This window comes from Rattus norvegicus, chromosome 2 (genome assembly GCF_021556685.1).
Source record: "Rattus norvegicus strain SHRSP/BbbUtx chromosome 2, alternate assembly SHRSP_T2T, whole genome shotgun sequence".
Taxonomy (NCBI): Eukaryota; Metazoa; Chordata; class Mammalia; order Rodentia; family Muridae; genus Rattus; species Rattus norvegicus.
Window position 1 is genome coordinate 145,411,025 of NC_141535.1, and position 59,063 is coordinate 145,470,087.

At 38.8% G+C, this 59,063-nt stretch overlaps 1 protein-coding gene across 2 annotated transcripts; it reads left to right on the plus strand.

The window, feature by feature from the left end:
• The first annotated feature begins 14,796 nt into the window (after positions 1 to 14,796).
• On the plus strand, positions 14,797 to 35,897 carry Aadacl2fm2l1 (AADACL2 family member 2 like 1). 2 transcript variants are annotated; one of them, XM_087637435.1, is made up of 5 exons: positions 14,797 to 15,427; positions 16,774 to 16,996; positions 19,245 to 19,314; positions 20,109 to 20,280; positions 34,087 to 35,897. In XM_087637435.1, the coding sequence occupies exons 1-5, from the start codon at positions 15,290 to 15,292 to the stop codon at positions 34,687 to 34,689; spliced, it is 1,206 nt and encodes a 401-aa protein (XP_087493561.1). In that variant the 5' UTR covers positions 14,797 to 15,289; the 3' UTR covers positions 34,690 to 35,897. The 2 variants fall into 2 exon arrangements, with proteins under 2 accessions (XP_087493561.1, XP_087493562.1); XM_087637436.1 differs by having other exon boundaries at positions 14,813 to 15,427; positions 20,185 to 20,280.
• The last annotated feature ends 23,166 nt before the right edge of the window (positions 35,898 to 59,063 follow it).

The window sequence follows — 59,063 nt, forward strand, 5'->3', positions numbered from 1 at the left end:
GCCGCTCCTGGGCCCTCCCCGACGGGAGCCCAGAGGCCTTATACAGTTTCCTCTTGGGCCAGGGATGTGGGCAGGGGTGAGCAGTGTTGGTGGTCTCTTCCGCTCATAAGCCTCAGGAGTGCCCACCTGACCACGCGGTTGGGTCTCTCTCTCACCGGGTCTGGGACGATCTGCATTCTTCTACATGTTGTCCTCCAGTTGAACCAGCACCATTTGCTGAAAATGCTATCTTTTTTCCATTGGATGGTTTTGGCTCCTTTGTCAAAAATCAAGTGACCATAGGTGTGTGGGTTCATTTCTGGGTCTTCAATTCTATTCCATTGGTCTATATGTCTGTCTCTGTACCAATACCATGCAGTTTTTATCACTATTGCTCTGTAATACTGCTTGAGTTCAGGGATAGAGATTCCCCCTGAAGTCCTTTTATTGTTGAGGATTGCTTTAGCTATCCTGGGTTTTTTGTTATTCCAGATGAATTTGCAAATTGTTCTGTCTAACTCTTTGAAGAATTGGATTGGTATTTTGATGGGGATTGCATTGAATCTGTAGATTGCTTTTGGTAAAATGGCCATTTTTCCTATATTAATCCTGCCAATCCATGAGCATGGGAGATCTTTCCATCTTCTGAGGTCTTCTTCAATTTCTTTCCTCAGTGTCTTGAAGTTCTTATTGTACAGATCTTTTACTTGCTTGATTAAAGTCACACCGAGGTACTTTATATATTTGGGTCTATTATGAAGGGTGTCGTTTCCCTAATTTCTTTCTCGGCTTGTTTCTCTTTTGTATAGAGGAAGGCAACTGATTTATTTGAGTTAATTTTATACCCAGCCACTTTGCTGAAGTTGTTTATCAGCTTTAGTAGTTCTCTGGTGGAACTTTTGGGATCACTTAAATATACTATCATGTCATCTGCAAATAGTGATATTTTGACCTCTTCTTTTCCGATCTGTATCCCTTTGATCTCCTTTTGTTGTCTGATTGCTCTGGCTAGAACTTCAAGAACTATATTGAATAAGTAGGGAGAGAGTGGGCAGCCTTGTCTAGTCCCTGATTTTAGTGGGATTGCTTCAAGTTTCTCTCCATTTAGTTTAATGTTAGCAACTGGTTTGCTGTATATGGCTTTTACTATGTTTAGGTACGGGCCTTGAATTCCTATTCTCTCCAGGACTTTTATCATGAAGGGGTGTTGAATTTTGTCAAATGCTTTCTCAGCATCTAATGAAATGATCATGTGGTTCTGTTCTTTCAGTTTGTTTATATAATGGATCACGTTGATGGTTTTCCGTATATTAAACCATCCCTGCATGCCTGGGATGAAGCCTACTTGATCATGGTGGATGATTGTTTTGATGGGCTCTTGAATTCGGTTTGCCAGAATTTTATTGAGTATTTTTGCGTCGATATTCATAAGGGAAATTGGTCTGAAGTTCTCTTTCTTTGTTGTGTCTTTGTGTGGTTTAGGTATAAGAGTAATTGTGGCTTCGTAGAAGGAATTCGGTAGGGCTCCATCTGTTTCAATTTTGTGGAATAGTTTGGATAATATTGGTATGAGGTCTTCTATGAAGGTTTGATAGAATTCTGCACTAAACCCGTCTGGACCTGGACTCTTTTTGGTTGGGAGACCTTTAATGACTGCTTCTATTTCCTTAGGAGTTATGGGGTTGTTTAACTAGTTTATCTGTTCCTGATTTAACTTCGATACCTGGTATCTGTCTAGGAAATTGTCCATTTCCTGAAGATTTTCAAATTTTGTTGAATATAGTTTTTTATAGTAAGATCTGATGATTTTTTGAATTTCCTCTGAATCTGTAGTTATGTCTCCCTTTTCATTTCTGATTTTGTTAATTTGGACGCACTCTCTGTGTCCTCTCGTTAGTCTGGCTAAGGGTTTATCTATCTTGTTGGTTTTCTCAAAGAACCAACTTTTGGTTCTGTTGATTCTTTCTATGCTCCTTTTTGTTTCTACTTGGTTGATTTCAGCTCTGAGTTTGATTATTTCCTGCCTTCTGCTCCTCCTGGGTGTATTTGCTTCTTTTTGTTCTAGAGCTCTTAGGTGTGCTGTCAAGCTGCTGACATATGCTCTTTCCTGTTTCTTTCTGCAGGCAGTCAGCGCTATGAGTTTTCCTCTTAGCACAGCTTTCATTGTGTCCCATAAGTTTGAGTATGTTGTATCTTCATTTTCATTAAATTCTAAAAAGTTTTTAATTTCTTTCTTTATTTCTTCCTTGACCAGGTTATCATTGAGTAGAGCATTGTTCAATTTCCACGTATATGTGGGCATTCTTCCCTTATTGTTATTGAAGACCAGTTTTAGGCCGTGGTGGTCCGATAGCACGCATGGGATTATTTCTATCTTTCTGTACCTGTTGAGGCCCGTTTTTTGACCAATGATATGGTCAATTTTGGAGAAAGTACCATGAGGAGCTGAGAAGAAGGTATATCCTTTTGCTTTAGGATAGAATGTTCTATAAATATCCGTTAAGTCCATTTGGCTCATGACTTCTCTTAGTCTGTCGACATCACTGTTTAATTTCTGTTTCCATGATCTGTCCATTGATGAGAGTGGGGTGTTGAAATCTCCAACTATTATTGTGTGAGGTGCAATGTGTGTTTTGAGCTGTAGTAAGGTTTCTTTTACGTATGTAGGTGCCCTTGTATTTGGGGCATAGATATTTAGGATTGAGAGTTCATCTTGGTTGATTTTTCCTTTGATGAATATGAAGTGTCCTTCCTTATCTTTTTTGATGACTTTTAATTGAAAATTGATTTTATTTGATATTAGAATGGCTACTCCAGCTTGCTTCTTCTGACCATTTGCTTGGAAAGTTGTTTTCCAGCCTTTCACTCTGAGGTAGTGTCTGTCTTTGTCTCTGAGGTGTATTTCCTGTAGGCAGCAGAATGCAGGGTCCTCGTTGCGTATCCAGTTTGTTAATCTATGTCTTTTTATTGGGGAGTTGAGGCCATTGATATTGAGAGATATTAAGGAATAGTGATTATTGCTTCCCGTTATATTCATATTTGGATGTGAGGTTATGTTTGTGTGCTTTCATTCTCTTTGTTTTGTTGCCAAGACGATTAGTTTCTTGCTTCGTCTAGGTTATAGCTTGCCTCCTTATGTTGGGCTTTACCATTTATTATCCTTTGTAGTGCTGGATTTGTAGAAAGATACTGTGTAAATTTGGTTTTGTCATGGAATATCTTGGTTTCTCCATCAATGTTAATTGAGAGTTTTGCTGGATACAGTAACCTGGGCTGGCATTTGTGTTCTCTTAGGGTCTGTATAACATCAGTCCAGGATCTTCTGGCCTTCATAGTTTCTGGCGAGAAGTCTGGTGTGATTCTGATAGGCCTCCCTTTATATGTTACTTGACCTTTTTCCCTTACTGCTTTTAATATTCTTTCTTTATTTTGTGCGTTTGGTGTTTTGACAATTATGTGACGGGAGGTGTTTCTTTTCTGGTCCAATCTATTTGGAGTTCTGTAGGCTTCTTGTATGTCTATGGGTATCTCTTTTTTTAGGTTAGGGAAGTTTTCTTCTATGATTTTGTTGAAGATATTTACTGGTCCTTTGAGCTGGGAGTCTTCACTCTCTTCTATACCTATTATCCTTAGGTTTGATCTTCTCATTGAGTCCTGGATTTCCTGTATGTTTTGGACCAGTAGCTTTTTCCGCTTTACATTATCTTTGACAGTTGAGTCAATGATTTCTATGGAATCTTCTGCTCCTGAGATTCTCTCTTCCATCTCTTGTATTCTGTTGGTGAAGCTTGTATCTACAGCTCCTTGTCTCTTCTTTTGGTTTTCTATATCCAGGGTTGTTTCCATGTGTTCTTTCTTGTTTGCTTCTATTTCCATTTTTAATTCCTTCAACTGTTTGATTGTGTTTTCCTGGAATTCTTTCAGGGATTTTTGCGATTCCTCTCTGTAGGCTTCTACTTGTTTATTAATGTTTTCCTGTGTTTCCCTAAGTGTGTTCATGTCTTTCTTGAAGTCCTCCAGCATCATGATCAAATATGATTTTGAAACTAGATCTTGCTTTTCTGGTGTGTTTGGATATTCCATGTTTGTTTTGGTGGGAGAATTGGGCTCCGATGATGGCATGTAGTCTTGGTTTCTGTTGCTTGGGTTCCTGCGCTTGCCTCTCGCCATCAGATTATCTCTAGTGTTACTTTGTTCTGCTATTTCTGACAGTGGCTAGACTGTCCTATAAGCCTGTGTGTCAGGAGTGCTGTAGACCTGTTTTCCTCTCTTTCAGCCAGTTCTGGGGACAGAGTGTTCTGCTTTCGGGCGTGTAGTTTTTCCTCTCTACAGGTCTTCAGCTGTTCCTGTGGGCCTGTGTCTTGAGTTCACCAGGCAGCTTTCTTGCAGCAGAAAATTTGGTCTTACCTGTGGTCCCGAGGCTCAGGTTCGCTGGTGGGGTGCTGCCCAGGGGCTCTCTGCAGCGGCAGCAACCAGGAAGACCTGTGCCGCCCCTTCCGGGAGCTTCAGTGCACCAGGGTTCCAGATGGTCTTTGGCTTTTTCCTCTGGCGTCCGAGATGTGTGTGCAGGGAGCAGTCTCTTCTGGTTTCCCAGGCTTGTCTGCCTCTCTGAAGGTTTAGCTCTCCCTCCCACGGGATTTGGGTGCAGAGAACTGTTTATCCGGTCTGTTTCCTTCAGGGTCCGGTGGTGTCTCTGGCAGGGGTCCTGCCGCTCCTGGGCCCTCCCCGACGGGAGCCCAGAGGCCTTATACAGTTTCCTCTTGGGCCAGGGATGTGGGCAGGGGTGAGCAGTGTTGGTGGTCTCTTCCGCTCATAAGCCTCAGGAGTGCCCACCTGACCACGCGGTTGGGTCTCTCTCTCACCGGGTCTGGGACGATCTGCATTCTTCTACATGTTGTCCTCCAGTTGAACCAGCACCATTTGCTGAAAATGCTATCTTTTTTCCATTGGATGGTTTTGGCTCCTTTGTCAAAAATCAAGTGACCATAGGTGTGTGGGTTCATTTCTGGGTCTTCAATTCTATTCCATTGGTCTATATGTCTGTCTCTGTACCAATACCATGCAGTTTTTATCACTATTGCTCTGTAATACTGCTTGAGTTCAGGGATAGAGATTCCCCCTGAAGTCCTTTTATTGTTGAGGATTGCTTTAGCTATCCTGGGTTTTTTGTTATTCCAGATGAATTTGCAAATTGTTCTGTCTAACTCTTTGAAGAATTGGATTGGTATTTTGATGGGGATTGCATTGAATCTGTAGATTGCTTTTGGTAAAATGGCCATTTTTCCTATATTAATCCTGCCAATCCATGAGCATGGGAGATCTTTCCATCTTCTGAGGTCTTCTTCAATTTCTTTCCTCAGTGTCTTGAAGTTCTTATTGTACAGATCTTTTACTTGCTTGATTAAAGTCACACCGAGGTACTTTATATATTTGGGTCTATTATGAAGGGTGTCGTTTCCCTAATTTCTTTCTCGGCTTGTTTCTCTTTTGTATAGAGGAAGGCAACTGATTTATTTGAGTTAATTTTATACCCAGCCACTTTGCTGAAGTTGTTTATCAGCTTTAGTAGTTCTCTGGTGGAACTTTTGGGATCACTTAAATATACTATCATGTCATCTGCAAATAGTGATATTTTGACCTCTTCTTTTCCGATCTGTATCCCTTTGATCTCCTTTTGTTGTCTGATTGCTCTGGCTAGAACTTCAAGAACTATATTGAATAAGTAGGGAGAGAGTGGGCAGCCTTGTCTAGTCCCTGATTTTAGTGGGATTGCTTCAAGTTTCTCTCCATTTAGTTTAATGTTAGCAACTGGTTTGCTGTATATGGCTTTTACTATGTTTAGGTACGGGCCTTGAATTCCTATTCTCTCCAGGACTTTTATCATGAAGGGGTGTTGAATTTTGTCAAATGCTTTCTCAGCATCTAATGAAATGATCATGTGGTTCTGTTCTTTCAGTTTGTTTATATAATGGATCACGTTGATGGTTTTCCGTATATTAAACCATCCCTGCATGCCTGGGATGAAGCCTACTTGATCATGGTGGATGATTGTTTTGATGGGCTCTTGAATTCGGTTTGCCAGAATTTTATTGAGTATTTTTGCGTCGATATTCATAAGGGAAATTGGTCTGAAGTTCTCTTTCTTTGTTGTGTCTTTGTGTGGTTTAGGTATAAGAGTAATTGTGGCTTCGTAGAAGGAATTCGGTAGGGCTCCATCTGTTTCAATTTTGTGGAATAGTTTGGATAATATTGGTATGAGGTCTTCTATGAAGGTTTGATAGAATTCTGCACTAAACCCGTCTGGACCTGGACTCTTTTTGGTTGGGAGACCTTTAATGACTGCTTCTATTTCCTTAGGAGTTATGGGGTTGTTTAACTAGTTTATCTGTTCCTGATTTAACTTCGATACCTGGTATCTGTCTAGGAAATTGTCCATTTCCTGAAGATTTTCAAATTTTGTTGAATATAGTTTTTTATAGTAAGATCTGATGATTTTTTGAATTTCCTCTGAATCTGTAGTTATGTCTCCCTTTTCATTTCTGATTTTGTTAATTTGGACGCACTCTCTGTGTCCTCTCGTTAGTCTGGCTAAGGGTTTATCTATCTTGTTGATTTTCTCAAAGAACCAACTTTTGGTTCTGTTGATTCTTTCTATGCTCCTTTTTGTTTCTACTTGGTTGATTTCAGCTCTGAGTTTGATTATTTCCTGCCTTCTGCTCCTCCTGGGTGTATTTGCTTCTTTTTGTTCTAGAGCTCTTAGGTGTGCTGTCAAGCTGCTGACATATGCTCTTTCCTGTTTCTTTCTGCAGGCAGTCAGCGCTATGAGTTTTCCTCTTAGCACAGCTTTCATTGTGTCCCATAAGTTTGAGTATGTTGTATCTTCATTTTCATTAAATTCTAAAAAGTTTTTAATTTCTTTCTTTATTTCTTCCTTGACCAGGTTATCATTGAGTAGAGCATTGTTCAATTTCCACGTATATGTGGGCATTCTTCCCTTATTGTTATTGAAGACCAGTTTTAGGCCGTGGTGGTCCGATAGCACGCATGGGATTATTTCTATCTTTCTGTACCTGTTGAGGCCCGTTTTTTGACCAATGATATGGTCAATTTTGGAGAAAGTACCATGAGGAGCTGAGAAGAAGGTATATCCTTTTGCTTTAGGATAGAATGTTCTATAAATATCCGTTAAGTCCATTTGGCTCATGACTTCTCTTAGTCTGTCGACATCACTGTTTAATTTCTGTTTCCATGATCTGTCCATTGATGAGAGTGGGGTGTTGAAATCTCCCACTATTATTGTGTGAGGTGCAATGTGTGTTTTGAGCTTTAGTAAGGTTTCTTTTACGTATGTAGGTGCCCTTGTATTTGGGGCATAGATATTTAGGATTGAGAGTTCATCTTGGTTGATTTTTCCTTTGATGAATATGAAGTGTCCTTCCTTATCTTTTTTGATGACTTTTAATTGAAAATTGATTTTATTTGATATTAGAATGGCTACTCCAGCTTGCTTCTTCTGACCATTTGCTTGGAAAGTTGTTTTCCAGCCTTTCACTCTGAGGTAGTGTCTGTCTTTGTCTCTGAGGTGTATTTCCTGTAGGCAGCAGAATGCAGGGTACTCGTTGCGTATCCAGTTTGTTAATCTATGTCTTTTTATTGGGGAGTTGAGGCCATTGATATTGAGAGATATTAAGGAATAGTGATTATTGCCTCCCGTTATATTCATATTTGGATGTGAGGTTATGTTTGTGTGCTTTCATTCTCTTTGTTTTGTTGCCAAGACGATTAGTTTCTTGCTTCTTCTAGGTTATAGCTTGCCTCCTTATGTTGGGCTTTACCATTTATTATCCTTTGTAGTGCTGGATTTGTAGAAAGATACTGTGTAAATTTGGTTTTGTCATGGAATATCTTGGTTTCTCCATCAATGTTAATTGAGAGTTTTGCTGGATACAGTAACCTGGGCTGGCATTTGTGTTCTCTTAGGGTCTGTATAACATCAGTCCAGGATCTTCTGGCCTTCATAGTTTCTGGCGAGAAGTCTGGTGTGATTCTGATAGGTCTCCCTTTATATGTTACTTGACCTTTTTCCCTTACTGCTTTTAATATTCTTTCTTTATTTTGTGCGTTTGGTGTTTTGACAATTATGTGACGGGAGGTGTTTCTTTTCTGGTCCAATCTATTTGGAGTTCTGTAGGCTTCTTGTATGTCTATGGGTATCTCTTTTTTTAGGTTAGGGAAGTTTTCTTCTATGATTTTGTTGAAGATATTTACTGGTCCTTTGAGCTGGGAGTCTTCACTCTCTTCTATACCTATTATCCTTAGGTTTGATCTTCTCATTGAGTCCTGGATTTCCTGTATGTTTTGGACCAGTAGCTTTTTCCGCTTTACATTATCTTTGACAGTTGAGTCAATGATTTCTATGGAATCTTCTGCTCCTGAGATTCTCTCTTCCATCTCTTGTATTCTGTTGGTGAAGCTTGTATCTACAGCTCCTTGTCTCTTCTTTTGGTTTTCTATATCCAGGGTTGTTTCCATGTGTTCTTTCTTGATTGCTTCTATTTCCATTTTTAATTCCTTCAACTGTTTGATTGTGTTTTCCTGGAATTCTTTCAGGGATTTTTGCTATTCCTCTCTGTAGGCTTCTACTTGTTTATTAATGTTTTCCTGTGTTTCCCTAAGTGTGTTCATGTCTTTCTTGAAGTCCTCCAGCATCATGATCAAATATGATTTTGAAACTAGATCTTGCTTTTCTGGTGTGTTTGGATATTCCATGTTTGTTTTGGTGGGAGAATTGGGCTCCGATGATGGCATGTAGTCTTGGTTTCTGTTGCTTGGGTTCCTGCGCTTGCCTCTCGCCATCAGATTATCTCTAGTGTTACTTTGTTCTGCTATTTCTGACAGTGGCTAGACTGTCCTATAAGCCTGTGTGTCAGGAGTGCTGTAGACCTGTTTTCCTCTCTTTCAGCCAGTTCTGGGGACAGAGTGTTCTGCTTTCGGGCGTGTAGTTTTTCCTCTCTACAGGTCTTCAGCTGTTCCTGTGGGCCTGTGTCTTGAGTTCACCAGGCAGCTTTCTTGCAGCAGAAAATTTGGTCTTACCTGTGGTCCCGAGGCTCAGGTTCGCTGGTGGGGTGCTGCCCAGGGGCTCTCTGCAGCGGCGGCAACCAGGAAGACCTGTGCCGCCCCTTCCGGGAGCTTCAGTGCACCAGGGTTCCAGATGGTCTTTGGCTTTTTCCTCTGGCGTCCGAGATGTGTGTGCAGGGAGCAGTCTCTTCTGGTTTCCCAGGCTTGTCTGCCTCTCTGAAGGTTTAGCTCTCCCTCCCACGGGATTTGGGTGCAGAGAACTGTTTATCCGGTCTGTTTCCTTCAGGGTCCGGTGGTGTCTCTGGCAGGGGTCCTGCCGCTCCTGGGCCCTCCCCGACGGGAGCCCAGAGGCCTTATACAGTTTCCTCTTGGGCCAGGGATGTGGGCAGGGGTGAGCAGTGTTGGTGGTCTCTTCCACTCATAAGCCTCAGGAGTGCCCACCTGACCACGCGGTTGGGTCTCTCTCTCACCGGGTCTGGGACGATCTGCATTCTTCTACATGTTGTCCTCCAGTTGAACCAGCACCATTTGCTGAAAATGCTATCTTTTTTCCATTGGATGGTTTTGGCTCCTTTGTCAAAAATCAAGTGACCATAGGTGTGTGGGTTCATTTCTGGGTCTTCAATTCTATTCCATTGGTCTATATGTCTGTCTCTGTACCAATACCATGCAGTTTTTATCACTATTGCTCTGTAATACTGCTTGAGTTCAGGGATAGAGATTCCCCCTGAAGTCCTTTTATTGTTGAGGATTGCTTTAGCTATCCTGGGTTTTTTGTTATTCCAGATGAATTTGCAAATTGTTCTGTCTAACTCTTTGAAGAATTGGATTGGTATTTTGATGGGGATTGCATTGAATCTGTAGATTGCTTTTGGTAAAATGGCCATTTTTCCTATATTAATCCTGCCAATCCATGAGCATGGGAGATCTTTCCATCTTCTGAGGTCTTCTTCAATTTCTTTCCTCAGTGTCTTGAAGTTCTTATTGTACAGATCTTTTACTTGCTTGATTAAAGTCACACCGAGGTACTTTATATATTTGGGTCTATTATGAAGGGTGTCGTTTCCCTAATTTCTTTCTCGGCTTGTTTCTCTTTTGTATAGAGGAAGGCAACTGATTTATTTGAGTTAATTTTATACCCAGCCACTTTGCTGAAGTTGTTTATCAGCTTTAGTAGTTCTCTGGTGGAACTTTTGGGATCACTTAAATATACTATCATGTCATCTGCAAATAGTGATATTTTGACCTCTTCTTTTCCGATCTGTATCCCTTTGATCTCCTTTTGTTGTCTGATTGCTCTGGCTAGAACTTCAAGAACTATATTGAATAAGTAGGGAGAGAGTGGGCAGCCTTGTCTAGTCCCTGATTTTAGTGGGATTGCTTCAAGTTTCTCTCCATTTAGTTTAATGTTAGCAACTGGTTTGCTGTATATGGCTTTTACTATGTTTAGGTACGGGCCTTGAATTCCTATTCTCTCCAGGACTTTTATCATGAAGGGGTGTTGAATTTTGTCAAATGCTTTCTCAGCATCTAATGAAATGATCATGTGGTTCTGTTCTTTCAGTTTGTTTATATAATGGATCACGTTGATGGTTTTCCGTATATTAAACCATCCCTGCATGCCTGGGATGAAGCCTACTTGATCATGGTGGATGATTGTTTTGATGGGCTCTTGAATTCGGTTTGCCAGAATTTTATTGAGTATTTTTGCGTCGATATTCATAAGGGAAATTGGTCTGAAGTTCTCTTTCTTTGTTGTGTCTTTGTGTGGTTTAGGTATAAGAGTAATTGTGGCTTCGTAGAAGGAATTCGGTAGGGCTCCATCTGTTTCAATTTTGTGGAATAGTTTGGATAATATTGGTATGAGGTCTTCTATGAAGGTTTGATAGAATTCTGCACTAAACCCGTCTGGACCTGGACTCTTTTTGGTTGGGAGACCTTTAATGACTGCTTCTATTTCCTTAGGAGTTATGGGGTTGTTTAACTAGTTTATCTGTTCCTGATTTAACTTCGATACCTGGTATCTGTCTAGGAAATTGTCCATTTCCTGAAGATTTTCAAATTTTGTTGAATATAGTTTTTTATAGTAAGATCTGATGATTTTTTGAATTTCCTCTGAATCTGTAGTTATGTCTCCCTTTTCATTTCTGATTTTGTTAATTTGGACGCACTCTCTGTGTCCTCTCGTTAGTCTGGCTAAGGGTTTATCTATCTTGTTGGTTTTCTCAAAGAACCAACTTTTGGTTCTGTTGATTCTTTCTATGCTCCTTTTTGTTTCTACTTGGTTGATTTCAGCTCTGAGTTTGATTATTTCCTGCCTTCTGCTCCTCCTGGGTGTATTTGCTTCTTTTTGTTCTAGAGCTCTTAGGTGTGCTGTCAAGCTGCTGACATATGCTCTTTCCTGTTTCTTTCTGCAGGCAGTCAGCGCTATGAGTTTTCCTCTTAGCACAGCTTTCATTGTGTCCCATAAGTTTGAGTATGTTGTATCTTCATTTTCATTAAATTCTAAAAAGTTTTTAATTTCTTTCTTTATTTCTTCCTTGACCAGGTTATCATTGAGTAGAGCATTGTTCAATTTCCACGTATATGTGGGCATTCTTCCCTTATTGTTATTGAAGACCAGTTTTAGGCCGTGGTGGTCCGATAGCACGCATGGGATTATTTCTATCTTTCTGTACCTGTTGAGGCCCATTTTTTGACCAATGATATGGTCAATTTTGGAGAAAGTACCATGAGGAGCTGAGAAGAAGGTATATCCTTTTGCTTTAGGATAGAATGTTCTATAAATATCCGTTAAGTCCATTTGGCTCATGACTTCTCTTAGTCTGTCGACATCACTGTTTAATTTCTGTTTCCATGATCTGTCCATTGATGAGAGTGGGGTGTTGAAATCTCCCACTATTATTGTGTGAGGTGCAATGTGTGTTTTGAGCTTTAGTAAGGTTTCTTTTATGTATGTAGGTGCCCTTGTATTTGGGGCATAGATATTTAGGATTGAGAGTTCATCTTGGTTGATTTTTCCTTTGATGAATATGAAGTGTCCTTCCTTATCTTTTTTGATGACTTTTAGTTGGAAATTGATTTTATTTGATCTTAGAATGGCTACTCCAGCTTGCTTCTTCTGACCATTTGCTTGAAAAGTTGTTTTCCAGCCTTTCACTCTGAGGTAGTGTCTGTCTTTGTCTCTGAGGTGTGTTTCCTGTAGGCAGCAGAATGCAGGGTCCTCGTTGCGTATCCAGTTTGTTAATCTATGTCTTTTTATTGGGGAGTTGAGGCCATTGATATTGAGAGATATTAAGGAATAGTGATTATTGTTTCCATTTATATTCATATTCGGATGTGAGGTTATGTTTGTGTGCTTTCATTCTCTTTGTTTTGTTGCCAAGACGATTAGTTTCTTGCTTCTTCTAGGGTATAGCTTGCCTCCTTATGTTGGGCTTTACCATTTATTATCCTTTGTAGTGCTGGATTTGTAGAAAGATATTGTGTAAATTTGGTTTTGTCATGGAATATCTTGGTTTCTCCATCAATGTTAATTGAGAGTTTTGCTGGATACAGTAACCTGGGCTGGCATTTGTGTTCTCTTAGGGTCTGTATAACATCAGTCCAGGATCTTCTGGCCTTCATAGTTTCTGGCGAGAAGTCTGGTGTGATTCTGATAGGTCTCCCTTTATATGTTACTTGACCTTTTTCCTTTACTGCTTTTAATATTCTTTCTTTATTTTGTGCATTTGGTGTTTTGACAATTATGTGACGGGAGGTGTTTCTTTTCTGGTCCAATCTATTTGGAGTTCTGTAGGCTTCTTGTATGTCTATGGGTATCTCTTTTTTTAGGTTAGGGACGTTTTCTTCTATGATTTTGTTGAAGATATTTACTGGTCCTTTGAGCTGGGAGTCTTCACTCTCTTCTATACCTATTATCCTTAGGTTTGATCTTCTCATTGAGTCCTGGATTTCCTGTATGTTTTGGACCAGTAGCTTTTTCCGCTTTACATTATCTTTGACAGTTGAGTCAATGATTTCTATGGAATCTTCTGCTCCTGAGATTCTCTCTTCCATCTCTTGTATTCTGTTGGTGAAGCTTGTATCTACAGCTCCTTGTCTCTTCTTTTGGTTTTCTATATCCAGGGTTGTTTCCATGTGTTCTTTCTTGATTGCTTCTATTTCCATTTTTAATTCCTTCAACTGTTTGATTGTGTTTTCCTGGAATTCTTTCAGGGATTTTTGCGATACCTCTCTGTAGGCTTCTACTTGTTTATTAATGTTTTCCTGTGTTTCCCTAAGTGTGTTCTTGTCTTTCTTGAAGTCCTCCAGCATCATGATCAAATATGATTTTGAAACTAGATCTTGCTTTTCTGGTGTGTTTGGATATTCCATGTTTGTTTTAATGGGAGAATTGGGCTCCGATGGTGCCATGTAGTCTTGGTTTCTGTTGCTTGGGTTCCTGCGCTTGCCTCTCGCCATCAGATTATCTCTAGTGTTACTTTGTTGTGCTATTTCTGACAGTGGCTAGACTGTCCTATAAGCCTGTGTGTCAGGAGTGCTGTATCCTGTTTTCCTCTCTTTCAGTCAGTTATGGGGACAGAGTGTTCTGCTTTCGGGCGTGTAGTTTTTCCTCTCTACAGGTCTTCAGCTGTTCCTGTGGGCCTGTGTCCTGAGTTCACCAGGCAGCTTTCTTGCAGCAGAAAATTCGGTCTTACCTGTGGTCCTGAGGCTCAAGTTCGCTCGTGGGGTGCTGCCCACGGGCTCTCTGCAGCGGCAGCAACCAAGAAGACCTGTGCCGCCGATTCCGGGAGCTTCAGTGCACCAAGGTTCCAGATGGTCTTTGGCTTTTTCCTCTGGCGTCCGAGATGTGCGTGCAGGGAGCAGTCTCTTCTGGTTTCCCAGGCTTGTCTGCCTCTCTGAAGGTTTAGCTCTCCCTCCCACCTGATTTGGTTGCAGAGAACTGTTTATCCGGTCTGTTTCTTTCATGTTCCGGTGGTGTCTCAGGCAGGTGTCCTGCTGCTCCTGGGCCCTCCCCCACGGGAGCCCAGAGGCCTTATACAGTTTCCTCTTGGGCCAGGGATGTGGGCAGGGGTGAGCAGTGTTGGTGGTCTCTTCCGCTCTGCAGCCTCAGGAGTGCCCACCTAGGCAGGTTTTCTAAGATTGGGTGAGACGAATCACTTCAAATAGAAAAAATAATTAATCACAGGAACTTGGGAATTTTTAGGCTGATTAGTAGGCTCAGAAAGAACCACATTCTGAGGTTGAAATCTTCAGGGTGAAGGGACTTAAAACGAGAAAAAACTGAGTGTACACATAATCAAATACATGGATTAAGGACAACAACCGCTGGACAAGGACAGAAGGTGGAAACAAATTCACCTTATTATGATTAGAATTATAACAAGTTTGCTCAAGAAGAGAGGAAAAAGTGTGAAATGACGCCTTCTTTTCATTTTTCTTCTATTCATACTTTCAGTGCATCTAATGATATCCAATCACATCTGCAAGCTTCTCGGGACCAACACAAACATTATTCTCTCCTGGAAACACTCTTACACGCACACCCAGGAACAATAATTTACTGACATAAAGCAGCTAATTTGAGTCATGTTGCCTCATGAATTTGATTCATGATATCATGCTATCTTCTAAAAGCCAGAATGTTTGCTGAAATACTTGTTCTGAACTTTCTGGTAATTCTGGTCCAGGCTTAATGCTTTAGCTTGCTGCATGATAGAACTTGAACAAGTCTGCACATACCCTTTCTTTCATTCTCAAACTTGGTCCACACTAGGCAGAGTTTGTTAACCTAGGCAATAATACTTAGTGATGATATTAGCATGAGTTTTGACTGGATATCAAGTAACTTTCTATAATCCTGTTAGAAAATATTGCAACTACAAAAGATTACTTCAAGAATTATCCAGGGCTTGAATTTAGACCCTGATTCCCTAAAACAATTTCGTGATGATATTAATACCACAGAATGAAGAAACACTGCAGGAAATTTAAATTACATGTTATTAAACGGTACCTCACCTGACGAATTTCAACATCTCTTTCAGAATCTGTTACTAAAAAAGTTAGAACTGGCACTGTAGTGTTTGATTAAGTATCAACTTCACTTCACATCGTGAGAGTAGTTGTGTTTATCTGTGAGGGTTCCCAGTGTGTACTCATTCTGTGGCTTTTTATTCAGTATCATGGAAATATTTTAACATGTGCACTGGGAAGAGGCTGGGTTACCATGGGATTCCAAGCTCTCTGTGTGGGGCTGCTTTGTGTTAGCTTTTTATCTTATATTTATACACCCATGCCTGACAACATTGAAGAAACCTGGAAAGTAATGGCCCTGGATGCAGTTGCTAAAACTTGTAACCTTGTGGTAAGTAATAGAAAACTTTTGAGTATTTTGACAAAACTATTGATATTATAATAGAAGCATTACTTTTTAAAGAATATTGTTAACTTGATTTTTACTTGCATTCTAAGAAAAATAAACCTGGTCCCATAATTATATTTTAGCATAAAGATATTAATTATTGTTAACAGTACTTGTTTAATATTAAATTAGAAGTTTTCATATCTCCATATCTTCTTCTAATGTCTGTCTCCAATTCTAAACTGCTGGAATTCTGGGGTTATCTTAGAATATACAGAATGAATATAAGTCCAATAATAAGTCCAATAATTATTCCTGTATAGTCAGAAACTAGTACTTTTGATGCATATATATATATCTATATATATGCTTTATTTGAATATACATAGCTCTCCACTTCTCCACTGTCTTCTAATTGTATAGTTTATATTAGAGGAAAAAGATATTCAGAAGAGCGTACAAAGAGAATAAAAGCTGAAATTTGAGCCTCAAGCTGCATGATTCAACTGTGCTCTTGTATGTGCAAAGTGGGCCCTCGTAGAAATGTTCTTTAATGGCTCTGACAGATGGAGGGTAAAAATCCTAGGGTGTAAAATCAGTAGCTGATCAGAAGTGACATCATTTTCAGGTATAAAAGAAAGAGGCACAAGCTCTATGACATAGCATTCTCCAACTAATGGTCTCTGAATTTCCGTGTCTTTCTCCCACAGTTCTCTTTTTCAAAAGTACTAATTCTTTGATTGAAGAATGAGTACATGAGCCAGCCCATGTCAGTCCTCTTGTGATTATTTCACATGTATTTAAACCCCAGGGTGAGAAATATGCATGCTTTTATCAAAATTACAACTTAATCTGTTAAAACATACCATGATGCTCTTACTTTCTTAGCTTCACATGTTCCCAACCATTATGTATATATCACTAAAATATACACTTTATGTATTTGCTGTTATGAATTATTATACTGTACTTTTAAAATTATAATAGAAGAGATAAAGTAGTAATTAAAGTTCATCCTGGAAAACTTAAAAGTCTTTAATAATTTTAGCACTGAATCACAATTTAGATTACAAAGACAATAAAACTTTGATTTTTATCATATGAAAGCAAAACTAAAGTTCTTTATAATAAAGCCTTGATAAAATATGTGCATTATTGTGAAATCATATGCTGTTTAGAACGAATTTTGTAAAATGTCCACACATAATCTTGAGAAAATTCCTTCTAAAATAAAATTAAGATATAAAATCTAGAGTATTATCACACTGTTTATTTTATTATTTCATCTTTTACATTGTTGTTATTAAAAGAAAAGTGCATAATGTTTAAAATCTGTCTTGTTTTTATAGGCCACATTATGTGATAACATAGGTCTTATGAAATATGAAGATGTATTAGCAATTTTAGCATCAGCACACTTTACAAAACCAGTTTCAGATGAAAACGTTACAGTGATTGACACAGACTTTTGTGACATCCCTGTTCGTCTGTACTTACCAAAGAGGAAGTCTGAAAGACGGAGACCAGCTGTGATTTTCATTCATGGTGGTGCCTTTGTCTTGGGAAGTTATAGTAAGTGTATTTTGATATGTTTGTTATTGATATATTTCTATTGAAATCATTGCTGTGTACCAATGTGTCAACAGACATTTCTCAGTACAATGTTGGTTTGAGTAATGTGTGTATGCTAACAGAGTTACATTGGGATGTATGGGTCATAGTTCACCCTCTTTTTTATATATACATTGGTAGTAAAACAACCAAGTAGAAAAAAGATGCCTGTGTTAGAAATTAGTGTCTTAAAGTAACATACAGATATCTTAAACTTGAAAGTACAAATAGTAAACTTGGAATTTAGAGTTAAATATCTTAATCACATCAATTAAATAAACGCTTAGTATAATGTGAGACAGGTATTTGATTGTTAGATATGAAATAATATAGCTGCTGCCATGCTATAGCTAAACTTTTTTCAAGTGGTGGAGTATGATATAACAATATCGACGATTAGAAAACAGAGCATAACTTTGTACTACAATTATAGAAGTGATATGGAGCTGAGGGGTTAGTTCTTGCCTGGAAGTGAGTGGAGTAGCTAAGACAGACAGACTGACGGAATCTTAAACACATACCAGTTTAGACGTTTGATAACATAGATTCACTACACAGAAAAGTTTGGGATATTGCACTTCACAGATGTAACAAACAGGTGATAGCACTCCTGCCCTCAATGAAACTGTACTTAATTATAATATCCAGTATTTCATCTTCATAATTTGTGAACATTTTAAGATAAGCAAAAAGGCCACTGTGGAAAGCTGGGCATGCAAATGAATGAGCAAGTTTCTTCATGTTTTAGTTGTGAAGGAACAAATAGATTAAGAAATATTTTCAGTCCCATGGTTGGCTGGCAGCTGGCAGAGCCTCTCGGAGGATAGCCATAATAGGCTCCTGTCAGCAAACACTTCTTGGCATCAACAACAGTGTCGGGTTTGGTGTCTGCAGATGGGATAGATCCCTAGGAGGGAGCAGTGGATCAGTCTCTGCTCCACCCAAGGGAGTTAGGTGAGGAACTAAAAGAGCTGAAGGCGTTCTTAACCTCATAGGAAGAACAGCAACATCAACCAACCATATCCCCCAGAACTGCCAGGGACTAAACCACCAATCAAAGTGTACACGCGGAGGGACACATGCCTCCAGTAACATTGGTAGCAAAGGTTTGCTTTATCTGACATCGGTGGAAGTGGATGTCTTGTAAAGGCTTGATGCCCCAGCTTTGGGGAATGCTAGGGCAGTGAGGCAGGAGTGGGTACATGGGTGGGTGGGAGAGCACCCTCTTAGAATCAGGTGGAAGGGGTGACAGAATAGGTGGTTTTTAGAGGGCAAACCCCGGAAGGGGGCTAATATTTGAAATATAAATAAATTACCAGTGTTTATACATATTTTCAAAGTCCCACACTTAGAAACGGGAGAACGCAAAGGACCTCTGAACAGAATCCAGGGGATTAAGGTTCCTGCTGAGCCGCCCATGCATGCTCTCAGTGTTGCTGGAAAATGCCACCTCTTAGAAGCAGTTAGGCCCTTAGTTTTGCTTCAGTGACATTTCTTTTTTTTTTTCTTTTTCTTTTTCTTTTTTTCGGAGCTGGGAACCAAACCCAGGTCCTTGCGCTTGCTAGGCAAGCGCTCTACCCCTGAGCTAAATCCCCAACCCCTTCAGTGACATTTCTAATTTGCCATCCTGTTTCCAACCTCATATGTTTGGTATCTCCCAGTCCTCCTCTCTCCATACCTGTCTATACTGTTTGAAACTTATTGGCATCTTATTGATCCCCTCTTCATTACTCATCCCGGGATAAGACATGTTCATCTTTTGGTCAAGATGAGTCTCTATTTTACCAGGAATTATATTTTCTTCCAAATCATCACCTGATTTGTGTTTCTTCTACCTGCAATTGTACGTCCTCTTTTGGTTCCTAAGTATGCGCTGTCTTTTCTACCTTGACCTGTCTCAGTCCCCGGTCATGCTAATTATTTCTTAACATTCTTTATTTTCTGAGACTTGTTTCAACTCAATTTCAGATATTCTAATACTTCTTCCAAGAGTTTTATGGAGTATGTTAGTAACGAGTTATGGACAATCGTTTTCTTGAGCTCTGACAGTGCTGTCTGTGACCATAAAAATGATTACAGAGCTCCAATCAACTGATCAGCCAATCGATCAACCAACCAATCAAATTCACAGTTCTAGCACTTTCACGACTCTTCTGTGTTTCATTGTTTGCAGAACCATGCTATATTTCTTTCTTTCATTTCATTTCAGAGATAGCAGCCTATGATGATCTGAACAGATTGACTGCAAACAAGCTCGACGCTGTTGTTGTGGGAATAGAGTAAGATAAAACTGATTCTTCTAGCCACAGTCCATGCATTCACAATATAACTTGGTCTATTCAGAGCTGTCATCCAACCAACAATACACATATCCTATGGATTTTTATTTATATTATTTTTTATATATTTTTATGTCAATGCATCCTCAAATACATCAGTATTTACTTTGAATTCTGCCATTTTAGCTAATAGTGTGAGAGTAGAATAATAAGCACATTTTTTTTTACAGTTATGACCTTTCTTAGAATATGAACTCCAGGATTCTCAAGTGTCTCATTTATCTGCAAGTAAAATTAAAGTTCTCACTCATGTACAAGAAGGTATACTCATTATATGCTTGAGATATTGGAATTTATTTGACCTGTTTATAAACATTGCATTGTATGCCATTCTAACTCTATGAGGTAATACTATTTTCATATATAGAACATATCAAGACATTATCCAAATGATAAGTCTTAATATTCACACAACAAACTTTTGCTGAAATTTAAATATTATACCAAATATATGAGCAAATACTTAATTTTAGGACTTCATATCTATCTACTGTGCTACTGAAATTCTCAGTAACAGTACTGAAAAATCATGGTGTATCTCGCCAACTCTATAGTGAAGAAATAGACTTAGACCCAATACCTGAATCTATTACCAATAAGTTCTAGTTAATTGGTGAGACTTAGGATTCAAAGTAGGGCCAGCATATCAGTGTATCTTGTGGTGAGAGTGAGATATTTCCTTGCATAACTTTAACAAGGGTTTTGTTGTGGTTTTGCTTAATTTACCTTTAAAGCTACAGACTTGCTCCCAAGTATCCTTTCCCAGCTGCCCTTGAAGACTGTGTTTATGTGATCAAGTTCTTTCTCCAGGAGAAAGTTCTTGCAAAATACAGAGTGGATCCCTCACGCATCTGCATTATGGGAGACAGCTCTGGGGGTACCTTGACAGCAACAGTGACTCAACTGGTATGTTGTATGTATTATATATGTTTTAATCCTAATGCAAAAGAAGCTGTGTTTGAATTACTTTTATACTGTTATCTCTAAAATTTGACTTAAACAAGGATGATTGTCCATTTTGCATGATATTGCTTTGGATATGAATTTATTATCTAATGCTAAGGACAGCTTTTAAAATCCTACATTTTTTTAAATTTTATTTTTCTTCAATATTTTATGTGTCTTAGTCAGGGTTTCTATTTCTGTAGAAACATCATGACCAAGAAGCAAGTTGGGGAGGTGGGCACTCCTGAGGCTGCAGAGCGGAAGAGACCACCAACACTGCTCACCCCTGCCCACATCCCTGGCCCAATAGGAAACTGTATAAGGCCTCTGGGCTCCCGTGGGGGAGGGCCCAGGAGCGGGAGGACCCCTGCCTGAGACACCGCTGGAACCTGAAAGAAACAGACCAGATAAACAGTTCTCTGCACCCAAATCCCGTGGGAGGGAGAGCTAAACCTTCAGAGAGACAGACAAGCCTGGGAAACTAGAAGGGACTGCTCTCTGTACATACATCTCGGACGCCAGAGGAAAAAGCCAAAGACCATCTGGAACCCTGGTGCACTGAAGCTCCCGGAAACGGCCGCACAGGTCTTCCTGGTTGGTGCGGCTGCAGAGATCAATGGGCAGCACCCCACAGGCGAACTTGAGCCTCGGGACCACAAGTAAGACCAACTTTTCTGCTGCAAGAAAGCTGCCTGGTGAACTCAAGACACAGGCCCACAGGAACAGCTGAAGACCTGTAGAGAGGAAAAACTACACGCCTGAAAGCAGAACACTCTGTCCCCATAACTGACTGAAAGAGAGGAAAACAGGTCTACAGCACTCCTGACACACAGGCTTATAGGACAGTCTAGCCACTGTCAGAAATAGCAGAACAAAGTAACACTAGAGATAAACTGATGGCGAGAGGCAAGTGCAGGAACCCAAGCAACAGAAACCAAGACTACATGGCACCATCGGAGCCCAATTCTCCCATCAAAACAAACATGGAATATCCAAACACACCAGAAAAGCAAGATCTAGTTTCAAAATCATTTTTGATCATGATGCTGGAGGACTTCAAGAAAGACGTGAAGAACTCCCTTAGAGAACAAGTAGAAGCCTACAGAGAGGAATCGCAAAAATGCCTGAAAGAATTTCAGGAAAACATAAATAAACAGGTAGAAGCCCATAGAGAAGAGACACAAAAATCCCTGAAAGAATTCCAGGAAAACATAAATAAACAAGTAGAAGCCCATAGAGAGGAGACACAAAAATCCCTTAAAGAATTCCAGGAAAACACAATCAAACAGTTGAAGGAATTAAAAATGGAAATAGAAGCAATCAAGAAAGAACACATGGAAACAACCCTGGATATAGAAAACCAAAAGAAGAGACAAGGAGCTGTAGATACAAGCTTCACCAACAGAATACAAGAGATGGAAGAGAGAATCTCAGGAGCAGAAGATTCCATAGAAATCATTGACTCAACTGTCAAAGATAATGTAAAGCGGAAAAAGCTACTGGTCCAAAACATACAGGAAATCCAGGACTCAATGAGAAGATCAAACCTAAGGATAATAGGTATAGAAGAGAGTGAAGACTCCTAGCTCAAAGGACCAGTAAATATCTTCAACAAAATCATAGAAGAAAACTTCCCTAACCTAAAAAAAGAGATACCCATAGGCATACAAGAAGCCTACAGAACTCCAAATAGATTGGACCAGAAAAGAAACACCTCCCATCACATAATTGTCAAAACACCAAACGCACAAAATAAAGAAAGAATATTAAAAGCAGTAAGGGAAAAAGGTCAAGTAACATATAAAGGAAGACCTATCAGAATCACACCAGACTTCTCGCCAGAAACTATGAAGGCCAGAAGATCCTGGACTGATGTCATACAGACCCTAAGAGAACACAAATGCCAGCCCAGGTTACTGTATCCAGCAAAACTCTCAATTAACATTGATGGAGAAACCAAGATATTCCATGACAAAACCAAATTTACACATATCTTTCTACAAATCCAGCACTACAAAGGATAATAAATGGTAAAGCCCAACATAAGGAGGCAAACTATACCCTAGAAGAAGCAAGAAACTAATCGTCTTGGCAACAAAACAAAGAGAATGAAAGCACACAAACATAACCTCACATCCAAATATGAATATAACGGGAAGCAATAATCACTATTCCTTAATATCTCTCAATATCAATGGCCTCAACTCCCCAATAAAAAGACATAGATTAACAAACTGGATACGCAACGAGGACCCTGCATTCTGCTGCCTACAGGAAACACACCTCAGAGACAAAGACAGACACTACCTCAGAATGAAAGGCTGGAAAACAACTTTCCAAGCAAATGGTCAGAAGAAGCAAGCTGGAGTAGCCATTCTAATATCAAATAAAATCAATTTCCAACTAAAAGTCATCAAAAAAGATAAGGAAGGACACTTCATATTCATCAAAGGAAAAATCAACCAAGATGAACTCTCAATCCTAAATATCTATGCCCCAAATACAAGGGCACCTACATACGTAAAAGAAACCTTACTAAAGCTCAAAACACACATTGCACCTCACACACTAATAGTGGGAGATTTCAACACCCCACTCTCATCAATGGACAGATCATGGAAACAGAAATTAAACAGTGATGTCGACAGACTAAGAGAAGTCATGAGCCAAATGGACTTAACGGATATTTATAGAACATTCTATCCTAAAGCAAAAGGATATACCTTCTTCTCAGCTCCTCATGGTCCTTTCTCCAAAATTGACCATATAATTGGTCAAAAAACAGGCCTCAACAGGTACAGAAAGATAGAAATAATCCCATGCGTGCTAACGGACCACCACGGCCTAAAACTGGTCTTCAATAACAATAAGGGAAGAATGCCCACATATACGTGGAAATTGAACAATGCTCTACTCAATGATAACCTGGTCAAGGAAGAAATAAAGAAAGAAATTAAAAACTTTTTAGAATTTAATGAAAATGAAGGTACAACATACCCAAACTTATAAGACACAATGAAAGCTGTGCTAAGAGGAAAACTCATAGCGCTGAGTGCCTGCAGAAAGAAACAGGAAAGAGCATATATCAGCAGCTTGACAGCACACCTAAAAGCTCTAGAACAAAAAGAAGCAAATACACCCAGGAGGAGTAGAAGGCAGGAAATAATCAAACTCAGAGCTGAAATCAACCAAGTAGAAACAAAAAGGACCATAGAAAGAATCAACAGAACCAAAAGTTGGTTCTTTGAGAAAATCAACAAGATAGATAAACCCTTAGCCAGACTAAGGAGAGGACACAGAGAGTGCGTCCAAATTAACAAAGTCAGAAATGAAAAGGGAGACGTAACTACAGATGCAGAGGAAATACAAAAAATCATCAGATCTTACTATAAAAACCTATATTCAACAAAACTTGAAAATCTTCAGGAAATGGACAATTTCCTAGACAGATACCAGGTATCGAAGTTAAATCAGGAACAGATAAACCAGTTAAACAACCCCATAACTCCTAAGGAAATAGAAGCAGTCATTAAAGGTCTCCCAACCAAAAAGAGCCCAGGTCCAGACGGGTTCAGTGCAGAATTCTATCAAACCTTCATAGAAGACCTCATACCAATATTATCCAAACTATTCCACAAAATTGAAACTGATGGAGCCCTACCGAATTCCTTCTACGAAGCCACAATTACTCTTATACCTAAACCACACAAAGACACAACAAAGAAAGAGAACTTCAGACCAATTTCCCTTATGAATATCGACGCAAAAATACTCAATAATATTCTGGCAAACCGAATTCAAGAGCACATCAAAACAATCATCCACCATGATCAAGTAGGCTTCATCCCAGGCATGCAGGGATGGTTTAATATACGGAAAACCATCAACGTGATCCATTATATAAACAAACTGAAAGAACAGAACCACATGATCATTTCATTAGATGCTGAGAAAGCATTTGACAAAATTCAACACCCCTTCATGATAAAAGTCCTGGAAAGAATAGGAATTCAAGGCCCATACCTAAACATAGTAAAAGCCATATACAACAAACCAGTTGCTAACATTAAACTAAATGGAGAGAAACTTGAAGCAATCCCACTAAAATCAGGGACTAGACAAGGCTGCCCACTCTCTCCCTACTTATTCAATATAGTTCTTGAAGTTCTAGCCATAGCAATCAGACAACAAAAGGATATCAAAGGGATACAGATCGGAAAAGAAGAGGTCAAAATATCACTATTTGCAGATGACATGATAGTATATTTAAGTGATCCCAAAAGTTCCACCAGAGAACTACTAAAGCTGATAAACAACTTCAGCAAAGTGGCTGGGTATAAAATTAACTCAAATAAATCAGTTGCCTTCCTCTATACAAAAGAGAAACAAGCCGAGAAAGAAATTAGGGATACGACACCCTTCATAATAGTCCCAAATAATATAAAGTACCTCGGTGTGACTTTAACCAAGTAAGTAAAAGATCTGTACAATAAGAACTTCAAGACACTGAGGAAAGAAATTGAAGAAGACCTCAGAAGATGGAAAGATCTCCCATGCTCATGGATTGGCAGGATTAATATAGGAAAAATGGCCATTTTACCAAAAGCAATCTACAGATTCAATGCAATCCCCATCAAAATACCAATCCAATTCTTCAAAGAGTTAGACAGAACAATTTGCAAATTCATCTGGAATAACAAAAAAACCAGGATAGCTAAAGCTATCCTCAACAATAAAAGGACTTCAGGGGGAATCACTATCCCTGAACTCAAGCAGTATTACAGAGCAATAGTGATAAAAACTGCATGGTATTGGTACAGAGACAGACAGATAGACCAATGGAATAGAATTGAAGACCCAGAAATGAACCCACACACCTATGGTCACTTGATTTTTGACAAAGGAGCCAAAACCATCCAATGGAAAAAAGATAGCATTTTCAGCAAATGGTGCTGGTTCAACTGGAGGACAACATGTAGAAGAATGCAGATCGATCCATGTTTATCACCCTGTACAAAGCTTAAGTCCAAGTGGATCAAGCACCTCCACATCACACCAGACACACTCAAACTAATATAAGAAAAACTAGGGAAGCATCTGGAACACATGGGCACTGGAAAAAATTTCATGAACAAAACACCAATGGCTTATGCTCTAAGATCAAGAATCGACAAATGGGATCTCATAAAACTGCAAAGCTTCTGTAAGGCAAAGGACACTGTGTTAGGACAAAAAGGCAACCAACAGATTGGGAAAAGATCTTTACCAATCCTACAACAGATAGAGGCCTTATATCCAAAATATACAAACAACTCAAGAAGTTAGACCGCAGGGAAACAAATAACCCTATTAAAAAATGGGGTTCAGAGCTAAACAAAGAATTCACAGCTGAGGAATGCCGAATGGCTGAGAAACACCTAAAGAAATGTTCAACATCTTTAGTCATAAGGGAAATGCAAATCAAAACAACCCTGAGATTTCACCTCACACCAGTGAGAATGGCTAAGATCAAAAACTCAGGTGACAGCAGATGCTGGCGAGGATGTGGAGAAAGAGGAACACTCCTCCATTTTCGGTGGGATTGCAGACTGATAAAACCATTCTGGAAATCAGTCTGGAGGTTCCTCAGAAAATTGGACATTGAACTGCCTGAGGATCCAGCTATACCTCTCTTGGGCATATACCCAATAATGCCTCAACATATAAAAGAGACACGTGCTCCACTATGTTCATCGCAACCTTATTTATAATAGCCAGAAGCTGGAAAGAACCCAGATGCCCTTCAACAGAGGAATGGACACAGAAAATGTGGTACATCTACACAATGGAATATTACTCAGCTATCCAAAACAACGAGTTTATGAATTTCGTAGGCAAATGGTTGGAACTGGAAAATATCATCCTGAGTGAGCTAACCCAATCACAGAAAGACATACATGGTATGCACTCATTGATAAGTGGCTATTAGCCCAAATGCTTGAATTACCCTAGATCCCTAGAACAAACGAAACTCAAGACGGATGATCAAAATATGAATGCTTCACTCCTTCTTTAAATGAGGAAAAAGAATACCCTTGGCAGGGAAGGGAGAGGCAAAGATTAAAACAGAGACTGAAGGAACACCCATTCAGAGCCTGCCCCACATGTGGCCCATACATATACAGCCACCCAATTAGACAAGATGGATGAAGCAAAGAAGTGCAGACCGACAGGAGCCGGATGTAGATCTCTCCTGAGAGACACAGCCAGAATACAGCAAATACAGAGGCGAATGCCAGCAGCAAACCACTGAACTGAGAATAGGACCCCTGTTGAAGGAATCAGAGAAAGAACTGGAAGAGCTTGAAGGGGCTCGAGACCCCATATGTACAACAATGCCAAGCAACCAGAGCTTCCAGGGACTAAGCCACTACCTAAAGACTATACATGGACTGACCCTGGACTCTGACCCCATAGGTAGCAATGAATATCCTAGTAAGAGCACCAGTGGAAGGGGAAGCCCTGGGTCCTGCTAAGACTGAACCCCCAGTGAACTAGGCTATGGGGGGAGGGCGGCAATGGGGGGAGGGTTGGGAGGGGAACACCCATAAGGAAGAGGAGGGGGGAGGGGGATGTTTGCCTGGAAACCGGGAAAGGGAATAACACTTGAAATGTATATAAGAAATACTCAAGTTAATAAAAAAAAAAAAAGAAGCATGTTGGGGAGAAAAGGGTTTATTCAGCTTACACTTTCACTTTGCTCTTCATAACCAAAGTCAGGACTGGAACTCAAGCAAGTCAGAAAGCAGGAGCTAATGCAGAGGCCATTAGCTCCTGGCCATTTTTACTGGCTTGCTTCCCCTGGCTTGCTCAGCTTGCTCTCTTGTAGAACCCAGGAATACTAGCCCAGGGAAGGTGCCACCCACAATAGGTCTTCCCACCTTGATCACTAGTTGAGAAAATGCCTTACAGCTGGCTCTCATGGAGGCATTTCCACAACTGAAACTCCTTTTATCAGGTTATGTCAAGTTGACACACACAAAACCAGCCAGTACATTATGTATTAATATTTCAAATGTTATCCCCTTTCCTCCCTCTCCCTGCTTCTATGAGGATGCTCCCACCACTACCCACCCACTCCAACCTCAACATCCTGGCATTCCCTACATTGGGAAAATGAGCCTTCATAGGACCAAGGGCTTTTCCTCCTATTGATGCTGGACAACGCCATCCTCTGATACATATGTGGCTGGAGTCATGTGTCCCATCATGTGTACTAATTGATTGGGGGTCTAGTCCCTGAGAGCTCTGGTGGGGTCTGGTTGTTTGATATTGTTTTTCTTCCTATGGGGTTGCACACCCCTTCAGCTCATTTAGTCTTTTCTCTAACTCCTCCATTAGGGTCCCCTTGTTCAATTCAGTGGCTAGCTGTAAGCATCCTCACCTATTATCAGTAGGGCTTTGGCAGAGAGCCTCTCAGGGGACACACATATCTGGCCTCTGTCAGTAAATACTTCTTGGCTTCAGCAATATTGACTGGGTTTGGTGGCTGCATATAGGGCAGGAGAGATGGTTCAGTCATTAAAGGCTACTTTCATAACCAAAAATCATACATTTTTAAATGGTTGGAGGAAGGCTCTGGGCATTGAACACAGGGCTGTGTATTTGCCAGGCAAATACTCTTCCAAGGACTATGCAACCTTCTCTTTTAAACTTGCTTTAAAACAGGCTTTTGTTGAGATTCCATGAACTGGTTTGTATTCTGTGCAGGTCTTGAACTTGTAAGCTTCCCACCCTAGCAACTCAAGAACCAAGTATTAGAAAACTGTAATAAAAACTCAGATTTACTATGAAAGTATTAGGTAAAAGTTCACCAATTGCAATGTATTGCTCTATTCATTTCTATTCATTTATGGAGTTTTGCTGTTGTCGTTGTTCATATTTTCTGAATTTACATAGAAATATATAATTTACCATTTTTCTGTAATTATAGCTGAAGAGTGTATTAATACTTTTTAAAACTCCTCTAAAATATTCAACAAGAAGAAAATAGAGGGAAGAACTTATTCTGGCTCCTGGAACGTTAAGTGCATCATAGCAGCAAAGGCATGGCAGTGGTAGTTGACTATAGCTGTGGCAGTGGGAGTGTGAGGCTGCTTGCCATTACCTCTCAAGTCAAGAAGTCTGGTGACATGATTTCTGGTCCTCAGCTTCACCCAGTATGGAGGCACCTCCAAATTCAAGATCAAATTTATCCCTTAATTCCCTCTGAAATACCGTCATAGACACTCCACTCCCAGAGATGGGCTCCAGTCTCCATCTCCTACATGATTCTAAATCTAGGCCGGTGGATATGATGAGTAACCATGAGAATGTGTAAACATGTAGATATTCATAAATAACACCAGAGGACATATCATGCTTAGAAGAATTCCTACTCTAATAAAATTAAGTCACCACATAATGGATTCTTGCTGAGTAGAGCTAAATAATCACTATCAAATCGGTAATATTTTGAAAGGCAATCTCAATTCAACAGATGATTCAAAATCCTACAAATGCTTTTGTAGAATGAAATGAATATTCTGTACCCTTTTTATTATATAGACTGACTTCTTTTTGTAAAGTAGATATAGTCTCTACTATATTTGTTTGTACTATAATCGTTTGTATTGATTGAATTTTACTGAAATATTTATGTTTTCTTTACTTTAATCTTACTATCCAATCAGTAATATGTTTCTTCTTCAAGACAAAGTAATTTATTTTATGAAACCTATCCATTTTTCAAACTACTATAAAAATCCCAATGAAATGCAATCTTGTATCACCTAAAAACACTCAAAAATTTTCTTGAATCATTTTAATGTTTAGTTTGATGGAATCATTGGTGTACAAAAAGGCTCTCAAGTAGGTAATGGCCTTCTCATAGAAAAACACAAGTAGATGTACAAAAGTAGATTACATAAGGTATGTGTTTGTGGTATGAAAAACAGAACATTATTATTTCATTTATTAAGGGCAAAGAGTTTCTTGGGATTCTGATTCCTTGCATATTAAGTCTTACTGTATAAACAGAATGTTTTGACCAGTGGAAAACAATAACGTTATAGTATGGAGAAACATTGTTTAACACTGTTCATGACACTAGAAGCATATATATTATATATATTATATCAATATGACATATTCAATAGAATATATACTCAGTTCTCAATCATATTGCCAATGGTCTTATTTTACATACAGATGATATGTCTTTCATTAACCATAAATTATAATATTTTGCTGCATAAGTAAAAAGTACATGCAATGTAGTGCCCTAGGGTACTTATTTGTTGTTTTCTTTCCTAATTTGTTTTACAGAACTTTTTCCTTTCCCATCGATAATTATTATTTCTTCACACACATACTGAGCTTCACTTATGTTGGGACTTTAAGACACTGTGTATATTTTCAATGAAAAAATATACACCTCATTTTTAAGTTTTCTGTCATCTTTCATAAGGAAATGTTTAACTCATGAAAGCTATTGTGGCTTTTACTTGCCAACACAATTGAAACACACAAGCCTGGTCTTCTGCTCATCAGTGTGATCCACTATTCTATTAGACTCCATTGTACAGTGACAGATAACAGAGAAATTACTAAGACTACAGCAGCTGCACTTGTAACTGAGCCTCAGGTCCATCTTGAAACAGAACTTGCAATAAGACCTTGGCTGTCTTGCTTACAAAATATTTTCTAATGTATCATAAGAAAAGAATGGCAATATTTTAAACTGAGTGGCTGAAAACGAAAAAAATGTATTAGAGATTTAAAATGTGACACTTTATTAGGGACCAGCACTGTGCACCCCTAAGTTCACAAAGTTACAACTAGTCATTTAAAAAAGTGAAAATGTGATGAATGGCTTAGTTAAATTAGACAGAAGGACAGTTACATGACTCAGAAAGTGTCAGAGGTAAAAACATAAGAAAAAAAAAACTAGAGTTTTGAATAAAAAGAGACTACCGTGCATTTAACTGACTAAGTTTTAGGCATAATATACACAGTATTTAGCTGGGTGGGTATGGCCTACAGCTTTAATTTCAGCACTCATGAGGCAGAGACAGGCAAGATTGGAGTTCGAAACATGCCTGAACCACAGAGCAAAGTCCAGGATAGCCAGACCTACATAGAGAAACAAATCTCTCTCTCTCATTTTGTGTCTAATTATATACATATGTATATATCTCTCTCGATATATATCTACATGTACAATTAATAAATAAATTCAATACTAACAAAATTTTATTTATTATAAAATGTAAAATAAAAATAATATACATAATTAATTATGTATGACAGCATATAGTTATATTGTAAAGATATTATATAAAATATATAATGTTTTACAATATATAATTATATGTGATAAAATACAATTATATAATATATAATTATATTGTAAAACATTATATATAGTAAATATATATGAATAATACATAAGTATATAAAAATAAAATATATAATTATATATTACATGTATTATGTACTTATATACTTATGTACTTATATTTAGTTTTATACATTATATATATTTATGCTTGTTTTTTGAAACAGGGTTTTTTTTAAGTATATACTGTACACACCCACCCATACACACACATTCACACACTCATTGTTTAACATAAGGTGAGGAATTATTACTCAATTGGGACAAATATACAAATATTACTAAATATTATCAATTGGGACAACCATAAATTGATTTTTGAGTTTAGGAATTGAGTCTCTAGACCTGGCATTACAATATAAACACAGGTGTATATGATTATGGTAACAATTAAAGACTTACTATACTACATGAAATAGTTATTGTCAGAATGCTAAATCTTGTAGTTTTAGCTTGAAAAATGTCACTAACTTTTCACAATTTGATCCTTCAGCTGATTGAGGAAAAGCAAATCTGTTCTATGAGCTGAACTAAGACAGCTTAGAGCCTTGAATGCTAAATTAGCAAAAAGCATGAGGAAATATTTACGGATATTACATTTAAATTACTGCAAAATGAAGTTACTGAGGCTTCAAAGCTTCATCAAGTAAGGAGCCAGACCCATATGGACACACACATTTATAATAAATAAATAATAAACTTAAAGGTTTTTAATGCACTTAGATTATAAGACCAAATAACCAAATATGGTAAGAGATTAGGAGCATGCTACCTCAGGAACTCCTCTCTGTTGTGCTGAGATGCTGAAGGACGCATGGGTCCTACCGACATCATGTCCTTCTGCTCCACTCTGTGTACCCCGTGTCACCTTTGCTTTAGTGCTACCCAAACTGTCTTTACATTTTATTGTAGTGGCTACCGAAATAGAGTTAGGATGCCTGCAAGAAATGTCTGCAACTAAGCCAAGCAATTTTGCTCACCTTATTTATTGTAGACCTCTTTACAAGATCATAATTTTTCAGGGGTTGGGGATTTAGCTCAGTGGTAGAGCGCTTGCTAGCAAGTGCAAGGCCCTGGGTTCGGTCCCCAGCTCTGAAAAAGAATCATAATTTTTCTAGTTGAGGAGACAGGAATCAGTCTTAAAGGTGTACTGCTTTTCTATTCAAGGTTATGGTATCAGGGTAATAGGACAGAAGCTCTCAAAGATTGTACAGAATGTAAAATCATTTTCTTTTCTGTTGTAAGGGTGACACACTTTCCACAAAGTCCAGGTTGGTGTCACAAGAGGCTGTCACATGTGAAAAGATTATGAGAATAGAAATGTGGCCACCAAGTCTCCTTTCTGTGATTCAGATGTTTTGGGTCCAGTTAGACCCTCTGACCCATGTGAGTTGACAAGGTTAAAACATGAATTGCTGTCCTTCATCAGGAGTTCAGTGTCCTGGATAAATGTGGACACTGACAATTCTTTAGCAATTGTCTTCTTCAGTGAAAATGGACCTTTAACGTGTCACCATTATCTCTATAGGTGATTTGGCATAGGGTACTCTGAAATTTCCTTAGTGCACTGAGAGCTACTATTTTAGGGTTTATAATAACTATGTAGATATTAATATTTGTGCTCTCTTTGTTCAAAAACCTTTTAATAATAAATTTTAAAAATGATTACTTAGTGGTAAAGACATATTCACAACATAAAGTCTTCAATGACTTCTGAGAATTAGTATATGTTTTTGCTACTTTTATTCTCACACTCTTCATTTAATGTCTGCATATTGGGGTTCACATATTTGCATGAATGTTTGTACAAGACTGTGCATTTTCAAGTGTGTGCTCATAAACATAGAAGCCAGAAGTTAACACTGGCAGTCAACATATTTCCCTATCAGAGTTTTGAAACTGGGTCTCTCATAGAGCCTGGAGAACACTGAGCAATCTAGATTGGCTGCCTCGTTAATTTCAGGGATCCCCTGGTGCCAACCTGACCCACACAGTGCTGGGGTAACAGGAGGTATATATTACATGCCCATCTGTACTCAAGTAAGCAAATCCTTTACTGACTAAGCTACCATCTCAATCCTTGCTCCTATTAATTTCTCATTTTTCTTCTGTATTTCAATATAAAATTAAAAGGTTAAATTAAGCTTTAACCTTGCTGTTTCTCAATACAATTGTGTGTGAACTCACTTGGGGACAGCACTGCTGCTACATATGAAGGAGCTACCACATGTCTTTGCCTCAGCTTTTTATTATGCTTGCCAGTAGATTTTTCTACTAATCTGAAAGACTGCAGTTTATTTATAAAATTTCCATTCCAAAGTTATTGTGAAGAATATGAAGACCATGGGAAAAAACTCTTAGAAATTTTTTTCTTCCTGAACTTGCAGGATCTCCCTTCTATTGTGCTCTGATATGGATTTGATCAGATAATTAGCCTTATGATGAGCTAATGAGATTTCATGGAATTCTGTCATGATTTTTGGAAGTGCTTTATGAGGTCAAGGCCTTGACAGCACTTTTCATAGCTTGGAATTTACTAAAGATTGGCAGCATCTACAATCACTGTTGCAGAACTGCCGTAGAAGCTGCTGCTATTGAAGTACTCATTCTCACAGGTAAAGGTTAGGCTCACTGCTGTGCAGTGTACAAAAAGAAAAGAATGTAGCTGCAGACTCATGACTCCTCTTATTTGATAAGAAACAGAGACTTCATATCTTTTTCTCATCTTCTGATTTTCATAAATTATTCTCGATATTGTGTATCACACCAGACTACTTAGATAAGTGCTAAATGCTTTCTTAGGCATTCCAAGGCCCATTAGACTTCAATTTATATGTAAGCATTGTCAATTGTATTTCATTATATTTATAGATATTACACATTATATTACTCAGATGAAAAATTCTTTTAGGGAAACTAGAGATGGTAACACATGGTTATTATTGTAGCAATTCAGAGACTGAAACAAGTGGACACTATGTTCCAGAACAACCCAGAAATGTTCAAAATGACTTTATTAAAGAAAACCACAATAGCCGAATTTCTAAAAACAAATAAACATGAAAAAAACAATATCATAAATGAAAATCTTGTCATCCTCATTAAGATGCTACCGATCATCTTCCTGTTTGATTTCCATGTATGAATAAATGTGTGTGCAACAGAGTGTGTTTTTGTTTCTGTATGGATGGGAGTGCAATGGCACTCTCTTGTCTCTAAAGTAGTGACTAATTGCATAGGAAAATTCACTAGATATTCAGATGATTTTATTTACTTCTAGCTACTAAAATGAAATTGTCGGTCCTTTTGTTTTAAACCTATTAATTCATTAGACTTCATTATCTTTCTAGCTACAGAATGATCCAAATTTCAAAGGTAGAATTAAAGCACAAGCCTTGATGTATCCAGGCCTACAGTCACTTGATACTTTTCTACCATCCCATCAAGAGTATCAACATGGTCCAGTTCTGACCAGGGAGATGATAATTAAGTTGCTTTGCCTATATGTGACTGAAGACCAAGTTCTACCCCAGGCTGCACTGAGGAACGAGCACATGCCTGAAGAATCGAGACACCTATTCAAGTTTGTTAACTGGAGTGAATTCCTTCCTGAGAAGTATAAAAAGAACCATGTTTACACTGAACCAGTTCTTGGAAAATTGAATGCTTCCTATCCAGTACTTGTGGACAGCAGGTTGTCGCCTTTGCTAGTCAATGACTCACAGTTACAGAGTTTGCCATTGACATACATTGTCACCTGTGAACATGATATCTTTAGAGATGACGGTCTCATTTACATCTCACGGCTTAGAAATGTTGGGGTTCAAGTTACTCATGAGCATATAGAGAAAGGAGTACATGGAGCCCTATCATTCACCAGCGCTCCAGTGTTTTTAAATTTAGGATTAAAATTAAGAGATAAGTATATTAATTGGTTAGAAGAAAATCTATAAGTGAAGCATGTAGCTGGGTAATCAATAAAGAAATCTGACTGATAAACTTTGAACTGTTGTATGATGAATGGGCACAATATTAATTGGCTAGTGGATAAAGCTACATTTCAATTTGAGTAAAAGTTACTGTATATGTTTGTGAAAGTTACTTCATTATTCCATCTTAGAAATATTGCTAAAATGAGGCAACATTTCATTATCTGTATTAATTACCATTTGTTGTGAAAAATATACTTTGAGTATTCAAAAATGGGAGAACAATGGAAAGCATGTCTTTCATTACATGGGAACATTTTTGAGATTCATGGCAGTGATAAACCAAATTTCGGATATATTGCGTGAAAAAATAATTAAAAAAAATGGAATGGAGTCATGAGTAGTAGGTGGGTTAACACATTATTCTCTAGTAGACCAGTGTCAGAGAGGCAATCAGGTAGACATAGCTCTGTGAGTTCAAGGCCAGGTTGGTTTATGTAGCTAGTTGTAAGACAACTACTGCTATTTAGTGACACAATGTTCCAAACCAGTGAATAAGAAAGAAGAGTAAAGAAACCATGAATGAGGAAAAAGTGTGATAGACACAACTGTAATGACATTTGTATGAACTGAGCAGTATACTATAATTCTGCTATACTTTTTCCAATCATGTGTTCTCTATTCATTGCCATAATCTGCTCAAGGTGAATTAAGTTAGTTGTTCTTTTTACACACTTCTCATCAAGTCTATATTCTGCTTTTCATAAGAAAAATGTGTATATTGGAGGAAGTTTACTTGATCATGAACTGTTCCTAAAGTTTGAACATTTGTGCCTTACACTTTTGTAAGATCAAACTTGATGGAAACTTGTCTGAATTGTATTTATTGTGGGATAACACCTCTTAATGCATGATGGTAACTATTGATTGTAAGTAGGACTATTAATAGTATTATTTTGAATTTTTGTAATGAAGCATTGTGCACACAGAGATTGCATACCCAGAGAGTTATGCTAGTGGATGATCTCCAGACATGTTTGTTTCCCTGCGATGATAGAACACATCCTCCCATTAAAAAAAATCAACTCCTAAATAGCTACATTTCTACTCAGAAACATTAAAATTACTGTTTAATTTTCTCATATCCTGGTGATTCTTCTGCTTGTGTATATTTCTTTGATAGGTTTGGTGCATTTTTCTTAATGTTGAATAAATTTTATTTAATGGAAATTAAATATGTCTTGTGAATTTATTTGGTAATCTAATCTTCATCTCCAAATATATTTGCATTAATGTTTCTCTGCAGCTTGAGAAGTTTTGTTCATCTTGACTATGATTACTTCATTGTTGTCTTAGTATTCACCATAGGAGATTTTTCCTTGCTATTCAGACACTAAAATTGCTTAAGAAGTTTCTTTGCTGTTGTTGGTTAAGCATAATTTTGTAAGTATCGTCACTCTTAATTGTTTCAATTTGGAAAAAGATGAAATATTGGTCATGATATCAAGTCAAACTAGTTGAAAATTGCTTCACTTCATTAAGTATTAATCACAAATGAGGGAGAATTAGAAGGACAGAGGTAGACACGACAGGGAATGCAGGTTTTCTCAGTTGACAGCTCTTTGTTTCAGAAGGTATTTGAGGAAGATACTTGGAGAAGGGCTGGAAGAAGGTACTTAAAAATAGCCAATAGAGGAAAGGTGAGGACACAGAGTCCTATAAACCACCAATGCAGAGCCTCATTGGCAGAATTGCCACTTAGGGAGACAATAAGAAGACTATTTGAAGTAAATCTATTACTTCTTTTTCTCCATGGCTTGATGTTATATCATCCGTGGACATTCAATTTTTTTTTTCTTTCCATAGAATGGATTGGGATATTCCATAGGAAACCAAATGTACCCTTGTTATAGTATTGGACTTTTAGTCAGCATTTGAGACAAACTAAAATTTCCTGAGATGGAATCAGAAGTGGCTAGAGTAGTCTGATACTCCCAAGGGACCTCACTCACCACACGCATTAGTACTACGGTCATATACTTCTTGTATACTAGGAGTAAAGAGAATAGAAGACTAGAGCTGATTGGAAGATGGGCTTTGATCCTAAAGCGAAGTGAAGAGCTCTCCCAAAGAACACAAATGGGTTTTTACAATCACATCTGTCAAGCAACCATGCAAACTGGACCCTAAAGAAGTATTAGCATCCAGGAAGGAAAGGTAGGAGAGGGCAGATACCTTGTTCAGTATGCATAAGAAAGGCCCATTTGTCAGGGTCCGCACTATATTTGATCACAAACTTCATGCTTAGCTCTTGGGCCTTTGTACTGTGACTTAGATTTCACATGGTAGGCTTGCTAGTGTAAATGAAGAGTTTCTAAATTTCCTTTCTCTTTCTTAAGCCATTCTGTCAAGGAGGCAATAATTAAATATACCCTGAAGCTTCCTGAAGTCAAGACATGAAAGTCATTCCAAACTTGTTTGGAGTTTGATTTGATGAGTACCTGAAATTCAAAGGCAGGAGGCTATGATCAAGACAGAGGGGAAGTTTTGTATGTAGAAAAGTTCACTGGGTCCTGGTATCCTGAGGCCAAGGTGGCTTTCATTGTTTAGCTGGAGCTCACATGGCTACTACAAGGTTGTCCTTGCTCTCCCTAAAAGGTCTTAATAAGAAAGGTACTAATGTCCTCCCGTAAAACTTCACCAACAAAGCCCTCACTTGTCCTGCACCTTCACTTATGTACTGCTTGAGGTATGTGATACCTGAGCTGTGAGAGAAGGTTCTAGGGTGATAGAAGCAGTGTTTTCTTTGTTGGCTTTCTAACAGATTCTCAACTTAACAATGTCCATTCACTCACCACACTCATTACTTAACATAGGCCGTCCTATGTCCCCGATATGTGTGCTATGTTCTCTGCTGATCTTACAAGTCCTTGAGCTCTGGGATCTGCAAACTGTTGGAGAAGTCCAGAATAATGTAGCATAAACATTACCTGTGTGGCAGGGTTTACCATACAGGTAGAACACGTCTGAACTATAGCATGTTCAGGATTCTATCACAAGCTCTGGAAAATAGATCATAGCTAAGATTTCCACAGCTGTGAACAGTCTCTGGCACGGGTTGAGAGGTAGCTAGACTCTTCATGATCTCTGACGATTATGAGACTGTTGCAACCTCTGTGTTTCCCAAAAACTTAGCATTTTTTGAAAAATGTTATCAATGAAGAAAGAAGTTTACAGAAAACTCTAGAAAGATGGAGGGACATACTAGGCTTATTAGAAACCACTCATTGCTAAACAGGCAACAGAATAAAATGGGGTCAAGCACTGGGCTTCTAGAGTAAGATTGCATGTTCTGAGAGTCATAGGTTTTGTTTTTGTTTTTCCTTCTCCCTGGCTCATACTTTCAATATCTAAGAGGCAACTATAGCATCTAGTTTTACTACATGCTCTAAACTGGATTCTAATTTTCTTTTTTTTTTTACAACAAAGAATGTTTACATGTGTATCTATCAGGAGTAATTATCTGGCTAAACATCCATCACCTGTCACAGCTCCACAGGTTCACTGAAGGTTTAAAACCATAACTAAGTTATTACTGTAGATGTGTATACATAAACCCAGTGGATATTTTATCCTCTGTCCTAGCACCTATCATAAATCCTTAGTTCTATTTATATGCCCTTTGCTTAATTGCTTTACAACCTCTTGTAATGTGCTCTGAGTGAAAGTCTGCTTACTATCTAAGAGCAATTAACTGGTGACACCTGGGAGAATGAAAGAATTCTCATTGCAGTTTTGACTATCAGAAAGGACCTAGTAGCAGTCCCACTATAAAAGAGATTAATAATCCCTGATACAATTTTAGGTATTCTTTTTTTCACATGCTTTTATAATTTATTTAAAATGTAAGCAGTGTTGAAGATCAATGAGTTAAATTTTTAATTTTGCACAAGGTATTAAACTGTCTCAGTATTTGATACTATGAGCATCTTCAACCTCTGAGAGAATTGCTTCATATTTTGCTCACACAGTTGTCAATGGTAAGAAGACATTGGTTATCAAAATACACAGTCCAAAATATCATTTTTACTTAGGACCATTTCAGAAATTGTTGGAAAGTATTTCCCAATTGCAACCCAAAATTTACATGTTTTTTTTTTTTTTTTTTTTTTTTTTTTTTTTTTTTTTTTGGTGAGTGTGTCATTCTAGGTCCTCTACTTTTTTTTTTTACATCTTTATTAACTTGGGTTTTTCTTATTTACATTTCCATTGTTATTCCCTTTCCCAATTTCCAGATCAACATCCCCCTAATCTCTTCCCCTCCCATTCTATATGGGTGTTCCTTATCCTCCCCCAATTACCGCCCTCCCCCAGAAATCACTTTCACTGGGGATTCAGTCTTGGCAGGACCAATGGCTTCCCCTTTCACTGATGCTCTTACTAGGTTATTCATTGCTACCTATGCGGTTGGAGCCCAGGGACAGTCTTTGGGTAGTGGCTTAGTCAATGGAAGCTCTGGTTGGTTGGCATTGTTGTTCCTATGGGATCTCAATCCCCTTCAAGCTCTTTCAGTTCTTTCTCTGATTCCTTCAACGGGTGTCACGTTCTCAGTTCAGTGGTTGGCTGCTGGCATTCGCCAATGTATTTGCTATATTCTGGCTGTGTCTCTAAGGAGAGATCTACATCCGGTTCCTGTTGGCCTGCACTTCTTTGCTTCATCCATCTTGTCTAATTGGGTGGCTGTATATGTATGGGCCACATGTGGGGCAGGCTCTGAATGGGTGTTCCTTCTGTCTCTGTTTTAATCTTTGCCTCTCTATTCCCTGCCAAGGATATTCTTGTTCCCCTTTTAAAGAAGGAGTGAAGCATTTGCATTTTGGTCATCCCTCTTGAGTTTCATGTGTTCTGTGCATCTAGGGCAATTCAAGCATTTGGGCTAATATCCACTTATCAATGAGTGCAAATGTGTGTGTTTCTCTCTGATTGGGTTACCTCACTCAGGATGCTATTTTCTAGTTCTATCCATTTGCCTATGAATTTTGATAGCTGAGTAATATTCCATTGTGTAGATGTACTGTATTTTCTGTATCCATTCCTCTGTTGAAGGGCATGTGGTATAGGGAGCTGTATTGTATTTGGGCCTGACCGCTTTGTGACTGCATAGCTCAAGGTGGCTACATGACGCTGGGCTGTATGGCCACAGATGCTCACCCCTGGGTGGCTGCTGTAAGATTATGAGAATGTTGGACAAAAGCCTCTCCCAGGAAGATCCCGTGAGCAATCACAGGATGTTTCAGCCTGAGCAAAACACCGGATGTCCCTGAGCAGATTCCTGAGAAGGGTTCGACCTTTTCAAAGAACATGTCCCAGGAAGACTGTTGCCTCTTTGTTTAAGGAGGATATCTTGCAGTTTAGTGACTCACCCTATATCCTTGGGCACTTCCAATACTTCCCCCCCCCCACCCTAAGCTTCTGTTCCCGCTTCTATTCCTGCCTCAGAGCTTTAAATGCTGTACATTTCTATCAATAAACGAGACCCTGACAACAGAACTTTGCTTGGTCTCCTTCTCTTCACCCCCTTGGCCCGCAGGTAGAAAGCTTCTTCAGGACCCTGAATAACTGGACCCGCAGGATGGGTCAATCTGGGTTCTTTCCAGCTTCTGGATATTATAAATAGGGCTGCTACGAACATAGTGGAACATGTGTCTTTGTTATATGTTGGGGCATATTTTGGGTATATGCCCAAGAGAAGTATAGCTTGGTCCTCAGGTAGTTCAATGTCCAATTTTCTGAGGAACCTCCAGACTGATATCCAGAATGCATGTACCAGTCTGCAATCCCACCAACAGTGGAGGAGTGTTCCTCTTTCTCCACATCCTCACCAGCATCTGCTGCCACCTGAGTATTTGATCTTAGCCATTCTCACTGGTGTGAGGTGAAATCTCAGGGTTGTTTTGATTTGCATTTCCCTTATGACTAAAGATGTTGAACATTTTTTAGGTGTTTCTCAGACATTCTGAATTCATCAGCTGTGAATTCTTTGTTTAGCTCTGAACCCCATATTATTTTTTATCTTTATTAACTTGAGTATTTCTTATTTACATTTTGATTATTATTCCCCTTCCCGGTTTCCGGGCCAATATCCCCCTAACTCCTCCCCCTCCCCTTCTATATGGGCTTCCCTCCCCATCCTCACCCCATTACCACCCTCCCCCCAATAATCATGTTCACTGGGGGTTCAGTCTTAGGGTTATTTGTCTCCCTGCAGTCTAACTTGTTGAGTTCTTTGTATATTTTGGATATAAGCCCTCTATCAGTTGTAGGATTGGTAAAGATCTTTTCCCAATCTCTTGGTTGCCATTTTGTCCTAACAACAGTGTCCTTTGCCTTACAGAAGCTTTGCAGTTTTATGAGATTACATTTGTCAATTCTTGATCTTAGAGTATAAGCCATTGGTGTTTTGTTCAGGAAATTTTCTCCAGTGCCCATGTATTCAAGATACTTCCTCACTTTTTTGTCTATTAGTTTGAGTGTATCTGGTTTGATGTGGAAGTCCTTGAAGCACTTGGAGTTAAGCATTGTATGGGGTGATAAGCATGATTTGATCTGCACTCTTCTACATGCTGACCTCCAGTTGAATGAGCACCATTTGCTGAAAATGCTACCTTTTTTTCCATTGGATGGTTTTGCCTCCTTTGTCAAAAATCAAGTAACCATAGGTGTGTGGGTACATTTCTGGGTCTTCAATTCTACTCAACTTGTCTATCTGTCTGTCTCTCTACCAATACCATCCAGTTTTTTCACTATTGCTGTGTAATACTGCTTGAGTTCACGGATAGTGATTCCCACGGAAGTCCTTTTCTTGTTGAGGATAGTTTTAGCTATCCTAGGTATTTTTTTTTATTCCAGATGAATTTGCAAATTGTTGTGTCTAACTCTTTGAAGAATTAGATTGGTACTTTGATGGGGATTTCATTGAATCTGTAGATCGCTTTTGGTAAAATGGCCATTTTTACTATATTAATCCTGTCAATCCACGATCATGGGAGATCTTTCCATCTTCTGAGATCTTCTTCAATTTCTTTCTTCAGAGGCTTGAAGTTCTTATCATACAGATCTTTTACTTGCTTGGTTAAAGTCACACCGAGGTATTTTACATCATTTGGGACTATTATGAAGGGTGTCATTTCCCTAATTTCTTTCTTGGATTGTTTCTCTTTTGTGTAGAGGAAGGCTACTGATTTATTTGAGTTAATTTTATACCCAGCCACTCTGCTGAAGGTGTTTATCAGGTTTAGTAGTTCTCTGGTAGAACTTTTAGGATCACTTAAATGTACTATCATATCATCTGCAAATAGTGAAATTTTGATTTCTTTTTTTTCCTTGATTAATATTTTTTCATCTTCATTAACTTGAGTATTTCTTATTTAAATTTCGATTGTTATTCCTCTTCCTGGTCACCAGGCAAACATTCCCCTAACCATGCTCCCTCCCCATCCTCCCCCCATTACTGCACTACCTTCAACAACCACTTTCACTGGGGTTCAGTCTTGGCAGGACCAAGTGCTTCCCCTTCCACTGGTGCTCTTACTAGGCTATTCATTCCTACGTATGCAGTTGGAGTCCAGGGTCAGTCCATGTATAGTCTTTGGGTAGGGGCTTAGTCCCTGGAAGCTCTGGTTGGTTGACATTGTTGTTCATATGGGGTCTCAAGCCCCTTCAAGCTCTTTCAGTCCTTTCTAAGATTCCTTCAATGGGGGTCCTATTATCATTTCAGTGGTTGGCTGCTGGCATTTGCCAATGTATTTGCTGTATTCTGGCTGTGTCTGTAAGGAGAGATCTACATCCAGTTCCTATTGGTCTGAACTTCTTTGCTTCATCCATCTTATTTAGTTTGGTAGCTCTACACGTATGGGTCACATGTGGGGCAGGCTCTGAATGGCTGTTCCTTCTGCCTCTGTTCTAAACTTTGCCTCCCTATCCCCTCCCAAGGGTATTCTTGTTCCCCTTTTAAAGGAGTGAAGCATTTGCATTTTGGTCAACCATCTTGAGTTTCATGTGTTCTGTGCATCTAGGGCAATTCTAGCATTTGATGGAAACCAGGCAATCAACCACTGAGCTACAACCACAGTTGTCCTCATCTTGCTTGCTTGAGATTCTCAAATATAACTTCAGAATATGCGCTGGGCTGGAATATTTTGAGATGTAGGGATGTGGGTAGCTGGCTGAAGCAGGGCCAGCTATTTTTTTGTAGTCCTCCTTATGAGTGTCAGGTTCTTCAGTGCTTTGTCCCAGAACACATTGTTTCTCAGAGAATAACAACATGGAAGGTTGTTTTAAGGAATCCTGAACCTACATTGCAACTGTGCATGTGGACTTGTAATGTGATTCTTGCAGGCTCTCCTGAGTTAAGAAAACTGACTCCCTTGTGACTTGTCTGCTTCATATAGCTGGCTTTGCATGTAGGCTTTTAGCATCAAGGGAGTTGTATAAGTTTAAACCAGTGATGAATAGCTTATTTCTGATGCAGTTAGTGCCCAAAATACACAAAGTGTAAATAACCTTAGAAAATAAAATAAATATTTTGATTTTGCAAAGGAGTTAATGTCTAAAGTAGAGTTTACTCATAGAAGAAGTACAATGGTCAACTGGCATAGAAGGCAATCTTCTGAACATCAACAATAAGGAGAAATGCAAGTGAAATCATTATTTCCCCCTCATAGAAGAGTTTAGAATATTGAAAATACCAAAGTCCTGCTGAGGTTTTGATGAAAATTAAATGAAATCTGCAACTGGCAAAGGTGTTTGTGGTTGTATCTCAAGAATGCTTCTGAGACCTAGAATAGGTGAGGCACCAAAACTTAGTGGGGATAATCTTAGGTATGACTCATAGCATTGGGGATACAAAACCTGAAGATGCGACATCCTATAACTAGGCAGGAGTCCCAATGGAGTAATAGGGATACCAAACACCCAAAAAAATTATGACCCCAAATTTATCCTATCTAAAAACGCAGAGAGCAAGCAACTATCACTGACATATTAATAATATTCTGTATCACATATACTGTTTCATATACTCTGCTTGTACACATGAGGTTAGCATGGCTGTCAGATGGAGAGACCCACAATAAAACACTGGATTGAGTTTGAAGACTCTTTTGGAAAACTTGGGGGGAGGATTGTGGTTCTGAAGGGGATAGGAACTCTATAAGAACACCAACTAAGAGTCAACTGACCTGGTATCTTGGCACTGTCAGAGACTAAACCATCAACCAAAAAGTATATACATGGGTGGAGCTAGGCTCATGCACTTATGTAGCAGATAAACAGTTTGGTCTTCATGTGTGTCCCAAACAACTAGAGAGTGACCTATTCTAAAATCTGTTACTATTATGTGGGGTATGTTCTTCTAGCTGGACTGTCTTTACAGGCCTTAGAGGAAAGGCTACACCCAGCCCTGCAGAAATGTGCCAATGTAGAGTGGATACTGGTGTAGAGATTATACCCTCTCAAAGCAGAAGAGGGGGACTGGGGAAGGATTAAGGGAGGGACTAACCAGAAAGGAAGGTGGGCTGTGAGCAAGATATAAAGTGAATAATTTTTTTGAAAAAGAAGAAAAATATAGAAATTAAATTTTCTTTTGGATGAGGTATTGAATGAATACTGACAATTAGAGAAAAATGGTGTGAATAAACTGAATTATTTAGAAATGTGATTATAATATAACATATTAATATGACTTCTGGGTATATTGCTTATTGTAATGCTGTGTATAATTGTTATGATATGGAATTCCAACAAGTGTATGTCCTTGGACAAATGGATAAAGAAAAGTTAGTACATATATACCAAAGACTCCAGAGAATCAAATAACCTTATTAAAAATGGGGAACAGAGCTAAACAAAGAATTCTCAACTGAGGAATATAGAATGACTGAGAAGCAATCAACATTCTTAGTCATCAGGGAAATGCAAATTAAAGCAACCCTGAGACTCCACTTCACACCAGTCAGAATGGCTAAGGTCAAAATCTCAGGTGACAACAGATTCTGGTGAGGCTATAGAGAAAGAGAAACACTACTCCATTCTTGGTGGGATTGTAAGATGGTACAACCATTTGGGAAGTTAGTCTGAATGTTGTTCAGAAAATTGGACATAGAACTCAACTGAGGACTCAACGATAACACTCCTGGCCATATACCCAAAAGATGCTCCAACATATAACAAGGACACATGCTTCACTGTGTACATAGCAGCCTTATTTATAATATCCAGAAGATGGAAAGAACCCAGAAATGGATACAGGAAATGTGACACATTTACAAAGTGGAGTACTACTCAGCCATTAAAAACAATGACTTCTGCAGACATGCCTGGGAAGCCAGAGGAGACTACACTCTTCCCACATTTCTGACTCCAGAGGAAAACACCTAATGCCATCTGGGACCCTGGTGCACAGGGGGCTCCCGGAAGAGGCAGCGCAGGCCCTCCTGGTTGCCGCCCTCACAGAGAGCTCAAAAGCAACCACCCATGAGCAAACTTGAGCCACGGGACCACAGGTAAGACCAACTTTTCGTCTCCAAGCAACCTGCCTGGAGGTCTCAGGACACACAGAGGCAAAATTCCTCTGGGACTGAACACTTCCTGTTTTTAGCTGGAGCCCCAACCTCTCTGACCCCGGCACGCTTCTCACTGCTCCCAAACCCCTTGGGAGAGAGAAATCACCACCCAGACAGGTAGGCACTCCTGAGACTGCAGAGCGGGAGAGACCACCAATACTGCCACCCCTGCCCATGTCCCTGGCCCAAGAGGAAACTGTATACAGCCTCTGGGAACCAGAAGATAGGGGCACTGGAGCTGCAGGTCCCCTGCGCTCCAGACACCATGAGGACCTGAGGGACTGGATGAACAGTTCTCTGCACCCAAATCCCGTGGGAGGGAGAGCTAAACTTTCAGAGGGGCAGACATGCCTGGGAAGCCAGAAGAGACTACACTCTGCCCACATTTCTGACTACAGAGGAAAACACTTAACACCATCTGAGACCCCTGTGCACAGGGGCTCCCGGAAAAGGCAGTGCAGGCCCTCCTGGTTGTTGCCCTCACGGAGAGCTCAAAAGCAGCCCCACAAGAGGAACTTGAGCCACAAACCACAGATAAGACCAACTTTTTGTTCCAAGCGACTTGCCTGGTGGAATCAGGACACAGGCCCACAGGTACAGCAGAAGACCAGTAGATAGGAAAGACTACATGCCTGAAAGCAGAACATTCTGTTCCCATAACTGGCTGAAAGAAAACAGGAAAACAGGTCTTCAGCTCTTCTTACAAACAGGCCTATAGGATGGTCTAGCCACTGTCAGAAATAGCAGAACAAAGTAACACCAGAAACAATCTGATGGCGAGAGGCAAACGAAGGAACCCAAGCAACAGAAACCAAGAGTACATGGCATCATCGGAGCCCAATTCTCCTACCAAAGCAAACACTGAATATCCAAATATACCAGAAAAGCAAGATCTAGATTTAAAATCATATTTGATCATGATGCTAGAGGACATCAAGAAAGACATGAAGAACTCCCTTACAGAAACGCAGGAAAACATAAATAAACAAGTAGAAGCCTATAGAGAGGAATCACAAAAATTCCTGAAAGAATTCCAGGAAAACACAATCAAACAGGTGAAGGAATTAAAAATGGAAATATAAGCAATAAAGAAAGCACAAAGGGAAACAACCCTGGATATAGAAAACCAAAGGAAGAGACAAGGAGCCGTAGATACAAGCATCACCAACAGAATACAAGAGATAGAAGAGAGAATCTCAGGAGCAGAAGATTCCATAGAAATCATCGACACAACGGTCAAATATAATATAAAATGGAAAAAGCTACTGGTCAAAAACATATAGGAAATCCAAGACTCAATGAGAAGATCAAACCTAAGGATAATATGTATAGAAGAGAGTAAAGACTCCCAGCTCAAAGGACCAGTAAATATCTACAACAAAATCATAGAAGAAAACTTAACTAACCTAAAGAAAGAGATGCACATAAACATACAAGAAGCCTACAGAACTACAAATAGATTGGACCAGAAAAGAAGATCCTCCTGTCACGAAATAGTCAAAACACCAAATGCATATAATAAAGAAAGGATACTAAAAGCAGTAAGGGAAAAAGGTCAAGTAACATATGAAGGCAGACCTATCAGAATCACCCCAGATTTCTCGGCAGACACTATGAAAGCCAGGAGATCCTGGACAGATGTCATACAGACACTAAGAGAACACAAATGCCAGCCCAGGTTACTGTATCCTGCAAAACTCTCAGTTAACATAGATGGAGAAACCAAGATATTCCATGACAAAACCAAATTTACACAATATCTTTCTACAAATCCAGCACTACAAAGGATAACAAATGGTAAAGCCCAACATAAGGAGGCAAGCTACACCCTAGAAAAAGCAAGAAACTAATCATCTTGGCAACAAAACAAAGAGAAGAAAAGCACACAAACATAATCTCACATCCAAATATGAATAAAAGGGGAAGCAATAATCAATATTCGTTAATATCTCTCAACATCAATGGCCTCAACTCCCCAATAAAAAGACATAGATTAACAAACTGGATACGCAATGAGGACCCTGCATTCTGCTGCCTACAGGAAACACATCTCAGAGACAAAGACAGACACTACCTCAGAGTGAAAGGCTGGAAAACAACTTTCCAAGCAAATGGTCTGAAGAAGCAAGCTGGAGTAGCCATTCTAATATCCAATAAAATAGATTTTCAGCTAAAAGTCATCAAAAAAGATAAGGAAGGACACTTCATATTCATCAAAGGAAAAATCCACCAAGATGAACTCTCAATCCTAAATATCTATGCTCCAAGTAAAAGGGCACCTACATATATAAAAGAAACCTTACCAAACCTCAAAACACACATTGCACTTCACACAATAATAGTAGGATATTTCAACACCAAACTCTCATCAATGGACAGAACATGGAAACAGAAATTAAGCAGAGACATAGACAGACTAAGAGAAGTCATGAACCAAATAGACTTAACAGATATTTATAGAACATTCTATCCTAAAACAAAAGGATATACATTCTTCTCACCACCTCATGTTACTTTCTCCAAAATTGACCATATAATTGGTCATAAAACAGGCCTCAACTGATACAGAAAGATAGAAATAATCCCATGTGTCCTATCAGACCAGCACGCGCTAAAGCTTGTCTTCAATAAAAATAAGGGAAGAACGGCAACATATACATGGAAGTTGAACAATGCTCTACTTGATGGTAACCTGGTCAAGGAAGAAAAAAAGAAAGAAATTAAAGACTTCTTAGAATTTAATGAAAATGAAGGTACAACATACCCAAACTTATGGGACACAATGAAAGCTGTGCTAAGAGGAAAACTCATTGCTCTGAGTGCCTGCAGAAAGAAACAGAGAGACCATATGTCAGCAGCTTGACGACACACCTAAAAGCTCTAGAACAAAAAGAAGCAAATACACCCAGGAGGAATAGAAGGCAGGAAATAATCAAACTCAGAGCTGAAATCAATCAAGTAGAAACAAAAAGGACCATAGAAAGAATCAACAAAACCAAAAGTTGGTTCTTTGAGAAAACCAACAAGATAGATAAACCCTTAGCCAGACTAAAAAGAGGACACAGAGAGTGTGTCCAAATTAACAAAATCAGAAATGAAAAGGGAGACATAACTACAGAATCAGAGGTAATTAAAAAAAATCATCAGATTCTACTATAAAAGCCTATATTCAACAAAACTTGAAAATCTTCAGGAAATGGTCAATTTTCTACACAGAAACCAGGTACCAAAGTTAAATCAGGAATAGATAAACCATTTAAACCATCCCCATAATTCCTAACAAAGTAGAAGTAGTCATTAAAGAGCCCAGGTCTAGATGGGTTTAGTGCAGAATTCTATCAGACCTTCATAGAAGACCTCACACCAATACTATCCAAACTGTTCCTCAAAATTGAAACAGAAGGAGTGCTACTGAATGCCTTCTATGAAGCCACAATTACTCTTATACCTAAACCACACAAAGACCCAACAAGAAAGAGAACCTCAGACCAATTTCCCTTATAAATATTGATGCAAAAATACTCAATGAAATTCTTGCAAACCGAATCCAAGAACACATCAAAACAATCATCCATCATGATCAAGTAGGCTTCATCCCAGGTATGCAGGGATGGTTGAATATAAGGAAAACCATCAACGTAATCCGTTATATAAACAAACTGAAAGAACAAAACCACGTGATCATTTCATTAGATGCTGAGAAAGCATTTGACAAAATTCAACACCCCTTCATGATAAAAGTCCTGGAAAGAATTGGAATTCAAGGCCCATACCTAAACATAGTAAAAGCCATATACAGCAAACCAGTACCTAACACTAAAATAAATGGAGAGAAACTTGAAGCAATCCCAGTAAAATCAGGGACTAGACAAGGCTGCCCACTCTCTCTCTACATATTCAACATGTTTCTTGAAATTCTAGCCAGAGCATTCAGACAACAAAAGGAGATAAAGTGGACGCAGATTGGAAAAGAAGAAGTTAAAATATCACTATTTGCAGATGATATGATAGTATATTTAAGTGATCCCAAAAGTTCCACCAGAGAACTACTAAAGCTGATAAACAATTTCAGCAAAGTGGCAGGGTATAAAATTAACTCAAATAAATCAGTAGCCTTCCTCTACACAAAAGAGAAACAAGCTGAGAAAGAAATTATGGAAACAACACCCTTCAGAATAGCCCAAATAATATAAAATACCTTGGTGTGACTTTAACCAAGCAAGTAAAAAATCTGTACAATAAGAACTTCAGGCCTCTGAAGAAAGAAATTGAAGATCTCAGAGAAGATGGAAAGATCTCCCATGCTCATGGATTGGCAGGAATAATATAGTAAAAATGGCCACTTTACCAAAAGCGATCTACAGATTCAATGCAATCCCCATCAAAATACCAATCCAATTCTTCAGAGAGTTAGACACAACAATTTGCAAATTCATGTGGAATAACAAAAAACCCAGGATAGCTAAAGCTATCCTCAACAATAAAAGGACTTCTGGTGGAATCACTATCCCTGAACTCAAACAGTATTACAGAGCAATAGTGATAAAAACTACATGGTTTTGGTGCAGAGACAGATAGACAAGTGGAATAGAATTGAAGACCCAGAAATGAACCCACACTCCTGTGGCCCTTGATTTTTGACAAAGGAGCCAAAACCATCCAATGGAAAAAAGAGAGCATTTTCAGCAAATGGCGCTGGTTCAACTGGAGGTCAACATGTAGAAGAATGCAGATCGAACCATACTTATCACCCTGCTTAAAGCTTAACTCCAAGTGGATCAAGGACCTCCACATCAAACCAAATATACTCAACCTAATAGAAGAAAAATTGGGGAAGCATCTCGAACACATGGGCACTGGAGAAAATTTCCTGAACACAACACTAATGGCTTATGCTCTAAGATCCAGAATCGACAAATGGAATCTCATAAAACTGCAAAGCTTCTGTAAGGCAAAGGACACTGTGGTTAGGACAAAATGACAACCAACAGATTGGGAAAAAATCTTTAACAATCTTACAACTGATAGATGGCTTATATCCAAAATATACAAAGAACTGAAGAAGTTAGACTGCAGGGAAACAAATAACCCTATTAAAAATGGGGTTCAGAGCTAAACAATGAATTCAAAGCTGAGGAATGCTGAATGGCTGAGAAACACCTAAAGAAATGTTCAACATATTTAATCATAAGGGAAATGCAAATCAAAAGAAACCTGAGATTTCACCTCACACCAGTGAGAATGGCTAAGATCAAAAACTGAGGTGACAGCAAATGCTGGTGAGGATGTGGAGAAAGAGAAACACTCCTCCATTGTTGGTGGGATTGCAGACTGTACAACCATTCTGGAAATCAGTCTGGAGTTTCCTCAGAAAATTGGACATTGAACTACCTGAGGACCCAGCTATACCTCTCTTGGGCATATACACAAAAGATGCCCCAACATATAACAAAGACACATGCTCCACTATGGTCATAGCAGTCTAATTTTAATAACCAGAAGCTGGAAAGTACCCAGATTCCCTTCAACAGATGAATAGATTCAGAAAATGTGGTACATATACACAATGGAATATTACTCAGCTATCAAAAACAATGACTTTATGAAATTTATAGGCAAATGTTTGGAACTGGAAAAAATCATCCTGAGTGAGGTAACCCAATCACAGAACAACACACATGGTATGTACTTATTGATAAGTGGATATAGCCCAAATGCTTGAATTGCCCTAGATGCACAGAACACATGAAAGGAGGGATGACCAAAATGCAAATGCTTCACTCCTTCTTTAAAAGGGGAACAAGAATATCCTTGGCAGGGAATAGAGAGGCAAAGATTAAAACAGAGACAGAAGGAACACCCATTCAGAGCCTGCCCCACATGTGACCCATACATATACAGCTACCCAATTAGACAAGATGGATGAAGCAAAGAAGTGCAGGCCGACAGGAACCGGATGTAAATCTCTCCTGAGAGACACAGCCAGAATACAGCAAATACATAGGTGAATGCCAGCAGCAAACCACTGAACTGAGAACGGGACCCCCATTGAAGGAATCAGAGAAAGGACTGGAAGAGCTTGAAGGGGCTCAAGACGTCATATGAACAACAATGCCAAGCAACCAGAGGTTCCAGGGACTAAGCCACTACCCAAAGACTATACATGGACTGACCCTGGATTCTAACCTCATAGGTAGCAATGAATAGCCTAGTAAGAACACCAGTGGAAGGGGAAGCCCTTGGTCCTGCCAAGACTGAACCCCCAGTGATCGTGATTGTTGGGGGTAGGGCGGTAATGGGGAGAGGATGGGTAGTGGAACACCCTTATGGAAGGGGAGGGGGAGGGTTTGGGGTGATGTTGGCCTGGAAACTGGGAAAGGGAATAACAATTGAAATGTAAATAAGAAATACTCAAGTTAATAAAGATTAAAAAAGTAAAAGCAATGACTTCATGAAATTAATAATTAAATAGATCAAACTAGAAAGTATCATCCTGAGTGAGGTAACCCAATCACAAAAGAACACACATTGTATGCACTCACTGACAAGTGGATATTAGCCCAAAATCTTGGAATACTTGAATTACAATTCATAGACCATATGAAGCTCAAGAAGAAGAAGACCAAAATGTGGACACTTCAGATCTTCTTAGAAGTAGGAACAAAATAATTATGGGAGGAATTCAGCAATAAAGAGTGGAGCAGAGTCTGAAGGAAAGGTCATCCAGAGGCTGTCCGACCTGGAGATCCATCCTATACACAGCCACTAAACCCAGTCATTATTCCTGATGCCAAGAAGTGCTTCTTGACAAGAGCCTAATATGGATGTCTCCTGAGAGGATATGTTAGAACCTGACAAATACAGAGGTGAATGCTTGTCACCAACCATTGGACTGAGAGCAGGGTCCCCAATGGAGGAGTTGGAGAAATAACTGGAGGAGCTGAAGGGGTTTGTAACCCCATAGGAAGAACAACAATATCAACCATCCAGACACCCTAGAGCTTCCAGGGATGAAACTACTAACCAAAGAGCACATGCAGAGGGACCAATGGCTCGAGCTGCATATGTAGCAGAGAATGGCTTTGTTGGGCTTCAATGGGAGGCGAGGCCTTTGGTCCTGTGAAGTCCCGATGCTAGTGTAGGGGAATGCCAGGGCAGTGAGGTAGAAGGGAGTGGGTGGGTAGAGGAGCAACCACATAGAAGCAGGGGAGGGAGGAGGGATAGGGGGTTTATGGATATAAAACCTAGAAAGGAGATAACATTTGACATGTGAATAAAAAAATCTAAACTCAGGGCAGAAATCAACCAAGTAGAAACAAAAAGGACTATACAAAGAATCAATAGAACCAAAAGTTCGTTCTTTGAGAAAATCAACAAGACAGATAAACCCTTAGCCAGACTAACCAGAGGACACAGAGAGTTTGTCCCAATTAACAAAATCAGAAATGAAAAGGGAGACATAACAACAGAATCAGAGGAAATTCAAAAAAATCATCAGATCCTACTACAAAAGGCTATATTCAACAAAAATTGAAAATCTGAGGAAAGGACAATTTTCTAGACAAATACCGGGTACCAAAGTTAAATCAGGAACAGATAAACCATTTAAACAACCCCATAACTCCTAAAGAAATAGAAGCAGTCGTTAAAAGTCTCCCAAACAAAAAGAGCCACTGGTTATGTCAGGTTCTCACCAATTAGTGTTAGGATTCCCAAGGATCACCACTCATTATCAAGCTATTTTATGATATGTAAGAATATAATCATAGACATGTGATAGGTAGCTACAGATTTAACCTCCTGCTAGAGTCAGATCACATAAATAATATAAAGTATAATGAATCAATTTAAAATATCCAAATTCAGTATAAAACAGCACAAAATGATAAATAATTATATATTATGTATGAAATAAATGTCATATTGAGTGTTAAACAATGCTACCAAACAAGGGCTTAGAAAACTCTGCACCTTTAAGGTTAAAACATAATTTTCTGAAATGTAAAAAATTATGCTCCCATACAAATATAAACACAACTTTAAAGACTGTTTTTTAATAGTACATGCTATAACTTCTTCAAAATGACAGATATAATTAAACTTTTTCAGAAAATAATAAGTGTTTTTTCTTTATTTTCTCTTTTGTACACAAAGCAGAGACATAAAATATTTTGAAGACATTAAAACTTGAAAATTGAAAACCTAGATAGGTAGATGATTTTTAAACAGCATAAAGCTCTTTTTGGGTGCTTAAATTTTTTATTTACAACCCAAACATTGTCCCCTCATAATCCCCCCTCACAGAGTCCCTTCCCCATTCCCCTCCCCTTAAACTCTGAGAGGTGATCCCCTCTTGTTGTATAGCTGGGTTGTCAAGTAGAAATATTTCTGGTTTTCTGAGAAACTGTTAGATTGAATTCCAGAGACGTTGTGCAAGTTTGCAGTTCCATCAGCAACAGAAGAGTGTTCTTTCTTCATATACTCTCAGCATCTTCAACAAATAGTGCTGGTCTAATTGGATGTTTCTATGTAGAAGAATGCAAATAGATCAATATTTATCATCCAGCATATAACTCAAGTCAAACACTTCAACATAAAACTGAATACATTAAGTCCGGTAGAAGAGAAAGTGGGGACTAGATTTGAATACATAGGTATATAGGTATAGAAGATAACTTCCTGAATAAAATATATAAATAAAGCTCAAGCACTAAGATCAATAATAAAAAAATGGTAACCTATGAAACCAAAAGGCTTCTATAAGGCAATGGGCACTGTCACTAGGACAAAACAGCAGCCTACAGAATGGGAAAAGATCTTTACCAACTCTACATTTGACAGTGGGTTGATATCAAGAGAGTAGACAACAATGAACTAAATAATCCAATTAAAAATAGGGTATGGATCCAAACAGAGAATTTTTGACAGAGAGATCTCTAATAGCCAAGATGCACTTAAAAAAAGTTCAACATTCTTAGTCATTATAGAAATGCAAATCAAATGACTCTCTTATATATTTATTATTTTATTTATTTACATTTCAAATGTCCCCTCTCAGTCTCCCTTCTGCAAACTCCTCCCCCTTACTGTTTGCCCCTTAGAGGGTGCTCCCCTACCCACCCACCCAATACCACCTCACCTCTCTAGCATCCCCATCTATTGGGGCAACAAGCTTCCACAGGACCAAGTGTCTCCCCTCCAGTTCTAAATGGCTAAGATCAAAAACTGAAGTGACAACAGCTAATGAGAACTTGGAGCAGTAGGAATACTTGTCTATTTTTGGTCAGAGTGCAAACTTGTACAATCCCCTTGGAAATCAATTTGGCAGTTTCCCAGAAAATTGCAAATAGTTCCACCTCAGGACCCAAATATGCCACTTTTGGGCATATACCCAAAAGATACTCCATCATACCACAAGAACACATCCCAACTATGTTCATAGCAGCTTTATTTGTAACAGCCAGAAACTTGAAACAATCTAGATGTTCCTCACCTGAAGAATGGAAAAAGAAGATATCATATATCTTCATATATCAAAATGGAATAGTACCAATCTACTAAAAACAAGCACATCACAAAAGTTGCATGCAAATGGATGGAACTGGAAAAGATCATTCTGAGTAAGATAATCCAGACCTAGAAAGATACACATGATATGTACTCACTTATAAGTGGTTATTAGTGCTAAAGTACAGGATACCTATGTTTCAATCCATATACCCTATGAAGCTTGACAGCAAGGAGAAACTAAGGAACACTGCTTCAATCTCACTGAAAAGAGGAAATAAAATAGACTTCTTGGGTGGATGAAGGGAAAGAAATGGGTGGGAGAGAGTGTGGGAAGGGAAACAGGAAAGATAAGGTATGAAGAGTATGAAGGGAGAGAGAACTGAGAGACAAAAATAGGAATCAGATGGCGGCATCTCTCGGATGAACTAGAAACAGGACAAAGGAAACTCCTAGGAACCTATGAGGGTGGCCCTCAGTAAGTAAGGTACTTAGCAATAGAGAATATAGAACCTGAGATGACTGTCTCCTCTAACCAGGAAAAGCTTCTAATGGAGGGATGGGGACACAACCCCACCCACAAAATCTTCAACTCGCAATTTGTCCTGCCTACATGGTGAAGCAGAAATTGATTGAATGGGCAATGAATGACTCACTCAACTTGAGAGAGACCCGTGCCATAAGAGAGAGCCAATCCCCAACACTGCTAATCATATTCAGCTATGCTTGCAGACAGGGGCCTAGCATAACTTCTTTTGGGAGGCTTCACTTAGCTGCTGATGTAAACAGATGCAGAGATCCACAGCTAAACATTAGGTGGAATTTAGGAAATCTTTTTGAAGATGGAGAGGAAGGAATGAAAGAGTCAGAGGATTTAAGGACACTACAAGAAAACCTACAGAATCATCTAAGCTGGGCCCATAAGGACTCCCAGAGACTGAACTCTCAGCAAAAGGGCACACATGGAATCGATCTAGGCCCCAACAGATATACATCTTGGTCTTCATGTGGCACACCTTACAACTAGAGCAGAGGGGGTCCCTGACACTGATGCCTGCCTTTGGACCCCTGGCAGGGCTGCCTTGCTAGCCTCAATAAAAGTAGGTGCACCTAGTCAAACTGCGACTTGATATGCTCAGGTGAGTTGATATCCATGGGAGGCTACCCTATTCTAAACAGAAAGGGAGGGGGTATGGGGAGAAAGGGAAGTGAGAGGCAGGGACGGGGAGAAGAGGAAGAGGAATCTGTGATTGGGATACAAAGTAAATTTAAAAATTAATAAAAATGACATATTCTAAAGGTTCTAAACAGTGGGGAAAGTGCTCTTTTTAATTTATCTGGTAGACAATCTTTGATCTCTGTAGTTTCTAGGGCTTGCTATTAGATACTTCTTTAGCAATTTTCCATGTTCTTCCCTTTTTGTATTCATGAATTATCAAGGAGAACCAAGAGGCTTGATCAGACACAGATTCATTATTTTATAAAGAATATATGTGGTAGAATTTTAATTTTGTAACACTTTTATCTCTATATTTCTGATGGGTGTGTGTATCCATGCATGTATGCATGTGCTTAAGTATATGTGTGTGGAGGTCAGAGAATAAAACAGGTCTTGGGAGTCAATTCTTTTGTACTTCCACCATATGGGATTTGAGGGCTCTCCACAGGTCATCAAACTTCCAGCAAACTATGTCTATCCATGGAAGAAACATCCTACCATCTCTCAGCTTTTAATTTATTAAAACTTTACTGTAAAGAACTTGTAAGTAAGAAAATAGTGCAAAGTGAAATTATCCCAAAGTCTGTATGAATCAATGAACTTCTATACATTTAGAATAGCCATTCTGATAGTATGGACCTTTGCATTGTATAAAATTAGAGGAGAAACCTATACTAGTCCATTCTACTGGGAAACACGGGTTTATCACAGAGAAAAACTGAGAAAGTATTATTTAACAGAACATGTATGAAACTACCCTGTTTAGAAAAGAAAAGGAGGAGGTTTCCAAGATGCCATAGGTATGAATCTATTAAGCCAATACTGATAAATATTAAGAGAAAACAAATAAACACTCTATGTCCTGAATTGTTAGAATGTGTCACCAAGGTCACCTGTTTGCAAACATTATCGCTCTTTTCTCCCCCAGCTCCCCTCTTGTCATTTGTGTGTGCAAATTTTCACTACAGTGTGAAAGCAGTAACATTTCTTTGACCTTAGATGTGTTCCCTTTGCTTTGCATCAAAGACTGCCCTACTGCTGTTAGCTTTGAGCGATTCCCCACTTATTCCATTAGTTGACCAACTAAAGAGATTGTCCATTAAAAATTTTTTATTGAAGCCCTATATGTGAAAAGCACTAAATCCTCAGGTGTTATAAGGATATAGTCCATCTTTCTATAACTTACTTGAAAAGATGGACATAAAATGGATTAAATTTAATTTCTAGACCATAAGACCAAGTTCTTACAAGACAGGTACTGTTACATGTGTATTATAGTACTGACTATTTCTTTTAGTCGTTTTCCTCTTAAAATGTAGATTATTGTAAATCATACTTAGGCAATTCAGGAAGAGATTGCAAGAGATATAATAAAGTGAGCAAATTGATAATTTAAGTAATATGGGCCTTGAAATGTACTGTTATGACTTAGTGGATTTTATTAAGTAAATAATTATTAAAGAAATTAAATCCAATTTTTTAAAAAGTGGGTTATTTTAAAGTTAATTATCAACATAGAATTTAGAGAAGAGAGATTAAATATTGCATGATATCAAAAAGGTAGATAAGGAGCTTTAAGATAGGATAAGGTAGATAAGAAAGCTTAAATTGTTATCTAAAGACAAAGGATCAGCTTCTAGTAGAAGAAATAAAAGGTTAGTGTTAAAGAATTTTCTGAGTTTAGTGAATACTATCATTAAAATTAGTTTTATATATGCAATGATCACCTTGTTGTGATACATGAGAAGGAAAATCCTGTCTTTTGCATCTCTGAAGTATCTTGACTCTGGCTCAAGTGGGGAAGGATCATATACATACACGAAACATTCTATAAACATCCCTATACACATGAACTCTATATAAAAGGTTTGAACTGGTTAATGACATTATTGAAATAAACTTTTATGGTCTTCTGTTTAGAAGTTGGAGAACTAGTGATGCCGCAGACAAGTTTAAAGTCTGAAGCCTAAAAGCCAGGGGCTCTGGTGAAAGTCTCTAACTCTTTTTTAAAATTTTTTATTTATTTTTTAAATCAATCAATCAATCAATCAATTAATTATTACACTCCAGATTTTATTCATCTCCCAGTCCACCGTCCGACTGTTCCACATCCCATACCTCGCCCCCAACTCATCTCCACGAAGATATCCCCACCCCACCAACCCCACAAGACCTCTAAACTCAATGGGGCCTACAGTCTCTTTAGGATTAGGTGCATCTTCTCTGACTGAACCCAGATGTGGAAGTCCTCTGCTGTATATGTGTCGGGGGCCTCATATTAGCTGGTGTATGTCTGCTGCCTGGTTGGTGATCCAATGTCTGAGAGATCTTGGGGGTCCAGGTTAACTGAGACCGTGAAAGTCTCTAACTTTTACAGACAGAAACCCAGAAGCACTGACATCCAATGTTAGGAAAGACAGAGTTATTATGAAATTTGCTGAATGAAGGATAAGTAAACCAAGGTTATTTATTCAAAGATTCTAGAGACAATATACTTCACAGGGGCAACAGTAATAGAGTATCATCAGGTACATGGGTTTTCAATTGGTCAATCTGTAGAAAAGGAGAAGGGAGGAGGAAAATATGGAAAGAATCATTTCTTGAAGTTTAAGGGAGTATTTAGGCAGGTTTTCTGAGATTGGGTGAGACTCAAATGGAATAAATAATTAACCATAGGGACCTAAGAATTATTAGGAATTACACCGGGCTCAAGACCAATTGCTGAAGGAGGTTGAGAACTTCAGGGTGAGGGGACTTAAAAACAAGAACTGAGTGGGCACATTTTCAAACACGTGGATTCAAGATGACAAGCCCAGGATAAGGACAGAAGGTGGAAGTAGATTAACCATAATATGATAGAGTTAAAACAAGGTTTGCTCAAGAAGAGAGAAAAAAGGCTGAAATGATGCTTTCTTTTCATTTTTCTTCTGCTCCTACTTTCAGTGCATCTGATGATATCCAATCATATCGGTGAGCCTCTGTACCAACACCAACATCATTCTCTTCTGAAAGCACCCTTACAGGCACACCCAGGAACAATATTTTACTAA

Excerpts from the sequence above, each read along its gene's own strand:
- Aadacl2fm2l1 (XM_087637435.1), top strand. The coding sequence starts at position 15,290 with ATGGGATTCCAAGCTCTCTGTGTGGGGCTGCTTTGTGTTAGCTTTTTA. Across the intron at positions 15,428-16,773 it reads CTAAAACTTGTAACCTTGTG|GCCACATTATGTGATAACAT; the intron begins GTAAGTAATAGA and ends TTGTTTTTATAG. Across the intron at positions 20,281-34,086 it reads CAGCAACAGTGACTCAACTG|CTACAGAATGATCCAAATTT; the intron begins GTATGTTGTATG and ends TTATCTTTCTAG.